The sequence below is a fragment of the Monodon monoceros genome, unplaced genomic scaffold, assembly GCF_005190385.1.
Source record: "Monodon monoceros isolate NGI ecotype Baffin Bay Population unplaced genomic scaffold, NGI_Narwhal_1 Super_Scaffold_1, whole genome shotgun sequence".
NCBI classification, from domain to species: Eukaryota; Metazoa; Chordata; class Mammalia; order Artiodactyla; family Monodontidae; genus Monodon; species Monodon monoceros.
In genome coordinates, this window is record NW_021703765.1 from 33,713,472 (window position 1) to 33,785,560 (window position 72,089).

Here is a 72,089-nt window from a genome sequence, read left to right on the forward strand (position 1 = left end):
GTTCCTCATTCATCAAGCAATTCATCATTTTTTCAACATATATTTATTGTGAATATTAACTCTATCACATGCATTGCTCTTGGGGGAAAAACAGCTGAACTTTCTTGGAAAATGTATTTCATGGGGGGAGAGGGTTTGTTATGTAAATTAATGATAAAATACAATTTTAAAATCAGATAGTTATGTTCTGTGAGGAAAATTAAATGGAAGGGGGTGTAAAGGAGATGAAATCTGTGAGTTCCACTGCTAATTGTGAATCCCTGTCTGAGAGGGTGACATGAGCTATGATATTAATGATGATAAATCCTGAAGAAAAATGGAGTGGTTCTGGTCTGAATTAGTTGTGGGTACCAACAAGAATACATGAAGTTATGCATATACAGAGATGTAACACAATACCTAAAATCTCAAGACTTCTCAGAACACCTTAAAAAAACAAAACAAAGAAAGAAAATTCTTCCTTCCCTGACAACTTAGCCTACTCAAAGGCAAACTACTCTGTTAATGGCCTTCATTCAATCAGCTATCTAAGCGGAAAAAAACAAAAACAGACAAACAAACACAGGACCCTGTTCCACAGTCTGTAGTTTTTACTTTTATAAATGTAAACATTTTCTTTGTTTGGGGAAACAACCTATACAGGATTGATATCCCTCAGATATGAGTAAATATTCAACTACATTAAAACTATCTCAGAGTCATTCTTTGACAGTATTAAGAAGAAATCAGCTATGCAAATATCAGGAGGAAAACCATTCTGGACAGATGAAACACCTTGGGTTAGAATAGTTTGAACTGAGCTGTAGAAGACTGGGGAGAAAGCAGATTTTGTTGGGTTGGGGAGAGGTATTGTCAGGAGTCTTGTTTTGACCACATTAAGCATGGATGCTTTATTAGTCAGCTTGGCTGCCATAACAAAATATCATAGACTGGGGGATTTGAAAAAAAATAAATTCATATCACCGTTTTGGAGGATGGAAGTCTGAGATAAGGGTGCATGGTTGCATTCTGGTGAGGACTCTCTTCTTGGCTTACAGATGGCTGTCTTCTTGCCCTATCCTCACATGTCAGAGAGATCAAGCTCCATTCTCTTGTTACAAAGAGACTAATCCTATCTTGGGAGCTCTGCCCTCATGACTTCATCTAAACTTAATTACATGCTGTCAATTGGAAAAATAATGCACAACCTATAAGTTGAAATTATGTTTAATTTGGCAGACATACTGAGGACATAAGCCTGAGAGACAGCCTGTCGGATAGCTCTGAGGGACTGTTCCAAAGAGGTAAGGGAGGAGCCAGGATATATAAGAGTTTTTGAAAAAAAACAAAAAAAACAAAAACAGGTAGTCAGAAGACCAAAAGATTACTGTTAATTAAAGACAGTCAGACATATCAAGTTAATTAATTTAGCAGTTTTCTACATAAGGGAAGATGCAAGAGTCTGGGCTCATTGAAATCACTCCTTTGATACGCACTCTAACTATCTAGGGCTAGTATGCTGTTTTATCCACCCTGTATCCCACTGCAGCTGCAGTGGCTGATGGCTTGATGGCCCCAATATATTTTGTTTTCTGATATGGCAGGCAACATGCTTTGTCCATACTCCCAAAGACCCTACCTCCAAATACTATCACATCAAACATGAATTTGAGCAGAGGGAGGAAAAAAATTTGGTCCATAACAGATGCTTATTAGATTTACATGTGGCGGGGTCAAGGATGCAGTGAGATGCCCACATCTGGTGTTTTGGAAAGAGGGCAAAATAAAATATTGGATTTAGGAATTGCATTATGTAGATTTTTTAAAGAAATTGGACTAGATGAAATTCAGAGGTGGGCGAGTGTACATAGGGAAGGGATGGGGATCTGCAATAACTTATGAAAACAGCAGGACCCTTCAACCTGAGAACATGCAAACAGCTTAGTTAACTCAAACCTAAAGTTATCTTTCTGGAATTTCTCCTGGTGTAAACCTAAATACAGGTCCTGTCCTTAGTGGCTAGGCTTACATGATTAAACTAATCATTTTGTTTAGTTTATAGTTAAGTGTACCCTGGTATATTGATTGACGTTCATCAAACTTATAAGGAAATATTTTAACAACCAGAATTCTTGTTTGTTACTTGGTAATAAAGAACTTATCCTTCTAACATCCTCAACTAGTTATCCATCAAGGCACAAGTAGGTCAAGATGTTAAAATTAGTTTATGGTAGATCTAATTCAAGAGTTGGATGGCATATAACCATCTAATTATTTTTGCAATGAGTTAAGAGTAATTCTCAGTTTCTTTAATTTATTTTACCAAGAAAAAAGACCTCAGATTCAAACAAACCTGGTTTTGAATCCCAATACTATAAATAACTACTGAATTTAAGAAACTTACTTAACATTTTTATGAGTTTCCATACCTCAAAAATGGGAGTAATTTTACCTTCCTTCTAGGACTGTTGTGAGAATTAAGTAAAATAATGAATGGGTGAAGGCATTAAGCACGTGACTGATACATTGTATTCAATCAATGTTATTGATTATTTTGTTAACATTAGAGATGCAACACGCACTCAGGAATTTAAGGATTTGGACTTAAGCAGCTAGATACAAGCATTTAGTTTCTTTGAAGTCTTGTGTTGAAATTTCAAATATTTTGTGCATTTTTATTTCCTCTCATAGCAATCTGTTTATGTTGATATAGAACTATTCTCCGTCAAATGATGGTACATATTGATGCTTTAAAAAAAATCTCTGTGGTTTTACACACCATCAAGAATTCTGCTCCATACAACCTGGGATTTCATGCATTGAAAAGGGATGCTTGGATGTAGAGAAGAGCTCATCTTGTAGTCTTAAAAAAAAAAAAAAGTTGGTTAATATTAATGTAATATTCATATTTGTGAGATACCCATGATCTCCCAGATAAAAAGATAAAAACATCTTAATATTTGCCATATAATAGACTATTATCACTTATAATAAACTATTTCCTCAATAGATTTTCACAGATGGATGTTTTTATCCACTTATATAAATTCTTATGAAATGAGTCTGAGTGACCTTTATTAAGCAGTCATACTAAATCTAGGGATAAGCACTACAAATACAAACTTGGGACAGGGTAGATAATTTAAATCCAAATCTGAGTTAGAGAGTCCTGGGAAATATGAAGAGTTTCATATGGAGGACGAATTGCTTAGGGTTATGGTTCTGGTATACACACATGCAAACATGCACACACAGAGATAAACACACACACTATATTTTTTTTCCCTGAGGCCCCCCTGTTTTAAATAATTTTATTTAACAATGTGTTTTTGGCATTTTTACTGATCATAGGTAGATACTTGACAAAGTTTCTGATCAACACAAGATAACTTACTTCAACTAGGGTTACTGTAGTGACTGGATGTTATTTTACACAAGGCAAAGAAACCAGATACTTGACCTAAGTGTGAGCAACTTTCTTAGTTACTAAAAAAAGGTGTTTTTTGCATATTACAGATGACTTTTGTGGACATTTATCACTTTATGTGGACCTTTATTACTTAGCTTTATAAGTTTAAAGACCCAGAGTATAATAACTGACCAGGGGTGTAAGCTTTCCTCTTTGGCAGTTAATGTTGAAAGAGTATTTGGAAGTAGGGACATGTCTGAAATTCAGCCCCTTAGGAGGCATCTGAGAGCTTTATCAAAGGATCAGTTGAAACCTGCCTCTTATATGCCCCAATTTCACAGAATACCTCTTTGTATTTTACAGTCTCTTACTATCTCTCATTGCACTTAGCATAGAATTGCAAATTCCTATTGATTGATTAAACCAATTTAGACTGGTTCACTTGCAGATGGCCCAAAGGGAATAACACAAAAAACAAACAAAACAGAAAAAAAATCCAAGTCCTTTCTCTTCCAGAGCCTTTGGAAGCTCTGTAATACAGAGAACAACACTCACTCACCGTTTCTTTTTTCAAGATTCCATGTAGGTGGTTGTTGTTTCCCCTCCCCAACCCCTCAAAAAATGTGTAAACAGTAGAATACAAAATAGGCTGTCGTTCCTAGTAATTTGCAGTTTCAGGCTGATATCTTGTTGCCTTTTTTCCTGAGTCATTTGTTGCAGCCTAATGGAACATAATCTTACACACACACACACCTCCTTCAGATGAATGTGACTAGTTTCACAGTTTGAAGAAAGGACAGGGCCAACTCTCACTCTTTTTGAGCTTTATGGACTGTGTATAAAACTCAATCCAATTTGGACTCTTCGTCTGAAACTTTGAAATTGTGGTGATCTAAGAAGTGTTTGAGGGGATAGGAACTGAAACAAAAGTGTGAATTAGATATATGCTTGAACTCTGATTCTTTTCACAGGAACCTCAACAGGAAAAGGTAACTTCACTTAAAATTAGTAGCATGTAGAAAAAGAGGAAATACTGGTTGGGGGTAAAAAACTGTGCAATGTTTCTACTCATGAGAATATTAATTTATCTATTTGTGAACAATCAGAAACAGAGAAAATGTTCCCAAGTCAGCCACATGGTTCATTTAGTCTTAGGCTATGACTCTGTTCAATGTCATGCCTCTGTTTTGGGAAATGATTTTTGTTCTTGGCATCAACCTCAATGTTTGGAGTTGTGTTCTTATAAAGATGTTCTTTGTTGATCCATTTTATTTTTGGCATCTGCAGATATCTTAAACTATTCACATTTATGGGATACTGTAGGGAAACAAAACTTGCCACCCTAAAATGTCTCTTTGGCGTGTAGATTATTTCAAGCTGAAAACAATCAAGGCCCAAAAGGCCCAGGAAGAAATTTTGACCTTCTCCCTAAGTGCCTAAAATAATTTACATAGGGGTTTTGTTCCTGGAATACCACTCTCACCCAGAGATATCTACGAAGAAAATGGGTTAGGTGTGGTGGGGGAAACTCTTCAGGGCTTAGAGATCAAGTCCACTCTGTGTCTCACTATTTTTACATGACTCAGAAAATATTTATTTACCAAAGATCTGCTTTTTCATCTCCATGTGAATTGCCTTCCTTCCCTTTGAGGTCCCAAACCACTACCCCAACATCTATTTTGTTTTTAGCTGAAGATGGTTTTTAAGGTGAGGGCTTCAGCTATTTTGGTGAGTTACTCTGTTTTCCTGGGTCTCTCCCATGGATACATGTTTTGGGCTGCACCCTACAGGCCTACAAGCCCCCTCAAGACTGAAGAAAGAGCCTAGAGTCAGTGACAGAGACATCAGTGGTTTAATGGATGGGGGAATCTTACATGTCTGAAGCAAAAGAGTCCTAGAGAGACTCTCCACCCTGTGGACAGCAGATGGCAAGCAGGACAGGACAGCAGTCTTCCGTCCCGTGGAGAGAAGGAGGTTACCAGTTATAGAAGGAATTGAGTCAGGTTAGTTCATTGGTTACTAGGTAAATCAGCAGAGGAATGTGCCCCTCACTGTCCCTTTGATAAACTATCATCCTGGAGACATTCTAATCTAAATATTAGAACAATCACTAGCTGGGGTTGGGGCAAATATATAGGCATTTACTGATTAGGCTATATGATTCAGAGGGAAAGTCAGTCATGTAAGTAGCATGTAGGTGAAGCAGGGATTGGTCCAGCAGGAGATGTACAGAGAGCAAGAGAACAGCCATCTTGGGTGGCCTGACCATATATATGTTATTAAACTTTGGTTTGATTTTTACCTGTTAATCTGTCCCGTGTCAATTTAATTCTTAGGCCAGCCAGAAGAACTGGAAGGGTAGAGAAAAAGTTCTTCCTTTCTCATGATATTCACTATTTACCCCATATCACTTCTTGGGATTATGAGACTTATCCCTCTGTTTCCTAATGATCAAATAAATTTCCTTAACATATTTTATTAGTTTTTAATTATTTTTTGTTTCATAACAACTGAGGGGGGATTTTATTTTCAAAATTATGTATTTAATTATTACATGGTCATGCTGTAACTTCAACTACTTAGTCTTCATGATTTAATATAATTTTAAAATATCCACTCTGCATCTTTGTTTGATCAATGGGCTTTAAATTGTGCTTGTAGATCCCTTTCCAGAGTCAAGGAATAAAAGAGGGGGGAAAGAGTCCCTTCTTCCTAGTCTAATCCTTCATAATGTATTCTCACTTTCCCTGCTTTACACATTAGGTGACATATCTGAAAAATAAAAATTAGATAGCCACCAGTCAATGCTACAGAATTTTAGTTCTTTTTATTAAGCAATACATTTATTTATTTGATAACAATCGATTTTTTTTTCTAGGTGCCATGTATGTGTAAGGAAAGAATATAAACTAAATGATTAACCCCTTCTCCCTGAGTCCCTCCATTGACCAGTCCAAGGTGTAGCCTGGGAAGTGTTCCTTTCTCTGTTCCCAACAGCTTGTTTCACATGCCTTTTTAGAAGCATCTTTGTAGTACTGCAATAATTTATTTCCTATCCTCCACATTACAACCTGAGTTCATTGAGGGTAAACACTTCGGCATTTTTCTTTGTATACATAATACCTAGCACTGAGGAAGAGGCTAATAGGCATGTAAATCATAGTGCCAATTGAATTTGATCTCATCTGAGCAGAAGACCTCAATAAATGATGTAAATTTCACTCAAAATAGGTAATCAAGTGGGAGAAATACTTCCCTAATCACAAGGAGATTGTATATTCTCTCCACAAAAGACTCTTTAAAAAACAATTATTATTTTATCTTTGAAAGAGTAACCCTCTGCCTCTTAGTTAAAGATCAGATTATCTGACTGATGAATTGATTCTTTCCTTCCTTCTTTCATTAAAATTTCATCACAAACCTACTATACACACAGGGTTATGCTAGGGACTGGGGGTACAAAGATGAATAAACTGTGGTGTATATTCCTGAGATTCTCATAATATTAATGAGGATCTACATGGAGACAGAGTCAAATTGTAGCTCAAGATATAATATAGCAGGCCAATTAATTAGTTCTAGGGAGGTTTTCAGGAAGACAGAATACTTGGGAACAGTGTTTCTTCGATTATGGAGTGGAGGCTGAAGGGAGCCTTTAGGAACGGTTAGGATTGAGAGAGGCAAACGTGTTTGTGTGTCTGTACCTATAAGGAAGGAGGTTATGCAGAGGGAGCTGGACGGAGATGGGAGATGTAGAGGGTGGCAGCCAACCTCAGAATGAGCAAGAAACCATCAAAACAAGCTGAGCAACCGCCTGCCAAGCACAAAGGGTTCAGGTTCAATTGTCTAGTATGAGTCCAGTATTATACTAGGTTTTGTGCTGTTTACCATTCCTCCATATACATTCGCTGAAAAACAAGCAAACAAAGAAAAGAATACAATGTATATTGAGAATTCCCATGTCCCTACACTTTCCCAAATGACAAGGAAAACATGGGTATTATTCTTCTCTAATAAGTAGAAAACAGGAAAGAAAATATAAAAATGTATATGGAAGTTATTAAACATGTAAATATCAATATGTCTTAGAAGAGGAAAATATAAAGTCCTTTTTTTGGGGATGGGGATGGAGCAGTTGATGCCTACCTGTCCCTAACAGGAAGGCAAGGAAATGGGACTTTCAAAGTCCATTCATATAATTCAAAGGCATTGCAACCAAAAAGCCATAGCTTTCAACCCCAGACTTTCTGGTAGATCATCAAACACCAATTTCTCTGACTTAGCATCCTGTGAGAACTCAGAATGCTAGGGTTGAAAATGAGATTTGGGGTAAGTTCACTTTGTAAGAATCTTAGAACCAGAGAGGTACTCTCTTTGGCTTGGAGACTTTATATCCTTTCATTTGAATTCCTGGCAATGTGTGCTGATCCTTTTGTTCTAACCCAAATGTGCAGTTTCAGCACCCAGGCCTCCTTGGTGCTCCCCTCTCAGGCTGGGAACACAGACCCATGTAGGAACCTGGATCATCTTCCAGCTTGTTCTACAAAGTAGGGAAAAAACCTCTACATTTGGGAGCTCTGGAAGGCTTCTGGCCCCCTTGGAGACGGGGGATTTGGCTGTAGAAATTTTCAAATTTCCTTATGCTGTTAATAATTCTGATTTCAATGAGGAGAAAGTAGAAGAGATTTGGAAAACATATACATCCTTGAGAGTGTTAGGCTACTCTCTATCTTAAATCCATGCCTCGATAAAATTCCTCAGCTTGTCTGAGGAAAAACCAGACCAGAACAAAATCAAGCAGTGACCTACAATTTGTTCTTTATTTTATACTTATTTAATTTTAATACTAAAATCAGCACATTCCTGTGTGTTGACTTGTATTTTCTCTCACTTTATTATCTTGTTTAAAATTTGTATTATTATTTTAATTTTTGAATTTTATTTTATTTATTTTTTTTATACAGCAGGATCTTATTAGTCATTTTTTTTTCTTTTTACATCTTTATTGGAGTATAATTGCTTTACAATGGTGTGTTAATTTCTGCTTTATAACAAAGCGAATCAGTTATACATATACATATGCTCCCATATCTCCTCGCTATTGTGTCTCCCTCCCTCCCACGCTCCCTATCCTACCCATCCAGGTGGTCACAAAGCACTGAGCTGATTTCCCTGTGCTATGCGGCTGTTTCCCATTAGCTATCTATTTTACATTTGGTAGTGTATATATGTCCGTGCCACTCTCTTACTTTGTCACAGCTTACCCTCCCCCTCCCCATATCTGCAAGTCCATTCTCTAGAAGTCTGTGTCTTTATTCCCATCTTACCCCTAGGTTCTTCATGACATTTTTTTTTCTTAGATTCCATATATATGTGTTAGCATATGGTATTTGTCTTTATCTATCTGACTTACTTCACTCTGTATAACAGACTCTAGGTCCATCCACCTCACTACAAATAACTTGATTTCATTTCTTTTTATGGCTGAGTAATATTCCATTGTATATATGTGCCACATCTTCTTTATCCAATCATCCAATGATGGACACTTAGGTTGTTTCCATCTCTGGGCTATTGTAAATAGAGCTGGAATGAACATTTTGGTACATGACTCTTTTTGAATTATGGTTTTCTCAGGGTATATGCCCAGTAGAAGGATTGCTGGGTCATAAGGTAGTTCTATTTGTAGTTTTTAAAGGAACCTCCATACTGTTCTCCATAGTGGTTGTACCAATTCACATTTCCACAAACAGTGCAAGAGTGGTCCCTTTTCTCCACACCCTCTCCAGCATTTATTGTTTCCAGATTTTTTGATGACAGCCATTAAGACCGGTGTGAGATGATATCTCATTGTAGTTTTGATTTGCATTTCTCTAATGATTAATGATGTTGAGCATTCTTTCATGTGTTTGTTGGCAATCTGTATATCTTCTTTGGAGAAATGTCTATTTAGGACTTCTGCCCATTTTTGGATTGGGTTGTTTGTGTTTTTGTTATTGAGCTGCATGAGCTGCTTATAAATTTTGGAGATTAATCCTTTGTCAGTTGCTTGATTTGCAAATATTTTCTCTCATTCAGAGGGTTGTCTTTTGGTCTTGTTTGTGTTTTCCTTTGCTGTGCAAAAGGTTTGAAATTTCATTAGGTCCCATTTGTTTATTTTTGGTTTTATTTCCATTTCTCTAGGAGGTGGGTCAAAAAGGATCTTGCTGCGATTTATGTCATAGAGTGTTCTGCCTATGTTTTTCTCTAAGAGTTTGATAGTTTCTGGCCTTACATTTAGGTCTGTAATCCATTTTGAACTTATTTTTGTGTATGGTGTTATGAAGTGTTCTAATCTCATTCTCTTATATGTAACTGTCCATTTTTCCCAGCACCACTTATTGAAGAGGCTGTCCTTTCTCCACTGTATATTCCTGCCTCCTTTATCAAAGATAAAGTGACAGTATGTGTGTGGGTTTATCTCTGGGCTTTCTATCCTGTTCCATTGATCTATCTTTCTGTTTTTGTGCCAGTACCATACTGTCTTGATTACTGTAGCTTTGTAGTATAGTCTGAAGTCAGGGGGCATGATTCCTCCAGCTCCATTTTTCGTTCTCAAGATTGCTTTGGCTATTCGGGGTCTTTTGTGTTTCCATACAAATTGTGAAATTTTTGTTCTACTTCTGTGAAAAATGCCAATGGTATTTTGATAGGGATTGCATTGAATCTGTAGATTGCTTTGGGTAGTAGAGTCATTTTCACAATGTTGATTCTTCCAATCCAAGAACATGGTATATCTCTCCATCTTTTTGTATCATCTTTAATTTCTCTCAACAGTGTCTTATAATTTTCTGCATACAGGTCTTTTGTCTCCTTAGGTAGGCTTATTCCTAGATATTTTATTCTTTTTGTTGCAATAGTAAATGGGAGTGCTTTCTTGATTTCACTTTCAGATTTTTCATCATTAGTGTATAGGAATGCTGGAGATTTCTGTGCATTAATGTTGTATCCTGCTATTTTACCAAATTCATTGATTATCTCTAGTAGTTTTCTGGTAGCATCTTTAGGATTCTCTATGTATAGTATCATGTCATCTGCAAACAGTGACTGCTTTACTTCTTCTTTTTCGATTTGGATTCCTTTTATTTCCTTTTCTTCTCTGATTGCTGTGGCTAAAACTTCCAAAACTATGTTGAATAAGAGTGGTGAGAGTGGGCAACCTTGTCTTGTTCCTGATCTTAGTGGAAATGTTTTCAGTTTTTCACCATTGAGGACAATGTTGGCTGTGGGTTTGTCATATATGGCCTTTATTATGTTGAGGAAAGTTCCCTCGATGCCTACTTTCTGCAGGGTTTTTATTGTAAATGGGTGTTGAATTTTGTCGAAAGCTTTCTCTGCATCTATTGAGATGATCATAAGGTATTTCTCCTTCAATTTTTTAATATGGTGTACACGTTGATTGATTTGCGTATATTGAAAAATCCTTGCATTCCTGGAATAAACCCCACTTGATCATGTTGTATAATCCTTTCAATGTGCTGTTGGATTCTGTTTGCTAGTATTTATTTGAGGATTTTTGTATCTATGTTCATCAGTGATATTGGCCCGTAGTTTTATTTCTTTGTGACATCTTTGTCTGGTTTTGGTATCAGGGTGATGGTGGCTTCATTGAATGAGTTTGGGAGTGTTCCTCCCTCTACTATATTTTGGAAGAGTTTGAGAAGAACAGGCGTTAGCTCTTCTCTAAATGTTTAATAGAATTCGCCTGTGAAGCCCTCTGGTCCTGGGCTTTTGTTTGCTGGAAGATTTTTAATCACAATTTCAATTTCAGTGCTTGTGATTCGTCTCTTCATATTTTGTATTTCTTCCTGATTCAGTCTTGGCAGGTTGTACATTTCTAAGAATTTGTTCGTTTCTTCCAGCTTGTCCAATTTTTTGACATAAAATTGCTTGTAGTAATCTCTCATGATCTTTTGTATTTCAGTGGTGTCAGTTGTTACTTCTCCTTTTTCATTTCTATTTTTATTGATTTGAGTCTTCTCTCTTATTTTGTTGATGAGTCTGGCTAATGGTTTATCAATTTTGGTTATCTTTTCAAAGAACCAGCTTTTAGTTTTATTGATATTTGCTAATGTTTCCTTTATTTCTGATCTGATCTTTATGATTTCTTTCTTTCTGCTAACTTTGGGGTTTTTTGTTCTTCTTTCTTTAATTGCCTTAGGTGCAAGTTTAGGTTCTTTATTCAAGATGTTTCCTGTTTCTTAAGGTAGGATTGTATTGCTATAAACTTCCCAATTAGAACTAGTTTTTCTGCATCCCATAGGATTTGGGTGGTCGTGTCTCCATTGTCATTTGTTTCTATGTATTTCTTGATTTCTTCTTTGATTTTTCAGTGATCACTTTGTTATTAAGTAGTGTATTGTTTAGCCTCCATGTGTTTGTATTTTTTACAGATCTTTTCCTGTAATTGATATCTAGTCTCATGGCATTGTGGTAGGGAAAGATACTTGATACAATTTCAATTTTCTTAAATTTACCAAGGCTTGATTTGTGACCCAAGATATGATCTATCCTGGAGAATGTTCCATTAGCACTTAAGAAAAATGTGTATTCTGTTGTTTTTGGGTGGAATGTCCTATAAATATCAATTAAGTCCATCGTGTTTAATGTATCATTTAAAGCTTGTGTTTCCTTATTTATTTTCATTTTGGATGGTCTGTCCATTGGTGAAAGTGGGGTGTTAAAGTCCCCTACTATGAATGTGTTCCTGTCGATTTCCCCTTTTATGGCTGTTAGTATTTGCCTTATGTATTGTGATGCTCCTATGTTGGGTGCATAAATATTTACAATTGTTATATCTTCTTCTTGGATCAATCCCTTAATCATTATGCAATGTCCTTCTTTGTCTCTTCTAATAGTCTTTATTTTAAAGTCTATTTTGTCTGATATGAGAATTACTACTCCAGCTTGCTTTTGGTTTCCATTTGCATGGAATATCTCTTTCCATCCCCTTACTTTCAGTTTGTATGTGTCTCTAGGTCTGAAGTGGGTCTCTTGTAGACGGCATATATATGGGTCTTATTTTTGTATCCATTCAGCCAGTCTGTGTCTTTTGGTGAGAGCATTTAATGTATTTACATTTAAGGTAATTATCGATATGTATGTTCCTATTCTCATTTTCTTAATTGTTTTGGTTTTGTTATTGTAGGTCTTTTCCTTCTCTTGTGTTTCTTGGCTAGAGAAGTTCCTTTAGCATTTGTTGTAAAGCTGGGTCGGTGGTGCTGAACTCTCTCAGCTTTTGCTTGTCTGTAAAGGTTTCCATTTCTCCATCAAATCTGAATGAGATCCTTGCTGGGTAGAGTAACCTTCGCTGTAGGTTTCTCTCCTTCATCACTTTAAATATGTCCTTCTCCCTTCTGGCTTGCAGAGGGTCTGCTGAAAGATCAGCTGTCAACCTTATGGGGATTCCTTTGTATGTTATTTGTTGTTTTTCCCTTGCTGCTTTTAATATGTTTTCTTTGTATTTAAGTTTTGACAGTTTGATTAATATGTGTCATGGCATGTTTCTCCTTAGATTTATCCTGTATGGGACTCTCTGTGCTTCCTGGACTTTTTAAACTATTTCCTTTCCCATATTAGGGAAGTTTTCAACTATAATCTCTTCAAATATTTTCTCAGTCCCTTTCTTTTTCTCTTCTTCTTCTGGAACCTCTATAATTCAAATGTTGGTGTGTTTAATGTTGTTCCAGTAGTCTCTGAAACTGTCCTCAGTTATTTTCATTCTTTTTTCTTTATTCTGCTCTAGAGTAGTTATTTCTGCTATTTTATCTTCCAGGCCACTTATCCATTCTTCTGCCTCAGTTATTCTGCTATTGATCCCATCTAGTGTATTTTTAATTTCATTTATTGTGTTGTTCATCGTTGCTTGTTTCATCTTTAGTTCTTCTATATCCTTGTTAAATATTTCTTGCATTTTCTCTATTCTATTTCCAAGATTTTGGATCATCTTTACTATCATTATTCTGAATTATTTTTCAGGTAGATGGCCTATTTCCTCTTCATTACTTAGGTCTGGTGGGTTTTTATCTTGCTCCTTCATCTGCTGTGTTTTTCTGTCTTCTCATTTTGTTTATCTTACTGTGTTTGGTTTCTCCTTTTTGCAGACTGTAGGTGTGTAGTTCCAGTTGTCTTTGGTGTCTGTCCCCAGTGGCTAAAGTTGGTTCAGTGGGTTGTGTAGACTTACTGGTGGAGCGGTCTGGTGCCTGTGTTGTGGTGGATGAGGCTGGATCTTGTATTTCTGGTGGGAAGGCCCATGTCCGGTAGTGTTTTCTGGTGTGTCTGTGGACTTATTATGATTTTAGCCAGCCTCTCTGCTAATGGGTGGGGTTGTGTTCCTGTCTTGCTAGTTGTTTGGCATGGGGTGTCCAGCACTGTAGCTTGCTGGTCATTGAGTGAAGCTGGGTTCTGGTGTTTAGATGGAGATCTCTGGGAGATTTTCGCCATTTGATATTAAGTGGAGCTGGGAGGTCTCTTGTGGACCAGTGTCCTGAAGTTGGTCTCCCACCTCAGAGGCATAGCACTGACTCCTGGCTGCAGCACCAAGAGCCTTTCATCCACACAGCTCAGAATAAAAGTGAGAAAAAGTACAAAGAAAGAAAGCAAGAAAGAAAGAGGATAAAATAAAATTAAAAAGTAATATAAAATAAAAGAAAGTTATTAAAATAAAAAAATAATTTATAAGAAAAAAATAAAATGGACAGTTAGAACCCTAGGACAAATGGTGAAAGCAAAGCTATACAGACAAAATCTCACACAGAAGCATACACATATACACTCACAAAAATAGAAAAGGGGATAAAATAATAAATCTTCCTCTCAAAGTCCACCTTCTCAATTTGGGATGATTCATTGTCTATTCACGTATTCCACAGATGCAGGGTACATCAAGTTGATTGTGAAGCTTTAATCTGATGCTTCTGAGGCTGCTGGGAGAGATTTCCCTTTCTCTTCCTTTTTCACACAGCTCCCAGGGCTCAGCTTTGTATTTGGCCCTTCCTCTGCGTGTAGTTCGGCAGAGGGTGTCTGTTCTTCCTTCCAACAGGACAGGGTTAAAGGAGCAGCTGACTCGGGGGCTCTGGCTCACTCAGGCCGGTGGGAGGGAGGGGTGCAGATGCTGGGCAAGCCTGTTGTGGAAGAGGCCGGCGAGACATTGCACCAGCCTAAGGCACACCGTGCATTCTCCCGGGGAATTTGTCCCTGGATCACGGCACTCTGGCGGTGGTGGGCTGCACAGGCTCCCCAGAAGGGAGGTGTGGATAGTGACCTGTGCTCGCACACAGGCTTTTTGGTGGCAGCAGCAGCAGCCTTAGCATCTCATGCCCGTCTCTGTGGTCCACACTATTAGCCGAGGCTCATGCCATTTTCTGGAACTCCTTTAAGCGGTGTTCTTAATCCCCTCTTATCACGCATCAGGAAACAAAGAGGGATGAAAAAGTCTCTTGCCTCTTTGGCAGGTCCAGACATTTTCCCGGACTTCCTCCTGGCCAGCCGTGGTGCAGTAACCCCCTGCAGGCTGTGCTCACGCCGCCAACCCCAGTCCTCTCCCTGTGCTCCGACTGAAGCCCGAGCCTCAGCTCCAAGCCTCACCTGCCAGGGTGGGTGAGCAGACATGCATCTCATGCTGGTGAGTGCTGGTCAGCACCGATCCTCTACACGGGAATCTCTCCACTTTGCCCGCCGCACCCCTGTTGCTGTGCTGTCTTCCATGGCTCCAAAGCTTCCCCACTCCGCCATCCACAGTCTCCACCCACGAAGGGGCTTCCTAGTGTGTGGAAACCTTTCCTCCTTCACAGCTCCCTCCCACTGGTGCAGGTCTTGTCCCTATTCTTTTGTCTCTGTTTTTTCTTTCACCCAACTGAGGTACGTGGGGAGTTTCTTACTTTTTGGGAGGTCTGAGGTCTTCTGCCATCGTTCAGTAGGTGTTCTGTACGAGTTGTTCCACATGTAGATGTATTTCTGCTGTATCTGAGGGGAGGAAGGTGATCTCCTCATCTTACTCTTCCACCATCTTCCCCCTCCAGCCTAGTCATCAATTTTATACACATCAGTGTATACATGTCAATCCCAATCGCTCAATTCAGCACACTAACATCCTCACCTCCCTGGCGGTTTCCCCTCTTGGCATCCATACGTTTGTTCTCTACATCTGTATCTCAACTTCTGCCCTGCAAACCAGTTCATCTGTACCTTTTTTATAGGTTCCACATATATGCATTAATGTACGATATTTGTTTTTCTCTTTCTGGCTTACTTCACTCTGTATGACAGTCTCTAGATCCATCCACGTCTCAACAAATGACTCAATTTCATTCCTTTTTATGCCTGAGTAATATTCCATTGTATATATGTACCACAACTTCTTTAACCATTTGTCTGTCGATGGGCATTTAGGTTGCTTCCATATCCTGGCTATTGTAAATAGTGCTGAAATGAACATTGGGGTGCACGTGTGTTTTTGAATTATGGTTTTCTCTGGGTTTACACTCAGTAGTGGGATTGCTTGATCATATGGTAACTCTATTTTTAGTTTTTAAAGGAACCTCCATACTGTTATCCATAGTGGCTGTATCAATTTACATTCCCACCAACAGTGCAAGGGGGATCTCTTTTCTCCACACATTCTCCAGCATTTGTTGTTTGTAGATATCCTGGTGATGCCCATTTTAACAGGTGTGAGTTGATACTTCATTGGAGTTTTGATTTGCACTTCTCTAATATGAGTGATGCTGAGCAGCTTTTCATGTGCTTCTTGGCCATCTGTATGTCTTCTTTGGAGAAATGTCTATTTAGGTATTCTGCCCATTTTTGGACTGGGTTGTTTGTTTCTTTAATATGGAGCTGCATGTGCTGTTCATATATTTTGGAGATTAATCCTTTGTCTGTTGATTCATTTGCAAATATTTTCTCCCATTCTAAGGGTTGTCTTTTGGTCTTGTTTATGGTTTCCTTTGCTGTGCAAAAGATTTGAAGTTTCATTATGTCCCATTTGTTTACTTTTGTTTTTATTTCCATTACTCTAGGAGGTGGACCAAAAAAGATCTTGCTGTGATTTATGTCAAAGAGTGTTCTTCCTATGTTTTCCTCTAAGAGTTTTATAGTGTCTGTTCTTACATTTACGTCTTTAATCCATTTTGAGCTTATTTTTGTGTATGGTGTTAGGGAGTGTTCTAATTTAATTCTTTTACATGTAGCTGTCCAGTTTTCCCAGCATCACTTATTGAAAAGACTGTCTTTTCCCCATTGTATATCCTTGCCTCCTTTGTCATAGATTAGTTGACCATAGGTGCGTGTGTTTATCTCTGGGCTTTCTATCTTCTTCCATTGATCTATGTTTCTGTTTTTGTGCCAGTACCATATTGTCTTGATTACTGTAGCTTTGTAATATAGTCTGAAGTTAGGGAGTCTGATTCCTCCAGCTCCATTATTTTTCCTTCAAAACTGTTGTGGCTATTCGGGGTCTTTTGTGTCTCCATACAAATTTTAAGATATTTTATTCTAGTTCCATAAAAAATGCCATTGGTGATTTGATAGGTATTGTATTGAAACTGTAGATTATTTTGGGTAGTAGTCATTTTCACAATGTTGATTCTTTCAGTCCAAGAACATGGTATATCTCTCCATCTGTTAGTATCATCTTTAATTTCTTTCATCAGTGTCTTATAGTTTTCTGCATACAGGTCTTTTGTCTCCCTAGGTAGGTTTATTCCTAGGTATTTTATTCTTTTTGTTGAAATGGTAAATAGGAGTGCTTTCTTAATTTCTCTTTCAGATTTTTCATCATTAGTGTATAGGAATGCCAGAGATTTCTGTGCATTAATTTTGTATCCTGCTACTTTACCAAATTCATTGATTAGCTCTAGTAGTTTTCTGGTGGCATTTTTAGGATTCTCTATATATAATATCATGTCATCTGCAAACATTGACAGTTTTCCTTCTTCTTTTCCAATTTGTATTCCTTTGATTTCTTTTTCTTCTCTGATTGCCATGGCTAGGACTTCCAAAACTCTGTTGAATAATAGTGGTGAGAGTGGACATCATTGTCTTGTTCCTGAACTTAGAGGAAATGCTTTCAGTTTTTCACGATTGAGAATGATATTTGCTGTGGGTTTGTCATATATGGCCTTTACTATGTTGAGGTAGGTTTCCTGTATGCCCAATTTCTGGAGAGTTTTGATCATACATAGGTGTTGAATTTTGTCAAAAGCTTTTTCTGTATCTCTTGAGGTGATCGTATGGTTTTTATTTTTCCATTTGTTAATATGGTGTATCACATTGATTCATTTGTGTATATTGAAAAATCCTTGCATCACAGGGATAAATCCCACTTAATCAGGGTGTATGATCCTTTTACGATGCTGTTGGATTCTGTCTGCTAGCATTTTGTTGAGGATGTCTGCATCTATATTCATCAGTGATAGTGGTCTGTAATTTTCTTTTTTTGTAGTATCTTTGTCTTGTTTTGGAATAAGGGTGATGGTGGTCTCATAGAATGAGTTTGGGAGGATTCCTTCCTCTGCAAATTTTTGGAAGAGTTTGAGAAGGTTGGTGTTAGCTCTTCTCTAAATGTTTGATAGAATTCACCTGTGAAGCCATCTGTTCCTGGTCTTTTGTGTGTTGGAAGATTTTTAATCACAGATTAAATTTCATTACTTGTGATTAACCTGTTCATATTCTCTATTTCTTCCTGTTTCAGTCTTGGAAGGTTATACATTTTAAGAATTTGTCCATTTCTTCCAGCTCATAGATTTTCTTGGCATAAAGTTGCTTTTAGTAGTGTCTTAGGATGTTTTGTATTCCTGCAGTGTCTGTTGTAACTTCTCCTTTTACATTTCTAATTTTATTGATTTGTGTCCTCTCCCTCTATCTCTTGATGATTCTGGCTAATGGTTTATCAATTTTGTTTATCTTCTCAAAGAACCAGCTTTTACTTTTATTGATTTTTGCTAATGTTTTCTTTGTTTCTATTTCATTTATTTCTGCTCTGATCTTTATGATTTCTTTCCTTCTGCTAACTTTGGGTTTTGTTTGTTCTTCTTTCTCTAGTTGCTTTAGCTGTAAGGTTAGATTGTTTATTTGAGAATATTCTTGTTTCTTGAGGTAGGCTTATATAGCTATAAACTTCCCTCTTAGAACTGCTTTTGCTGCATCCCATAGGCTTTGGATTGTCGTGTTTTCATTGTCATTTGTCTCTAGGTGTTTTTTGATTTCCTCTTTGATTTCTTCAGTGATCTGTTGGTTATTTAGTAATGTACTGTTTAGCCTCCATGTGTTTGTGTTTTTTATGGGTTTTTTTTCCCTGTAATTCATTTCTAATCTCATAGTGTTGTGATCAGAACATATGCTTGATATGATTTCAATTTTCTTAAATTTACTGAGGCTTGATTTGTGACCCAAGATGTGATCTATCCTGGAGAATGTTCTGTGCACACTTCAGAAGAAAGTGTAATCTGTTGTTTTTGGATGGAATGTCCTCTAAATAACAACTAAATCTATCTGGTCTATAGTGTCATTTAAAGCTTCTGTTTCCTTATTCATTTTCATTTTGGATGATCTGTCCATTGGTGTAAGTGAGGTGTTAAATTCCCCCACTATTATTGTGTTACTGTCTATTTCCTCTTTTATAGCTGTTAGCATTTGCCTTATATATTGAGGTGCTCCTATGTTGGGTGCATATATATTTAGAATTGTTATATGTTCTTCTTGGTTTGATCCCTTGATCATTATGTAGTGTCCTTCCTTGTCTCTTGTAACATTTTTGTTTTATTTTAAAACCTATTTTATCTGATATGAGTATAGCTACTTCAGCTTTCCTTTGATTTCCATTTGCATGGAATATATTTTTCCATCCCCTCACTTTCAGTCTGTAGGTGTCCCTAGGTCTGAAGTGGGTCTCTTGTAGACAGCATATATATGGGTTTGTTTGTTTGTTTGTTTGTTTGTTTATGTATCCATTAAGCAAGCCTGTTTCTTTTGGTTGGAGCATTTAATCCATTCACGTTTAAGGTAATTATCAATATGTATATTCCTATGGCCACATTCTTAATTGTTTTGGGTTTGTTTTTGTAGGTCTTTTTCTTCTGTTGTGTTTCCCACTTAGAGAAGTTCCTTTAGCATTTGTCATAGAGCTGGTTTTGTGGTGCTGAATTCTCTTAGCTTTTGCTTGTCTGTAAAGCTTTTGATTTCTCCTTTGAATCTGAATGAGATCCTTGCCGGGTAGAGTAATCTTGGTTTCAGTTTTTTCCCTTTCATCACTTTAAATATATCATACCATTCTCTTCTAGCTTGTAGAGTTTCTGCTGAAAAATCAGCTGTTAACCTTATGGGAGTTCCCTTGTATGTTATTTGTCATTTTTCCCTTGCTGCTTTTAATATTTTTTCTTTGTCTTTAATTTTTGCCAATTTGATTACTATGTGTCTCGACATGTTTCTCCTTGGGTTTATTCTGTATGGGACTCTCTGTGCTTACTGGGCTTGGGTGGCTATTTCCTTTCCCATGTTAGGGATATTTTTGACTATAATCTCTTCAAATATTTTCTCAGGTCCTTTCTCTCTCTCTTCTCCTTCTGGGACCCCTATAATGTAAATGTTGTGTTTAATGTTGCCCTAGAACTCTCTTAGGATGTCTTAATTTCTTTTCATTATTTTTTCTTTATTCTGTTCCACAGCTGTGAATTCCACCATGCTCTCTTCCAGGTTACTTATCCATTTTTCTGCCTCAGTTATTCTGCTATTGATTCCTTCTAGTGTAGTTTTCATTTCAGTTATTGTATTGTTCATCTCTGTTTGTTTGTTCTTTAATTCTTCTAGGTCTTTGTTAAACATTTCTTGCATCTTCTCGATCTTTGCCTCTATTGTTTTTCCGAGGTCCTGGATCATCGTCACTATCATTATTCTGAATTCTTTTCCTGGAAGGTTGCCTATCTCCACTTCATTTAGTTGTTTTTTTCTTGGATTTTATCTTGTTCCTTCATCTGGTACATAGCCCTCTGCCTTTTCATCTTGTCTAGCTTTCTGTGAATGTAGTTTTTGTTCCACAGGCTGCAGGACTGTAGTTCTTGCTTCTGCTGTCTGCCCTCTTGTGGGTGAGGCTATCTTGAAGCAGCTATTGTTAATACCCCATTTAAAGATGAGGAAATTGAAGTTTAGAGACATAAACTTGTTCAAAATTTTTCTGCTAGTGGTGGAAGGCCTCCTGCAGATGCAGGGGGAAGTTATGGCCCACCATGGGGACAAGGTCACTGGCAGCAGAAGTTCTGGAAAGTACTTGGTGTGAGCACTCTTGGAGTCCATCATTAGGCCCACCAAAGTGTCTCTACCTCATTTTGTAATCTTTTGATATTGGTAATTGGGGGTATCTGAATGACCCAGGAAAAAAAAGAAAATGAGAAAATTTGGCATTTGGATGTTTCAGTCATCTTTCTTCCCTATCTAATAAAAACATCAGATGCTCATTCAAACTTAGATGTAAATGTTTAAAGTGTTAATGAGTCAGAGATTTTGCATTTAAAACACAGAGATCAAATCCTTAAGGCATAGAAATTTCCATGATGCTATTATAAACACTACTGAATTTGGGCTCCAGTGTTTCTGAAACCAAATGACGTGGGTGATTTGCTTGTCTTTCAGGTGGAAGGATAAATGCTTCTAAAGCTCAGTCAGACCAGGAACCTGTATCAGGAGCAGCACATTTGACCATGGTTTTCACCCTTCTGGATTCACTCTGCCAGTGGAAGGCTGCCTCTGCCTCCCAGGAAGCATATGTTTAGTTTTTGACTGTTACTTGCTTATTAGTGGTCCCAAAAAAACAAAATGAGGAGATCAAAACTTTCAGGCCAAACACACACACAAAAAAACCCTTTACTTACGAAAAGGAAGGCTTCTGTGGGCTGGAATTTAGGACAGCTCAACTTTTAAATTTCTTCTTCCAACTCCAAATTCACTCCTTTTTCTTTTCTCTCTCTTTGGAGTTTATTTCTTTTCTCTTTCTTCACATACTTTTATTTTCCTTTAAAATTTTATAATTTATCTTTCCTGGCAGGGGGCTGATAATACAGCAACTATTTCTTTGGAAAGCAAAGAAACAATCATGTATTGTAATTGTGGCATTGCTTATTTCCATGGTGTAAATACTCCTTTCATGACTAGTTTGCCTTGTGTGAGTATGTGTGAGCAGACTATAGCACACCACAAATTCCCTCAACCCCTCTCTTTCTCACACACATGTGCACATACACAGACACCTAAAAAGCCACCCATCGGAGAGATAAAGAGATTACTAGAGAATAAAACTCTGCAACTAAAGAATATAGTCAAGAATTCCTCCACTTATTGAAGTGCCATTTTGGTCTTGTGGTATTTGAAGTTTTGGGCCAGCTATGTTCTACCTCTTCTCTTTAGAGTTGGGGAAAAATTCAAATCTCAGCTGAATTCTCACATTTCTTTTCCTTCTAATAAAAAAATGAGCCCTAGGGAAGAGGAAAAATCTGAAGAGTTAATGTGTGTGTTTTCACTTGTTGCTTTGAGATTCAGAACTTTTGTTCTATTGCCAGTTTAAAAAACATTTTTTTTTTTTCTCTTTAAATCAGTGGGGACCTGGAGATGATGAGCCTAGGACTTGGTTTCAGCTCTGGGACAAAACATCATAAGATTAAAATCATCTTATAGATTTGCATAACATTTTTTTTTTTCACCAGGGAGTTCTAAGCATGTTGAAATGTGCAAGTTTCACTCTCAGTATTCATTTCCAATTGGTTTTCTTTCCTTTCAGCATTTTCTCCTCTCGAAGATTTTTCTCTCTTTCCTTTTCTTTCTTTTCATTCCATTTTCTCTTTCATTCCCTCTCTTCTCTATGCCTTTAATCACCCTTTTCCTTTCCATTTTTCAGTCCTCTAACTTTCTTTCCATCTCTGACTTCACTCTTTTAAAAATCTTCACCCAAACTTCTCTTACATGACATCACATGCAGTAACATGTCTTTGCAATACATTGAAATATGTTGCAGTAAGAAAAAGGTCGTTGACATAAACAATGAGACAGCCAAAATGGGAGTTGAAGCTGTGGAAGGAGAGGGAACATTCAGTCACAACTGAGAAATGAAATATTTCCTGCCATATCAATAAACAAAGGATGACACAGTCATCAATGATTGCAGCTCTCCAACGTGAGCCCCGGAAACTCAGGGCTGAAAAGAATACCTGCCATGTAGCAGCCATCAGACTGCAGCCACTCCCTGTGGTGAGCCCTGAGGAAACCCAGGATGTGTCCAGATACTGGCTCCCGATAGCTAAGGTGCATATCAAAGGAAGGATTTCATTGATTGCAGACTCTTTATCTTCCCATACTTAGAAAAGTGATAAATTCCTTAAGATATCTGGTTTTCTTTAATTAATAATAATCTTTTGATGTTCCCAACTTCCTGTCCTTTTTTGCAACACTCCTATATATCCTGGCTCCTCCCCTAGTATCCTCAGAGCAGTTTCTCAGAGATATCTGAAATGCTGTCTCCTGGGCTGCAGTCCTCATTTTGCCCTAAATAAAACTTAACTCACAACTCTCACATTGTGCATATATATTTTTTTAAATCAACACAACCTTAAGCAAACACTGGAGTCAAAGTCAGTATAAGTGCTTGTCATTAGGACTGTTCAGCCCGTAGCTCTGCTGCTTCTTTCTGTCACATGACAGTATGTATTGAGTTGGGTGTAGCCATGATACAGGTGTAGGCAGGTAAAATGTGAGCAGCAGCAAGATTATTTCAAGACAAATTTTTTTGGAGCTGATGACATGACAGTTTACAAGAAGGTAGAGACTCAGGCAGCTTGGGTCCCAGAGTGAAGATAAAGCAGGACAAAACCTCCAGAAGGCTTGTGGTGAAAATGTAAGATGAGCAAGAAATAAAATTTGGAGGTTGTTTTTTACACAATGCATAACATAACCTGTTCTGAAAAGTACAGCAACCAAGAGGAGAAAGCATAAAATAAGCTATTGGCTTTCAGAGATAAGAGTGTAGAAGCTCAAAAAGAAATGAAAAATGAGGTTAAATTACTGTCACTTCAAGGAAGATTTCCCCAAGAGTATAAAAGATGGCTGAAACTAATCCTGTATTTTGGATGAATGCAGAAAGCACTAATTCCTGTTGTCCATGCACATGACATGTTTAAGGTCCAACAAATACTTCAGAGCATTTGTAAATGTTGCTGCAGCTAGCCAAGAGGAAAATGTGCCTTGTCAGAAGTGTTCCCATCCATTATTCGCAAATCACTGCTATATCCAACTTGAGGTCTGTGCCAACCTGGGATGTAAGTGAACCCATTATTTTCTCATGATATGGGATAAGCAGTATTCTATCATCATTTTCATACTTTATTTATTAAAAAAATCTATCAGATATTTATTTGAAACCAAACAATATTTTGGAATTTTATCTTTGTTATAGTTAATGTAATATACCTAGAAGGGTATCAAATAGGAAATAAGAAAAACTGAGCAACTGCTCAAATGCTGCCAATAGTCGACCATATAATATTAAGTAAACAAACCCAAAGCTCAATTATTCTCATCTATAGAATGAGGGATGGTCTCGAAGATCACATCTAAATTGAATGCATAGAACTCACAGCTTATACGAAATACTAATAATTGATCCTTGACGTGGCTGTGATTTGCTGGAGGAAGCTAGTCCTGTACTAGTACTCAGGGGATGTCAAGAACTGTGAACTATTTGAAAGCAAATGAGTTACTCTACCACAGTTTAATAGATACAGGCAGAAGACAGGACTTTCTTGAGTATGAGACAAAAGACTTTGTTACTCACAACAATAGCAGTAGTGAGAGTAGCAACATGCCTTATACTAGTTCCTTAAACCCCACTTCCCACAAGGTGATGTAAAGAGGGCTGAGCGACCCCTACGCAGGTAGTGGGTTAACATTTCAGGAAGAAAACCTTAGCTTGGGGAAGCCAAGTATTTTATAATGGACATCAAGCAAGTCTGCCCTTAGTCCAGAGGGAGACATCATCTTTATTACACTGGGCAGGAAGTGTGATTGCCCTTTGCTCTAGAGGGAGATACTATCTCTTGTCTTCAAGACAGTAAGCAAACTTGTTCTTTGCTCTTGTGGGAGACACCAGCTCTATTTTCCAAAGAAGTTCACTGTACGAACATCCCTGAAAAGAAAATTCAGGACAAAAGCTATCAGTGTGTTTGCTCACAACATATGTGGAAATATGTAAGACGATGGAGAATTGTCTCCCCAAAATAAGTACCCATTGTTTTCACACTATCATGATTTCTGGAACATTTTCATGAATAAGCCACTCCATCAACAACTTTGAATAATCAACTCATCTCATATAGCATTTAATTAAGGAGCCTAACAGGATTCCGAGAAGCAAGATGCTGTTAACCTGAAATATTTGACCTCAGCCGTATCTCCAAATTCTCATTCCCAACCAGTTGAACAAAGACCAAACCATAAGGTCTACTTTAGAAAGCCAGGGGGCTTTCTCCTTATGTTTCTGTATTGACCTTTCCACTTGGCCTGAGGTGTTAATGCAGGCACAGCAGATAGTATGAGGTGTTAATGCAGGCACAGCCACAGTTTCCACCTTGTCCTTCAAAGAGGAAGTCTATGGCAATTCTATCATCCACAATAATAGGCAATTAGTTTAGGTTAATCTGAATACCTCCTAGGGCCAAGGTGGTTTCATTGGTCATTTAAGGTAAAGTGAAGGGCAAGTTTTGCACCACCTTTTCCAATTAGATGTGCCCCATATTAAGGACAACACCCAGAATGTGCACAAAGTAACAAGATAGAAGATATTTATCCCTCTCTCTATAAGGGATAATTTTATCAACAAATATGAGAGATTTCAAAACCATATCTGGTATGAAATTGCTAGAACAGTGCTGAACTAAAATAAAATAAATTATATATTTCATTTACTGCCTAAATGTTATAATTTAAAGTGTCCTTCTCTGATGCTACTAGGTAAAATTTTACTCCTTCATAACCCATAAGACCCTTTATCAAAAAATGTGAGAATGAATGTTCACAAACACCAGCTTGGACAAGCACTATATGAAGGCAGAATAGGTATTTCCCACAAAACATGCAGTTAAGCAGCTCTGATTTAAATAAATTTCTGCCACTTGCCTGGCCTTGTGTCTGATATTCCCACCCTTAGATATAAATTTGTTTATGTCTATATAATATATAAATATATAATTCATTTACATCTCTATATAAAATGAAGGGTTTCCTGCTCAAAGCAAATATCCTTAAAAAGAGAAATGCTCTCAGTCACTGTTCAGTATCCACACATTTTCAATTAATATGACATCTTTTCCACTGTGACTGCACCAGTTTAAAAGAAACTTCCTATGAGATGAGGCCCACAACAGGTCAGTTCTGAAGACATCAGAATAAAGAAAGGTGTAATAGGATAAATATGAAAATTGATGGATGTATGGGGTGGGAAGGAGGACTAGGAACATTGCAGTTTAAGGGCACAAGGTGTCAAAAGCCCAGAGCAGGGAGAAACCTTCAAGATGACGGAGGAGTAAGATATGGATATCACTTTCCTCCCCACAAATAAATCAGAATTATACTTACATGTGGAACAATTCTAACAGAACACCTACTGAATGCCAGCAGAAGACTTCAGACTTCCCAAAAGTCAAGAAACAGCCCATGTATCTGAGTAGGGCAAAAGCAAAAAGAAAAAAAACAGAGACAAAAGAATAGGGACAGGACCTGTACCTCTGGGAGGGAGCTGTGAAGGAGGAAAAGTTTACACACAATAGGAAACCCCTTCACTGGTGGTGACAGGGGGAATCTTCAGAGCCACGGAGGAGAGCACAGCAACAGGGATGCAGAGGGCAAAGCAGAGAGATTCCCACACAGAGGATCGGTGCCGACCAGAACTCACCAGCCTGAGAGGCTGGTATGCTCAGCCACCGGGGCAGGTGGGGGCTGGGAGCTGAAGCTCGGGTTTTGGAGTTCAGATCCCAGGGAGAGGACTGGGGTTGGCTGTGTGAACACAGCTTGAAGAGGGCTAGTGCACCACAGCTGGCCGGGATGGTGTCCAGGTAAAAGGCTGGACCAGCCTAAGAGGCAAGAGAAAAGTGTTTTAGGGTGCGAGAGGAGAGGGGATTCAGAGCACCACCTAAATGAGCTCCAGAGACGGGCACAAGCCACAGCTATCAGTACAGACACCAGAGATGGGCATGAAACTCTAAGGCTGTTGTTGCATCCAGCAAGAAGCCTGTGTGCAAGCACAGGTCACTATCCTCACCTCCGCTCCCAAGAGCCTGTGCAGCCTGCCACTGCCAGAGTCCTGTGATCCAGGGACAAATTCCCTGGGAGGGCACACAGCACACCTTATGCTGTTGCAATGTCACGCTGGCCCCTGATGCCACAGCCTCACATTGCATTCTGTACCACTCCTTCCCTCTGGCCTCAGTGAGCCAGAGCCCTCTAATTAGCTGCTACTATAACCCCATCCTGTCTGAGCAAAGAACAGACACCCTCAGGTCACCTACATGCAGAGGTGGGGGTAAATCCAAAGCTGAAACCCAGGAGCTCTGTGAACAAAGAAGAGAAAGGGAAATTTCTCCCAGCAGCCTCAGAAGCAGTGAATAAATCTCCATGATCAACTTGATGTACACTGCATCTGTGAAATATCAGGAGAGACAATAAATTATCCCAAAATAAAGCAGTAGAGTTTGGGAACAACTGTAGACTTAGAGATTGCTTTCTGCATCTAATTTGTTTCTGGTTCTATGTTTATCTTAGTTTAGTATTTAGAGCTTATTATCATTGGTAGGTTTGTTTATTGATTTGGTTTCTCTCTTCCTTTTTTTTAATATATAGATATAGATATAGTTTTTTTTTTCCTTTTTCTCTTTTTGTGAGTGTGTATGTCTATGCTTCCTTGTGTGATTTTGTCTGTATATATTTGCTTTTATAATTTTTCCTAGGGTTCAATCAGTCCATTTTCCTTTTTTCCGTTTTTTTTTTTTTTTTTTATAGATTTTAGCACTTGTTATCATTGGTGGGTTGTTTTTTTTTGGTTTGGTTGCTGTCTTCTTTCTTTTATAATTACTTTTTAATTTTATTTTTAATAATTTTAAAATTTTAATTATAATAATTTTATTTATTACTTTTTTTCTCCCTTTTATACTGAGCTGGGTGGCTGACAGGGTCTTAGTGCTCCAGCCGGGTGTCAGGCCTGGGCCTCTGAGGTGGGAGAGCAGAGTTCAGGACACTGGTCCACCAGAGACTTCCCAGTTCCACATATCAAATGGTGAAAACTCTCCCAGAGATCTCCAACTCAGTGCTAAGACCCAGCTCCACTCAATGACCAGCAAGGTCCAGTGCTGACACCCTATGCCAAACAACTAGCAAGACCAGAATACAAACCCACCCATTAGCAGAGAGGCTGCCTAAAATCATAATAAGGTAACAGACATCACAAAACACACCACCGGATATGGTCCTCCCCAGCAGAAAGAAAAGATCTAGCATCATCCACCAGAACACAGGCACCAGTCCCCTCCACCACCCACTGAACTAAACTTAGCCAATGGGGGCAGACACCAAAAACAACAGGAACTATTAACCTGCAGGCTGCCAAAAGGAAACCCCAAACACAGTAAGTTAAGAAAAATGAGAAGACAGAGAAACACACAGAAGATGAAGGAGCAAGGCAAAGACCCACCAGACCAAACAAATGAAGAGGAAGGAGGCAGTCTACCTGAAAAAGAATTCAGAGTGATGATAGCAAAGATGATCCAAAATCTTGGAAAGACAATGGAGAAAATACAAGAAGCATTTAACAAGAACCTAGAAGAACAAAAGAGCAAACAAAGAGAGATGAACAACACAATAAATGAAACTAAAACTTCTCCAGAAGGAATCAAGAGCAGAATAACTGAGGTAGAAGACCAGAGAAGTGAGCTAGAAAATGGTGGAAATAACTACCATAGAGCAGAAAAAAGAAAAAAAAAAATGAGAAGAATTGAGGACAGTCTCAGACACCTTTGGGAAAACATTAAATGCACAAATTTTCAAATTATATGGGTCCCAGAAAAAGAGGAGAAAACGAAAGGGACTGAGAAAATATTTGAAGAGATTAGAGTTGAAAACTACCCTAATATGGGAAAGGAAATAGTCAGTCAAGACCAAGGAGCACAGAGAGTCCCATACAGGAAAAATCCAAGGAGAAACAGGTCAAGACACATATTAATGAAACTATTAAAAGTTAAATACAAAGAAAAAATATTAAAAGCAGCAAAGGAAAAACAAAAAATAACATACAAGGGAATCCCCATAAGGTTAACCGCTGATTTATCAGCAGAAACTCTACAAGCCAGAAGAGAATGGCATGATATATTTAAAGTGATGAAAGGGAAAAAAACTGAAATCAAGATTACTCTACCTGGCAAGGATATCATTCAGATTTGAAGGAGAAATCAAAAGCTTTGCAGACAAGCAAAAGCTAAGAGAATTCAGCACCACAAAACCAGCTCTATAACAAATGCTAAAGGAACTTCTCTAAGTGGGAAACACAACAGAAGAAAAGGACCTACAAAAACAAACCCAAAACAATTAAGAAAGTTGTCATAGGAACATACATATCAAAAATTACCTTTAATGTAAATGGATTAAATGCTCCAATCAAAAGACATAGACTGGCTGAATGGATACAAAAATGAGACCCATATATAGGCTGTCTACAAGAGACCCACTTCAGAACTAGGGACACACACAGACTGAAAGTGAGGGTATGGACAAAGATATTCCATGCAAATGGAAATCAAAGGAAGGCTGGAGTAGCAATTCTCATATCACAGAAAATAGTCTTTAAAATGAAGACTATTACAAGAGACAAAGAAGGACACTACATAATGATCAAGGGGTCAATAGAAGTAGAAGATATAACAATTGTAACTATATATGCACCCAACATAGGAGCACCTCAATACATAAGGCAAATACTAACAGCCATAAGAGGGGAAATCAACAGTAACACAATCATAGTAGGGGACTTTAACACCCCACTTTCACCAAGGAAAAGACCATCCAAAATGAAAATAAGTAAGGAACCATAAGCTTTCAATGACATATTAAAAAAGAAGGACTTAATTGATATTTAGAGGACAATCCATCCAAACACAACAGAATACACCTTCTTCTCCAGTGCTCATGGAACATTCTCCAGGATAGATCATATCTTTGGTCACAAAGCAAGTCTTGGTAAATTTAAGAAAACTGAAATCATATCAAGGATCTTTTCCGACCACAACACTATGAGACTAGATATCAAAAATTACAGGAAAAAATCTGTAAAAAATACAACACTTTGAGGCTAAACCATACATTACTAAATAACCAAGAGATCATTGAAGCAATCAAAGAGGAAATCAAAATTACCTAGAAACAAAAAACAGTGAGATCACGACGACCAAAAACTTATGGGATGCAGCAAAATCAGTTCTAAGAGGGAAGTTTATAGCAATACAGTTCTCCCTCAAAAACAAGAAACATCTCAAATAAAAAATGTAACCTTACACCTAAAGGAATTACAGAAAGAAGAACAAAAAACAATCCTACTATAGCAGAAGGAAACAAATCATAAAGACCAGATCAGAAATAAATGAAAAATAAATGAAGGAAATGATAGCAAAGATCAATAAAACTAAAGTTGCTTCTTTGAGAAGATAAAATTGATAAACCATTAGCCAGACTCATCTTGAAAAAATGAGAGAAAATTCAATTCAATAGAATTACAAATGAAAAAGGAGAAGTAACAACTGACAATGTAGAAATACAAAGGATCATGAGAGATTACTACAAGCAACTATATGCCAATAAAATGACAACCTGAAAGAAATGGACAATTTCTTAGAAACGTACAAACTTCCTAGACAGAATGAGGAAGAAATAGAAAACTTAAACAGACCAATCACAAGCACTGAAATTGAAACTGTGATTAAAAATCTTCCAACAAACAAAAGCTCAGGACCAGATAACTTCACAGACGAATTATATCAAACATTTAGAGAAGAGCTAACACCTATCCTTTTCAAACTCTTCCAAACTATAGCAGAGGGAGGAACACTCCCAAACTCATTCTACAAGGCCACCAGCACCCTGATACAAAAACCAAGCAAAGATTTCACAGAGAAAGAAAACTACAGGCCAATATCACTGATGAACCCAGAGATGCAAAACCCAGAGATGCAAAAATCCTCATCATAATACTAGCAAAAAGAATCCAAGAGCACATTATAAGGATCATACACCATGATCAAGTAGGCCTTATCTCAGGAATGCAAGGATTCTTCAATATACAAAAATCAATCAATGTGGTAAACCATATTAAAAAAACTGAAGGAGAAAAACCATATGATAATCTCAATAGATGCAGAAAAAGCTTTTGACAAAATTCAACACCAATTTATGTTAAAACCCTCCAGAATGTAGGCATAGAGAGAACTTACCTCAGTATAATAAAGGCCATATATGACAAACCCACAGCCAACATCGTTCTCAATGGTGAAAAACTGAAACCATTTCCTCTAAGATCAGGAACAAGACAAGGGTGTCCACTCTCACCACTATTATTCAACATAGATTTGGATGTTTTAGCCACAGCAATCAGAAAAGAAAAAGAAATAAAAGGAATCCAAATTGGAAAAGAAGAAGTAAAGCTGTCACTGTTTGCAGATGACATGATACTATACATAGAGAATCCTAAAGATGCTACCAGAAATCTAGGACAATCAATGACTATGGTAAAGTAGCAAGATAAAAAAGTGATGCACAGAAATCTCTTATATTCCTATACGCTAATGATGAAAAATCTGAAAGAGAAAATAAGGAAACACTCATTTACCAATGCAACAAAAACAATAAAATACCTAGGAATAAATCTACCTAAGGAGACAAAAGACTTGTATGCAGAAAACTATAAGATGCTGACTAAAGAAACTAAAGATGGTACAAAGAGATGGAGAGATATACCATGTTCTTGTTGGAAGAATCAACATTGTGAAAATGACTATACTACCCGAAGCAATCTACAGATTAAATACAATCCTTATCAAACTACCTATGTCATTTTTCACAGAACTCAAACAAAAAATTTAACAATATCTATGGAAACACTAAAAACACCAAATAGCAAAATCTATCTTGAGAAAGAAAATCAGGGCTAGAGGAATCAGGCTGCTGGACTTCAGACTACACTACAAAGCTACAGTAATCAAGACAGTATGGTACTGCACAAAAACAGAAATATAGATTAATGGAACAGGATAGAAACCCAGAGATAAACCCATGCACATATCATCACATTATTTTTGATAAAGGGGGGAAGAATATATAATGGAGAAAAGACAGCCTCTTCAAGAAATGGTGCTGGGAAATCTGGACAGCTGCATGTAAAAGAATGAAATTAGAACACTCCCTAACACCATCCACAAAAATAAACTCAAAATGGATTAAAGACCTACATGTAAAGCCAGACAGTATTATACTCTTAGAGGAAAACATAGGCAGAACACTGTATGACATACATCACAGCAAGATCCTTTTTGACCCACCTACTAGAGAATAGGAAATAAAAACAAAAATAAACAAATGGGACCTAATGAAACTTAAAAGCTTTTTCACAGCAAAGGAAAACATAAACAAGAGGAAAAGACAGCCCTCCGTATGGGAGAAAATATTTGCAACTGAGCAACTGATGAAGGATTAATCTCCAAAATTTATGAGCAGTTCATGTAGCTCAATATCAAAACACAAACAACCCAATCCAAAAATGGGCAGAATACCTAAATAGACATTTCTCCAAAGAAGGTAACCAGATTGCCAACAAACACATGAAAGGATGCTCAACATCGTTAATCATTAGAGAATTGCAAATTAAAACTACAATGATGTATCACCTCACACCAGTCAGAATAGGCATCATCAAAAAATCTACAAACAATAAATGCTGGAGAGGGTGTGGAGAAAAGGGAACCCTCTTGCACTGTTGGTGGGAATGTAAGTTGACACAGCCACTATGGAGAATAGTCTGGAATTTCCTTAAAAAACTAAAAATAGAACTACCATACTACCCAGCAATCCCACCACTGGGCATATACCCTGAGAAAACCGTAATTCAAATAGAGTCATGTACCACAATGTTCACTGAAGCTCTATTTACAATAGCCAGAACATGGAAGCAACCTAAGTGTCCATCTACACATGAACTGATAAAGAAGATGTGGCACATATATACAATTGAATATTACTCAGCCATAAAAAGAAATGAAATTGAGTTTTTTTTGTAGTGAGGTGGATGGGTCTAGAGCCTTTCATACAAATTGAAGTAAGTCAGAAAGAAAAAAATAAATACCGTATGTTAACACATATATATGTGATCTAAAAAAAAAAAAAAAGGTCTGAAGAACAGACTATATTTTAGGGGCAGGATAGGAATAAAGATGCAGATGTAGAGAATGGACTTGAGGACACTGGGATGGGGAAGTGTAGCTGGGATGAAGAGTGAGTGTGGCATGGACATATATACACTGTCAAATGTAAAATAGATAGCTATTTGGAAGCAGCCATATAACCCAGGGAGATCAGCTCAGTGCTTTGTGACCACCTAGAGAGGTGGAACAGGGAGGGTGGGAGGGAGACGTAACAAGGAGGAGATATGGGGATATACGTATATGTATAGCTGATTTGCTTTGTTATACAGCAGAAACTAACACACCATTGTAAAACAATTATACTCCAATAAAGATGTTTAAAAAGTAAAATAAAAATAAAATAAGCCTTTTATACCCTTGAAACAAAAAGTAGCTGGGAGTTTGAGAGACTTTGACTACTGGGCAAACTGAATGTAGACTTGGTACAGGGTTTGGGGGAAGGGTCCTCATTTTTGTCATTTATTCACTGAATGAGCTTGGACAAGTGAATTCCCCTCTCTGAACTATGGTTTCATCATCCATAAAATGAAAAGAATAATTTTGCCTTTGCAAAAAAAGAAAAACAGAGCCCAGAGCAAAAAAAAAAAAAAAAAAGAAAACCCAAAAGTGAAACACACTGTAGAGATCAGATTGTGTCAACATCTCCGTTTTGCCTAATAATGCTCTTTTAGGTTATAAGGAGTTGCTAAATGATTGGAAGCTGGAAGCAGAGCTTTTCCTGTGATGGAGTGTCCCATTAAAGCATACTGGCTCCTCTTATTTCAGAACAGTGTTGACTCAAGTCCAATGAGATCCATCAAACATCCCTTCTCTGCTGAGTCATTTAGCCACAAGAAGAGGTTCACTAATCAATTGCAAATAGAAAAACGGGGAAGGTGCACACAATAACAAACAATCGAAAGGTATCATGTAAGATTTCTAACACCCTTAAAAAAATTCAAGCAAAAAAGAAAAGAAAATACTGTTTGGAAATTATTTTTAGGGGGAAATTGAGCACAAGACCACTGTGCCAGGTTTATAATAAGCAAAAGATATTACCTTTCATCTCTAGGAATGATAGATGGATGATCATGAAATTGTACAATTTGGAAATGGTTTCCCCACCACTGCCTGAATACCGAGCTCCTGCATCTCACATCCATAGCTCAGATTTTATATCACAGAATCTAAAGGGAGACATGAGGGGCTCAGCTGTCAGACAGTGTTGATACCACACAGCAAGGGCTGTTCAAATGGACAGATTTTCAGTGGGATGATTCCTAACTCAATCGTTAGTCACTCACCCTTCATGGCTTAACTGCTTTAATTTGTTTATCTTGTTTGGTCATTAGTTTTGTCTAGATTTTATATTCATTATTCTGTATCGTATCTCTGACATTTCAGTTTAGGAGGTGATTGTTTACCATATACATTGATTCTCCTAGGCCCTCAAATATTCCACAATCGATGCTAACAAGATAGTAACTACGAATAGTCATTATGTGGCTATTTTGGGACATATTCTCTGTCTCATTTTAATTCATTCTTATATTTCCAGTCTCCTGTGGACTCTCACATATTCCTTTTGAACATTTACTCTTTAATCCTACCCAGACAGATCCTTTGTATCCCTTTGGAATGAATAAATACAGACTATCTCAGGTGATTTAAATCTCTCTCTCATGTGCCTTTAAAAATGCACACCTTGCTTTTATCAACCCCATATTTTGCACTTTCAAGAGAAAACACTGCAGCTGGTGTAGGTTCTCTTATCAGCCTGTGTTACAGACAAGGGGACCAAGTGGGGACAGGCTTGTCTTCTTGGTTCCTAACGAGTCACAGACACAGAAAGAATGTATTATGGATATTGTACATCATATGTCTGGCCTGTTTGCTATTGTATTTTTGTTGCTAGTTTATCTATTTACTGCACCTGGAGTTTCCATGTGGCCTTTTATTGGGACTGAGCAGGGAACGGTTACTCCTGTGGCCTAAGTAAATATGGACATCCTTGGGTTTCCTGGGAGTTTGCTAAACTTGGTGCAAACAACTCCCTTATCCTAAAGGAGCCAGCCTTGGTACTAGTAAAAACTGTCCCTTCCACTCTCTTTCTTTGTGCTTTTCTAGCTTTACTTGCCCTTTTGTTTTTTCTCTGTAGTGGAGTGACCACTGGTATAGCTGCCATTGATCCACAATTAGGAAAGTCTGTTGAAGCTCCTTGGGATATTTAGATGAATTCCATGTATTGGCAAAATTGCTGTGCATAGCATTCCTTCTCTACCTCATGTCCTTATGCTACAACTTTCATATAACAATAGTATAGTGCAGTATACAATAGTATAATATAACTTGGTATGAAAACAGACAAGTTAGCTTAAATGACTATGGTTTTATGAGTAGACCTAAAACAGGCTCTGCTTCCTGCTGTTCTAAAAAGATCTCACCTACTTATGTCAAACTGCTCAGACATTCTGAGCAGTTATATCAATAAGCAATAAATACCAAAATGTTACTGAGTTCTATAGGATTGTGTGAGCAGTCAAGCACCTCTGGTCAAATGCCAGACTATCCAATACAAGGTCTGATGCACTGTGTTTCACTGCACTGTGCCCTGAGACTTGCTTTGGAAGAGGCATGAGATGGAACAAGATGGTGAAAGGAGTGTTTCTACTCAGCATCATGTGAGGCTCATACACTGGTGGTTTAATTCTGAGCACAAATGAGCCACCTAACCATAGCTAAGCTCTTGTTTGCAATATTCTGTTATCATCTTTTCCACAACAACCAAAATACAAAAACACTTTTAAGGGAATGATAAACACTGAAGTAGAATACAACTCTTTCTATTAGGAACCCAGATTAACTCAGTTAGATGTCTAGTCCAGGGAACGAAATATTCAACCTTTAAATAAATACACAATAAAAATAGCACACTCTTACTATAGGGTTACTGGACTGTAGCAGTAAATGAACTGAATAAAATTTTATGGCTTCTTAACATGGTGAGGTTTTTGCAGTGTCTTCCATCTTGTAGCTTAACAACATTTTGCAGTCTGCTATCAGTGAAACTAATAGTGCAGATGGAAATTTTATGAAAAATGGGAAATCTACATTGGTTTTATATTATGGCAGTGAAATGAATAAAGATCATATTTTGGCATTAACAGCTAATGGTGAGAAAAGGAGTGGGGGTTGGTTACTCTATTTTTGGCCGTGGAATTGATGTTTTTTAAAGAGTCGGCTGTAATTATGATATTTGAATGTCATTATCATTAAACTGATGAATTATTTAGAAAGAAGGTGAACAAGGCAAAGAGTCCCTCAGTGTGCTCATGCGTTTGAGTTGTATTTTGCCGGTCAGGTGCTCCTTTCAGAAGGCGGTATTAATTACACAGATGGTGCAGATATGTTGTGTTATTACTTCCCTCAGCAAGGTCAAATTTTTCTACTACAGAGCATTTGGGGGATAGGAATAGAGGAAAAGGGGAAGAGGAATTGCTAAATAATCAATCATATTGTAAATGTTAGTAGGAAATAGTCCCTACTCTTTGAAATGGATTTTATTATATCTTCTATTTGAGTTGTTATAATGATCTCCTTATCAACTTTCTGGCCTCCCACTTTGATTGGCTCAAAGAAAGCTTTTTGATAAGAAGGAAATATAATTTTGAAAAAACAAAGACTATTAGAATGATATGGTGTGGATGAGAAAAATATTCAGTTTAAGATACAAGCAACTTAACCAGCAAATATTTTCCTTGAACCAAATGGAAAATTGATATTGAGCAACCTTTATTTTCTCACTTCTCTCTCTTCCACTCCCTCTCCAGGAAATAACATTTACTTGTTTCAGTGGTTTCATTCCTTGGGAGACTAAAACAATTTTCTCTCTAGATCTATTTTTAAAGTTATCTTTCATTTATGTGGCTTAGATTGGTATGTCCCTGCCTCCAAACAGAAACTTGCCACTTTGAATACTTCTTGCCAGTCTTTGCTTCATGCTTACTGAGTAACAAAGAGCATAATTTTGTGTGGTATTCAAGATGGAACAGACAGGTTTTCACTTTGGGATGTTATAGTTAACAGCATACCATAGTTTAACTTCATCCTACAAAATACAAGTAAATCTTTTGCTTTCTACAGATTTTTGTGTATTTTTCATAGTTTATAATATGAATACTTTTGTTCTAGAACATTCTGAATGTTCTTTCTTGGCAAAAACACCTTTGCTTTCCTGAAGAACTTGTAGGATTCCATGATACCAGGGATGTGATCTCTCCCATTTGCCATTATTTTTGTGATTTTTCCCCCCCTCATTTAGGGGCTAATACTGTTCTCACTAAGGATTCTACTTTGACTCAGATCCCAGAAGAAAACAAAGAGCTACATGCTTGGAGAGGATTTGGGGTGTGTGACTTTAGGGACAACTCTAATAGATAATTTTTTTTCCCCATGTTTCCTCTATTCAGCTCAGTTCGTCCAGAAAAGTTCCAGGAATACATGACCAAACTCCTGTTTAGTATAAAGAGTATGCATTTGAATTAACTACCTTTTCTACATTAGATTAGGGGAAAACTGACATGGAGTCTATGGAGATAAAAACACTCAACATCCAAGTCAGTTTTCAATCAATTTGGCAAGATGAAAACAGGGAAATGCAAATCAAAACTACAATGAGAAATCTCCCAACAAACACTTAGAATGGTTATAGCATGTGGAGAAAAAGGAACTCTTGTGCACTGTTGATGGGAATGTAAATTGGTACAGCCACTGTGAAAAATAGTATGGAGTTTCCTCAAAAAATTAAAAATAGAACTGCAATATGATTCAGCATTTCCACTTCTGGATATTTACCTGAAGAAAACAAAAACACTAATTTGAAAAGATACATGCACTTAAATGTTTATTCCAGCATTATTTACAATAGCCAAGACAATGGAAATGACCTAAATGTCCATCAATGCATAATGAATAAATAAGTTGTGATATAGTGATACACACACACACACACACACACACACACACACACACACATACATATATATATACGATGGAATATTATTCAGCCCCGAAAATAATGTAATCTTGCCATTTGTGACCTTGAAGGCTTTATGCCAAGTAAAATAAGTTGGAAAGAAAAAGAAAATTAACATATGGTCTCACTTGCCTGTAGAATCTAAATCAAAGCATAGCAAAAAACAAACAAGACAGAACAAAACAAAACAAAAAATTTGAGCACATGGGTATAGAGAAGAGATTAATGGTTGCCTGAAGTGGGGTATGGGGGTGGACAAAGTGAATAAAGGGGGTCAAAAGTATACATTTCCGGGTATAAAATGAGCAAGTCAGGGTGATACAATGTACAGCACAGTGACTATAGTTAATAATACTGTATTGCACATTTAAAAGTAGCAAGGAGAGTGGATGTTGAAAGTTCTCATCAAAGGAAAGAAAAGTAACTATCTATGGTGTCAGATGTTAACTGGATTTTATTGTGGTGATCATTTCACAATATATACAAATTTCAAATCACTGCATTTTGCACACCTGAAATTAATATAACGTCCTGTAAATTAAACCTCAGTTAAAAAGTAAAACAAAAAAACAAACAAAACAGAATTGTTTTCTTTCATTAATCTTTTCTTCTTAAATTTTAGTCTTAAATATTTATGGTAAAGAAATTTTGTTTCATTAACTTGAGAAAATATTGTACAATATATTATAATTTGTTAAAATAATTTTTTGATTTTTTTAACATCTTTATGAGGGTATAATTGCTTTACAATGGTGCATCAGTTTCTGCTTTATAACAAAGTGTATCAGTTATACATATACATATGTCCCCATATCTCTTCCTCTTGAATCACGCTCCCTCCCACCTTCCCTATCCCAACCTCCTGGGTGGTCACAAAGCACCAAGCTGATCTCCCTGTGCTATGCAGCTGCTTCCCACAAGCATTCTATTTTACATTTGGTAGTGTATACATGTCCATGCCACGCTCTCACTTTGTCCCAGCTTACCCTTCCCCCTCCCCATATCCTCAAGTCCATTCTCTAGTAGGTCTGCATCTTTATGTCCATCTTGCCGCTAGGTTCTTCTGACAATTTTCTTTTTTTTAGATTCCATATATATGTGTTAGCACACAGTATTTGTTGTTCTTTTTCTGACTTACTTCACTCTGTATGACGGTCTCTAGGTCCATCCACCTCACTACAAATAACTCAGTTTTGTTCCTTTTTATGGCTGAGTAATATTCCATTATATATATATATATATATATATATATATATATATATATATATATGCCACATCTTCTTTATCCATTCATCTTTCGATGGGCACTAATGTTGCTTCCATGCCCTGGCTATTGTAAAAAAGAACTGCAATGAACATTGTGGTACATGACTCTTTTTGAATTATGGTTTTCTCAGGGTATATGCTCAGTAGAGAGATTGCTGGGTCATATGGTAGTTCTATTTTTCATTTTTTAAGGAACCTCCATACTGTTCTCCATAGTGGATGTATCAATTTACATTCCCAACAACAGTGCAAGAGGGTTCCCTTTTCTCCACACCCTCTCCAGCATTTATTGTTTGTAGATTTTTTGATGATGGCCATTCAGACTGGTATGAGGTGATATCTCATTGTAGTTTTGATTTGCATTTCTCTAATGATTAATGATGTTGAGCATCCTTTCATGTATTTGTTGGAAATCTGGTTATCTTCTTTGTAGAAATGTCTATTTAAGCCTTCTGCCCATTTTTAGATTGGGTTGTTTGTTTTTTTGATATTGAGCTGCATGAGTTGCTTGTATGTTTTGCGGATTAATCCATTGTCAGTTGCTTCATTTACAAATGTTTTCTCACATTCTGAGGGTTGTCTTTTTATCTTGTTTATGGTTTCCTTTGCTGTGCAAAAGGTTTGAAGTTTCATTAGGTCCCATTTGTATATTTTTGTTTTTATTTCCATTTCTCTAGGAGGTGGGTCAAAAAGTATCTTACTGTGATTTATGTCATAGAGTGTTCTGCCTATATTTTCCTCGAAGAGTTTGATGGTGTCTGGCCTTACTTTTAGGTCTTTTATCCATTTTGAGTTTATTTTTGTGGATGGTGTTAGGGAGTGTTCTAATTTCATTCTTTTCTATGTAGCTGCCCAGTTTTCCCAGCACCATTTATTGAAGAGGCTGTCGTTTCTCCACTGTATATTCTTGCCTCCTTTATCAAAGATAAGGTGGCCATATGTGTGTGGGTTTATCTCTGGGCTTTCTATCTTATTCCATTGATCCATATTTCTGTTTTTGTGCCAGTACAATACTGTCTTGATTACTGTAGCTTTGTAGTATAGTCTGAAGTTAGGGAGCCTGATTCCTCCAGCTCCGTTTTTCCTCTCAAGATTGCTTTGGCTATTTGTGGTGTTTTGAGTTTACATACAAATTGTGAAATTTTTTGTTCTAGTTCTGTGAAAAAAGCCTGTGGTAATTTGATAAGGATTGCATTGAATCTGTATATTGCTTTTGGGTAGTAGAGTCATTTTCAAAATGTTGATTCTACCAATCCAATAACATGGTATATCTCTCCATCTATTTGAATCATCTTTAATTTCTTTCATCAGTGTCTTATAATTTTCTGCATACAGGTCTTTTGTCTCCTTAGATAGGTTTATTCCTAGATATTTTATTCTTTTTGTTGCAATAGTAAATGCAAGTGTTTTCTTAATGTCACTTTCAGATTTTTCACAATTAGTGTATAAGAATGCTAGAGATTTCTGTGCATTAATTTTGTATCCTGCTATTTTACCAAATTCATTGATTAACTCTGGTAGTTTTCTGATAGCATCTTTAGGATTCTCTATGTATAGTATCATGTCATCTGCAAACAGTGACAGCTTTACTTCTTCTTTTCCAATTTGGATTTTTTTATTTCTTTTTCTTCTCTGATTGTTATGGCTAAAACTTCCAAAACTATGTTGAATAAAAGTGGTGGGAGTGGACAACCTTGTCTTGTTCCTCATCTTAGTGTAAATGGTTTCACTTTTTCATCATTGAGGATGATGTTGTCTGTGGGTTTGTCATATGGCCTTTATTATGTTGAGGTAAGTTCCTCTATGCCTACTATCTGGAGCGTTTTTATCATAAATGCGTGTTGAATTTTGTCAAAAGCTCTCTCTGCATCTATTAAGGTGATCATATGGTTTTCTTCCTTTAATTTTTTAATATGGTGTTTCACATTGATTTGCGTATATTGAAGAATCCTTGCATTCCTGGGATAAAACCCACTTGATCATAATGCATGATCCTTTTAATGTGCTGTTGGATTCTGTTTGCTAGTATTTTGTTTAGGATTTTGCATCTATGTTCATCAGTGATATTGGCCTGCAGTTTTATTTCTTTGTGACATCTTTGTCTGGTTTTGGTATCAGGGTGATGGTGGCATCATAGAATGGGTTTGGGAGTGTTCCTTCCTCTGCTATGTTTTGGAAGAGTTTGAGAAGGATAGGTGTTAGCTCTTTTCTGAACATTTGATAGAATTCGCCTGTGAGGCCATCCGGTCCTGGGCTTTTGTTAGTTGGAAGATTTTTAATCACAGTTTCAATTTCAGTGCTTGTGAATGGTCTGTTCATATTTTCTATTTCTTCCTGGTTCACTCCTGGAAGGTTGTGAATTTCTAGGAATTTGTCCATTTCTTCCAGGTTGTCCATTTTATTGGCATATAGTTGCTTGTAGTAATCCCTCATGATCCTTTTTATTTCTGCAGTGTCAGTTGTTACTTCTCCATTATCATTTCTAATTCTATTGATTTAAGTTTTCTCCCTTTTTTTCTTGATAAGTCTGGCTAATGATTTACCAATTTTGTTTATCTTCTCAAAGAACCAGCTGTTAGTTTTATTGATCTTTGCTATGGCTTCCTTCATGTCTTTTTCATTTATTTCTGATCGGATTTTTATGATTTCTTTCCTTCTGCTAACTTTGGGGATTTTTTTGTTCTTCTTTCTCTAATTGCTTTAGGTGTAAGTTTAGTTTGTTTATTTGAAATGTTTCTTGTTTCATAAGGTAGGATTGTTTAGCTATAAAATTACCTCTTAGAACTGCTTTTGCTGCATCCCATAGGTTTTGGGTCATTGTGTTTTCATGTCATTTGTTTCTTGGTATGTTTTGGTTTCATCTTTGATTTCTTCCATGATCTCGTTTATTAAGTAGTGTGTTATTTAGCCTCCATGTATTTGTATTTCTTACAGATTTTTTTCTTGCAATTGATATCTAGTCTCATAGCATTGTGATCAGAAAATATACTTGATATGATTTCAATTTTCTTAAATTTACCAAGGCTTGATTTGTGACCCAAGATATGATCTATCCTGGAGAATGTTCCATTAGCACTTGAGAAGAATGTGTATTCTGTTGTGTTTGGATGGAATGTCCTCTAAATATCAATTAATTCCTTCTTGTTTAATATATCATTGAAAGCTTATGGTTCCTTATTTATTTTCATTTTGGATGATCTGTTCCTTGGTGAAAGTGGGTTGTTAAAGTCCCCTACTATGATTGTTTTACTGTTGATTTCTGTTTTACGGCTCTTAGTATTTGCCTTATGTATTGAGGTGCTCCTATGTAGGGTGCATAAATATTTACAATTGTTATATCTTCTTTTTGGATTGATCCCTTGATCATTTGTTAGTGTCCTTCTTTGTCTCTTCTAATAGTCTTTATTTTAAAGTCTATTTTGGCTGATATGAGAATTGCTACTCCAGCTTTCTTTTTGTTTCCATTTGCATGGAATATCTTTTTCCATGCCCTCACTTTCAGTCTGTATGTCTCCCTAGGTCTGAAGTGGGTCTCTTGTAGACAGCATATATATGGGTCTTGTTTTTGTATTCATTCAGCCAGTCTATGTCTTTTGCTTGGAGCATTTTATCCTTTTACATTTAAGGTAATTATCAACATGTATGCTCCTATTACCATTTTCTTAATTTTTTTTCAGTTTATTATTGTAGGTCTTTTCCTTCTCTTGTGTTTCTTGGCTAGAGAAGTTCCTTTAGCATTTGTTGTAAAGCTCGTTTGGTGGTGCTGAATTCTCTTAGCTTTTGCTTGTCTGTAAAGCTTTTAATTACTCTGTCAAATTTCAATGAGATCCTTGCTGGGTAGAATAATCTTGGTTGTAGGTGTTTCTCTTTCATCACTTTAAATATGTCCTGCCACTCCCTTTTGGCTTGCAGAGTTTGTGCAGAAAGATCAGCTCTTACTCTTATGGGGATTCCCTTATGTGTTACTTGCTGGTTTTCCCTTGTTGCTTTTAATATTTGTCCTTTGTATTTAATTTTTGATAATTTGATTAATGTGTGTCTTGGCATGTTTCTCCTTGGATTTATCCTGTATGGGACTCTCTGTGCTTCCTGGACTTGATTAACTATTTCCTTTTCCATATTAAGGAAGTTTTCAACTATAATCTCTTCAAATATTTTCTCAGTCCCTTTATTTATCTCTTCTTCTTCTGGAACCCCTATAATTCGAATGTTGGTGCATTTAATGTTGTCACAGAGGTCTCTGGAACTGTCCTTTATTCTTTTCATTCTTTTTTCTTTATTCTGTCCTGCAGTAGTTATTTCCAATATTTTATCTTCCAGATCATTTATCTGTTATTCTACCTCAGTTATTCTGCTACTGATCCCTTCTAGAGAATTTTTAATCTCATTTATTGTGTTGTTCATCTCTGTTTGTTTGCTCTTTATTTCTTCTTGGTCCTTGTTAAACATTTCTTCTATTTTCTCTATTCTATTTCCAATATTTTGGATCATCTTTACTATCATTATTCTGAATTATTTTTCAGGTAGACTTCCTATTTCCTCTTCATTTGTTAGGTCTGGTGGGTTTTTGCCTTGCCCCTTCATCTGTTGTGTGCTTGTCTGTGTTCTTGTTTTCCTTAACTTACTGTGTTTGGGGTCTCCTTTTTGCAGGCTGCACGTTCGTAGTTTCCATTGTTTTTGGTGCCTGTCCCCAGTGGCTAATGTTGGTTCAGTGGGTTGTGTAGGCTTCCTGGTGGAGGGGACTAGTGCCTGTGTTATGGTGGATGATGCTGGATCTTGTCTTTCTGGTGGGCAGGTCCACTTCTGGTGCTGTGTTTTGTGGTATCTGTTGCCTTATTTTGATGTTAGGCAGCCTCTGTGCTAATGGGTGGGGTTGTGTTCCTATCTTCCTAGTTGTTTGGCATGGGGTGTCCAGCACTGTAGCTTGCTGGTCATTGAGTGGAGCTGGGCCTTGGCCTTTGGATGGAGATCTCTGGAAGATTTTCACTGTTTGTTATTACATGGAGCTGGGAGGTCTGTTGTGGACCTATGTCCTGAACTTGGCTCTCCTACCTCAGTGGCACAGTCCTGATGCCTGGTTGGAGCACCAAGAGCCTGTCTTCCACATAGCTCAGAATAAAAGGGAGAAAAAGAAAGAAAGAAAGAAGGAAAGAAAGAAAGAAAGAAAGAAAGATGATAAAATAAAGTAAAATAAAATAGTTATTACAATAAAAAAATAATTAATAATAATAAAAAAAAAAGAACTGACAGAACCCTAGGAGAAATGGTAAAAGCAAAGCTATGCAGACAGAATCACACACAGAAGCATGCACATACAGACTCGGAAAAAGAAAAAAAGGGGAAAAAATGTATATATATATCATTGCTCCCAAAGTCCACCTCCTCAATTTGGGATGATTTGTTGTCTATTCAGGTGTTCCACAGGTGCAGGCTACATCAAGTTGATTGTGGAAATTTAATCTGCTGTTCCTGAGGCTGCTGGGAGAAATTTCTCTTTCTCTTCTTTGTACAGCTCCCCGGGTTTAGCTTTGGATTTGGACCTTCCTCTGCATGTAGGTCGCCTGAGGGTGTCTGTTCTTTGCTCAGACAGGACTGGGTTAAAGGAGCAGCTGATTCGGACACTCTGGTTCACTCAGGACTGGGGGAGGGAGGGGTGAGGTGTGCAGGGCAAGCCTGCAGCGGCAGAGGTCGTCGTGATGTTGCACTAGCCTGAGGCGTGCTGTGCGTTCTCCGAAGGAAGCTGTCCCTGGATTACGGGATGCTGACAATGGCAGGCTGCACGGGCTCCCGGGAGGGGAGGTGTGGACAGTGACCTGTGCTTGCACACAGGCTTCTTGGTAGCACAGCAGAAACCTTAGCATCCCATGCCCTTCTCTGGGGTTCGTGCTGATAGCTGCGGCTCGTGCCCGTCTCTGGAGCTCCTTTAAGCAGCGCTCTTAATCCCATCTCCTTGCACACCAGGAAAGAAAGAGGAAAGAAAATCTCTCTTGTCTCTTCGGCAGCTCCAGACTTTTTCCCGGACTTCCTTCCAGCTAGCTGTGGCGCTCTAGCCCCCTTCAGTCTGTGTTCATGCAGCCAACCCCAGTCCTTTCCCTGGGATCCGACCTCCGAAGCTCGAGTCTCAGCTCCTAGCCCCAACCCGTACTGGCGGTTGAGCAGACAAGCCTCTCGGGCTAGTGAGTGCTGGTCAACACTGATCTTCTGTGTGGGAATCTCTCCGCTTTGCCCTCTGCACGCCTGTTGCTGTGCTCTCCTCCGTGGCTCTGAGACTCCCCCGCTCTGCCACACACAGTCTCTGCCTGCGAAGGGGTTTCCTAGTGTGTGGAAACCTTTCCTCCTTCACAGCTCCCTCCCACTTGTGCAGCTCCTGTCCTTATTCTTTGTCTCTGTTTTTTCTTTTACCCTACCCAGATACGTGGGGAGTTTCTTCCTGAGGCCTTCTGCCAGCGTTCAGTATGTGTTCTGTAGGAGTTGTTCCACATGTAGATGTATTTCTGATGTATTTGTGGGGAGGAAGGTGATCTCCATGTCTTACTCTTCCACCATCTCGAAGCTCATCCCCCAATTTTTTGATTTTTTAAAAGGTATTCTTGACTTATGTCACTTTTAGCTTGGTACTGTCTTTCATCTGTTTAACCAAGTCCTTTTTCTCTCCAGTGCTTCAAGTACCTTATGTGTTTATACACACCTGTCCCACAAAAACATACACATAAATACCCACACACACTCTCTTCACAAGTGAATATCAAAGAGAGGTCCATAAATTTATTAATTTATTCAGTGTTATTTGCATTGAATGAATGAGATTTTATATTTTCCAATAGTATTTACTTTTCATACCATTTAGTTTATAATAAAAAATAAGGATTAGACACACATCTTATTCACATGTGAATTTTTAAGCAGTAGAGCTTACACAAATTAGAAAATGATTAGCCTTGACTAAAGAGAAGCTGAATATTAAGAAAGTGATAATATTCTGTTCCTTGTTACTTAACAAAATTCTTGTAAGATCTTTAATTCTTACTTGTGTGTCTCTTTTTTCTCTTAATTTATTAATTAATATATATTTTTCAGAAATTTTATGTCATTCAGTTTTGGTTGTAGATGAGACTTAAATTTAGTTCTACCTGCCTTTTCAACAAAAACACAAATATTAATACAATCCCAATAGCATGAGCATGGAATGCCAACCCTTCAGTGCTTGAAAACCATATATACATACACAATGTTTACGTTCTTCTGGTGAGTTAACATTATGTAATCAATATCTCATACCGAGGGACTCAAGAAGCTTCCTAAGAAATGATCAATACTATTTTGATTCCACTGATATATCTTGAGCTAGGTTTTTTGTTTGCTATTCTTGTTTATTTGTTTGTTATTTTTATTCAATCCTAGTTTAGTAGATCATATAAAATCATTTTATTTTATTTTTTTTAAGTTGTAAGAATTGACTGTCCTAACTTGAGAAATATACAAGAAGGTCCAACATTTGTACCTACTTCTCAAACCACTAGACAGGGAGTAGGGAGGATAAAAACAGAGATCAAATCTTTCCTTCTGGAGCTTTTCAGAATCAGAGTTAGAAAAAGTCTTCCTTTGGGATTTTGCCAATCAATATTTACAAGATTTCTGTGAAATGGTTAGAATTGAGACACAGTGCTGAACAAGTCAAATGTGGCTGAATTTCACCCTGGGACTAATGTTGCAGGTATTTAATTATCCATGGGCTCCAGTCAAGCAATTCAATACTCAATCTGCTCAAAGCCCAAGGATATAAAAATCACATAAGGAATTCCAGTTTGAAAGAATATTTTCTTTTTAATTTCTGATGTACAATGGCAGGCCATCTGACATCATGTCACATCAGCTTAACTCCCTGGCTGCAACAGTGTTGTGCTGTATCAGTGGGGGGAAATGTACAAACAGATTCTTGTCCTCAATCAGATTTCTGTGGTATCAAGTCTGGACAGCAAGCAGTCAATCCCAATTGAGCAAGTAGATGGCATCAGAGCAGATTAATAAGTGGATCCTCTTTATCTGAAGAGATGGCAGGCATCATGTTTCGCCAGGCACCTGAGTTATATTTTTAAATAAGTCAACACATCCAGTGTTTACAAAGGGGAAATGGAGTTCACTGGAAGATTGGCACCAGTGGGGAGCACAATGTGGGAGGTGGAGCTCAAGGTGTGCTTTGATGGAGGCAGTGGATTTGGGACAGTGGAGGAAGGAAAATAGTTGTTGTCCCTGTTTCACCATCTTGTTTGAAAAAAAAACAAAAAAATGTACCCTGGAAAGCACACAGAACACATCTAGATAATATTCTGAACTTGGTCAGGTATTTTTGTTTTTAAAACTTGAAATGCCATCATCACTGCCACTACAGAACCATCATCAGGGCAAAATACAGAGGTTTTGTTTGTTCATTTCTTTATTTGTTTTGCACCTTACCAAGCACAGAATTCTCTGGAAGCTACACAGGAAGTAGAGAAATTGGACCTTCAAACAAAGCAGGCAGATGTGACCTATTAGGTTCAACTATAAAACAATAACACTGGGATGTGTGTGTGTTTGTGGGGGAGTATGTGTGTGTGTATGCATGAAAAATTCATTAAACAACATTGAAATCAAGCCCAAAAGGAAACACAATTTTGTTTTGAACTGAGGCAACCAATAAACCAATATATAAGTAACGCATTTATAATAACCCCCAAAACTTCCAAATAATGCTGCCTTGAAAACAGAACTTTTTATATTATAGGCAACAATGTGATCAATAGCTTATACTTTGAGCATTAACCTGTCTGAACCAGGAAGATTTAGTCCCTAAAGCAAAAATATAAACCTTGTTACCACATTTTCCAAGGTATGTTTTCCCACAGATGGAATTATAGGAAGGTCCAAGTTCAATTATTAACTACAAAAACGCGTGGCCTATTTCAAATATCCCATTTCCAAATCAACCCTGACTTACCAAAGAAGTCCGGGGAACATAAATGAGGATACACCAGTTAGCTGCTAGCTTGTATGTGAATGAATATGTATAATTAAAAGAAAAGAAATTGTCCAACTTTTTGAAATTATATCATTTGTCTTTGACTCCTTTCTCTGTCTTGGTGGTAGAGGAGGATTCTTGGGCCTGTGCCACATTACCCAGATTGAACAAGGCAAAATCGAGTGTTTCACACTCACAGGGTTTGCCTCAACACTTGATTTGAAAGCTGGAAGTCAAACTCCATTTGCTTGTGTTGTTTCCAAGGGTAGATAAAAAATACATTTGAAAATAATAATTTGGGACCTCTAGGGAGAATATCGTGTTGATTGAGATGAAGTATGCAAGGCTAAAGGAGTAAATTTCTCCTAAAATGAGACTCAGGAAAATTGAGTAGCAAGGGAACAATGAGGTAACAATAAATACTTAACTTGGAAAGGTTTTTAAGTCTCCCAGAGTTCCTGAATCCTCTGATCTCAGCATCTTAGGTTTAGTCAGTGATTAAATGATTATTGGATATGACAGTACAGTGTGGTGGGAGTTTCCCCTGTAACTTCTGTATGGCAACAACCATGTGCTTCTCTTGGAGGATAGAGACATGAGTATTGGTGTTATATGTCTAAGGTATGTTGGGATGTAAAAGTAAAATGAAAGAACCCTGGACTTTCTTTCAAGTCATTTGAGAAACCAGAGAAAACCAAGGAAGTAGAAACAGTCTTGGCATTGAGAGCTGAGGACATCCTGGAACCCAGAAAGGGAAAAGTGACCACAGAAAGACTGGATGCAGTTAGTATAGTGCAGCCATGGGACAGGGAGATGCGATGGAGATGGAGTGGGCAGCAGGCCTGGACATTAGCTTGACAAATTGGTTCTGGGAAAGCTTGGAAGGATCACTAGACCTAGATGTACTGCTCCAAGACAACCACCTCAAATTAGAAATGTAAGCAGCTTTATCTTTCTTCAGTTCTTCTCATGCCCAGCAGAAAACATTTCTAGTGTTTTATTTCTTATCACCCACCTCTCCTTCTCTTACACTGCCTCTCAGGAGCATAGCTGTAAAAATGATAGCCAAGTGGGTCTTCCAAGGAAACAAAAGATGGTCAGTCCTTGAGCAAGCTCCATGTCCTACAGACCAATAAAGGATTGATAATATCTCTGGGTACAATGTCCTTCTCTGACTTCTGGTGTGAATTAGAGATACCAACAATGAAATATAACCATATAGCTTTTGCCAGAATATAATAAAAATAAAATAAAATTTAGAAGTAAAACCAAGATTCCCACTTCTGTAACATAACACGTTTCATTTCCTGAAGTCTCAATTGTTGAATTTAGTCCAATATATAAGGGGGATAGACAGATGAGTAAGACATTATCCCTGCCAAAAAGAAAGGGAAGAAAATAGTCATCTACAGTAACCATGATATATTAAGTGTTACTCTATTCATTTAAGTAATAGTCTAAGGAAGAAAAGAAGAAACATGTATTTCAACAATTTCTTATACTAGGTGAAATATTTTTCATATTGTAACATAGACTTTAAATGTGTCAACCTTGAGATTTGCATTGTGGGTATATACCATATTTTACTAGATATTTTACTTTTTGTTGGATATAAAAGATGTTTCTCACATTTTCTTATTAATACAGTTGTAATAAACATATTTTAATATGTCATTTTCTTCTTTTATATTATCTTTGCACTCTATTTACATGAGTATGTCAAAAGAAAAGCAAGCAGCTTTTATCAACTTTTTTTTTTTTTTTCCTATGGAGAAACTAGTATAGGTCCTTTAACATTCATTTGTCTTCCTTTAGGTCCTCTAGAAATATGCCACACCCAGGTAAGAACTGGCTGGTTGCTCATAATGGAACTGCAGAAGAACATTCTGGGGCAGCTTTGATAGAACGTCTTAACATCACCTAGTCAGATTGAACTTGAAACAGTTTTGCTGGTTATTTGTCCCTGTTTTGTCTTTTACCCTTTCCAAGTTCTAGTTTCTCTTGTCTTTACTAATTTAGTTAATATTTATCCACCACTGCTCTACTAAATTACCTCTCTGACCAACACTCAAACTTCTCTGCTTTTTCCACCAATGGTAAATAACAAAACACCTTTCCCAGCTTAACCCAGACCTTGGCTCCTTACTTCCTATAGCCAGCTGCAATAGGGCAAAACCATGGAGGAGTCCAATAGTTAGAAGATGAAAATTTGTCTTCACAGTAGATATTCAAGCTGCCTTACTCCAAGGAAATGTTTGAATGACACGTAATAACAATTCAGTACATAATAAAACTCAGAAATTTTTTCCAAGGAATTCCTATACGTACAATTTTTTCTCAGCTGAAGGTGATACACCATCACCTACCATGAAAAATGCCTTCGAGTTGCATTGATCTCTTGATTTCTGTTTCTTATCCATTCAGCTGGCTCTTCTTGTCATACATAGAGTGTGAGTACAATGACTGTATTAGGGTGAAAACCTCTATCTTTATGCTGAACAGACTTGAACTATTCATTAATTCTCTGTATATGTGTAATTGTATATAACTGTATATAGCTATATATATAATTCATGCTAGCTTTCATAGAACATATATATAAATAATAAAATCACACAGAAAAAAAGAGTCATTTCTTTCACAGTCTCATTCGCTATACTTTATAGAATAGGTTGGCTCCTTCCTTTCTCTTAACCTATAGATTTCATTAACAAAACACTCAATTATGTATAATAAAATGTGTAAATGTATATATACATATATAAACACACATATATATATATACATATATATATGCATATATGCATGTATTTATTCTTAGGCACAGGTTTTCTCTTCTGAAAATGTTATAAGCTCCTGAGAACAGAGGTTGTGACTTGTATTTCCCTTGTATTTTATTCAGTTATTAGAATAGTACTAAGTACAGTAAATATCAGCTGAGTGATGAATTTATGTTAAATGTTAGCTATATCTCGAGGGTAGCCTTTAGTTTATTATCACAAATGGCCCTCAGGTTTCATTTTCTACTTATAGATTTCCTAATTATTTTACTATCATTCACAATCCATTGGATGTTCACCAAGAAGAAACAGATGTGTTTGCAATGGCTAGTATTAAAATTGCCAAAAAAGACAATTGCTAAGGTACAGGAAAGACTCATGGGACTTCCCTGGTGGTCCAGTGGTTAAGAATATGCCTTTCAATGCAGGTGATATGGGTTTGATTCCTGGTTGGGGAACTAAGATCCCACATGCTGTGGGGCAACTAAGCTCATATGCCACAACTAGAGAGACCACACACTGCAACTACTGAGCCTGCATGCCCTGGAGCCTGTGCGTCAAAACTAGAGAGCCCATATGCCGCAATGAGATCCTGAGTGCCGCAACTAAGACCCGACTCAGCCTAATAAATAAATAAACTTTAAAAAAAGAAAGACTCGTGATGTGATTAAAATCAGCTCCCTGATACCAAAATAGGCAGAAACCAAAGTATAAAAGCAAACTTAAGGTCTTGCCTCTTTTCTATCTTTAATCAGAATCTGTGGCAGCCTCCCTTTCTAGATAACTACTGGTGTTTACTTCCCAGAATAGAAGCCACTTCATTATATTTCTTTTTTTTCCCCCTTTGATAAATGATTCAATTTTTCCCCATGTTGGTTGGCAGAATGGCCAACACTAAATGTTCACGTGTTTAAACTAACAGAGTGTGGTCAGTTAATTCCCAAGGGAGGAGAGGAAGACAAACAGGTCTAAAATGGCATCTTTTAAGAACACAATCAATTCATTATCTTTTTCATAATGTTCACATATGAAAGCATTAATCATCATGGTGTGACACTGAGCAGGAAGTTCTTACCTAAGCAAGTTATGCTTTACAATATATCTTTAGTGTTTAATGGCCTTCGCAGCTTAGATTTTATTGTGTGCTCACTCATCTGTTGTTTTATGAGCCAGTCTGTGTCTTTGTGATGAACTGATTAAGCAACTGGTTTTGAAGTTAAATTCATAGGCAAGTCAACACTCCATCCATATCTAACTAAAGACTTTAACCCATTATGATCTCATCTTTTCTCAAGTATATACAGTGTCAGTGGTGGGGAAAGCTTCTGGAAGAACTTAAGGCTGAATAATAAATTAAAGAGTTGAAGAACTCTAGATGGTGACTGAAAAATGAGAATATTAAGGGACTATCCTGGAGGTCTTCTTCATATATGCAAAATGTTATCTATGTTAAAGTGAAAAATAAACTCACTATTTACTAGTGAGTTTATAATAATAAACTCCAGAGAAGACAATAATCCTATTAAAAAGAATAAGGATCAAGATAAGATCCTTTCTCAGCATGCAACATGAAACAAATTAACTGAGGAAAAGTTGGGGTTTTGGTCAATGAAATGATTACTGAAGAATCTGGGTGAAGATCTGTCCAAGGTATTGAAGTGAATCATGCATATGTTAAGAGATTGGACTTGGTGACATTCACAGTTAGAGTCCATGATGTTAATCATTATTTGAGATTAAACAGGATAGGAGAGCAAAATTTGCTACCCCTAAATGTCTCCTTGGCATGTGGCTTATTTCAAACTGAAAATAATCAAGGCCCAAAAGACTCAGAAAGAAATTTTGACCTTCCTCCTAACTGCCTGAAGAATATAGATAAAGGGCCTATTACAGGAATAGATCTATCGCCAGAGATGTCTGCAATGAATAAAGGAGAGGAATAGAGGGGAAATTTCTTAGAGAACAGAGTTCTCTCTGTGTCGCATAATCTCTGCATGTCCCAGCAAATATTTATCTCCCAAACATTTGTTTTTTTTCCATCTCCACGTGAATTGCCTTCTTCCCCACCGAAGTCTCAAACCACTATCCCTAAGTCCTCTTTTCTCTTTAGCTGAAGATAGAATTTAAGCTGTGGGCTTCAGCCATTTCGGAAAGTTACTCAGTTCTTCTGGGTCTCTCCATTTATGCATGTTATTAAACTTTAGTTTGATTTTTTCCTATTAATCTGTCTCATGTCAATTTCATTCTTAGACCAGCCAGAAGAACCTAGGAGGGTAGAAGAAAATTTCTTCCTCCCCTTCAATAGTCTTAACCACTTACTGACCAATCAGCATGGTGAAATCACCAGTTTGGTTGTTTTCTTTTCTCTTCCTTTCTATTTGTGTTTGTTGAATTTATTTCTTTAGCTCGACTTAAGTCTTTTAATGATGATTACCTCTTATATATAAGCAAAGTCACAGCTTCAAATGTTCACTGATGCAAACAAAAAATTCAGAGCTAATTTGGGCACTAAAGTCTACCTTTATACCCTTCTATGTTCATCTACCTTCCCTGGTTAGTACGATGCTACTCTTCAAACAAACTGGTTTATAATATCAAAATTCAGAACGGTCTGCCTCATTTTTTTTTTAATAAGGAAATAAAAATTGCTTAATTCTTTATTTTAGAAGAAAATTTACACTTTTAGGTCATGTATATTAATAAATAGTATCCAAAAAACAAAACAAAAAAATGTCAAGAACATTTCCAATTCATCCTAAAACATGTGCCAATTTAGCTTAAAGCTCACCTAGAAAAGACTACAATTTCTTCAAAGCCTTTAAAAAATTTTGTTGACTGAACAAAAATCCCCTATTTCTTTAATTCAATCTAATTTGGGCTTCCTTGAATATGCAAAATAGTTTATTTCTTATAAAGATTTCTCCTGTATTTGTAGATGGCAATTAAATCACCCCTTAGCCTTCACTTCTGTATATTAACTTAGAACTCTATCTCCACCCCAACACTGTTTTATGCCAGCTCTTTAAAGATTTATGCTGCTTTCTGCTGAATTCTTACTCAAAATTATTTCTGTACAAAACTGAGCTGAATTCTTTACATGCTAAAGCTCATACTGCCTTTCTAAGATTGATGTATATCATCAACTACATTTCGAAAGTTGAGGAAGAAGTTCAAGAGGAATTAGGCCTGTCATTATTAATAGACCCTGAATCATGGCTAGGATTAGAAATCAGAAGCTCACACCACAAATAATAGCAAGATGAACAGCAACTTCATCACTCAGCAGTCACCAAACAGGTTACCCTCCAATATCATCTTTATTTTATAGCACTATATTTCTTACCTCTGGGGATCTTTGTGAAATGGATGGGATGATTAGCTGGCTGTGATGGATGAAACCATGTTGATTACTTGTTTTCCAAGATTGAAGACTCTCTGAATGTTAAACCATAACCAGTCTGTGGTGGGCAGACTTTAATGTGGCCCCATGACCCTCACCTCCTAATGTGCATGCTCTTGTATAATCTTCTCCCCTTGAGTGCGGATGCAAGCTTTGACTTTCTTCTAACTAGTAGAGTCTGCAAAGGTAGTGGGATATAATTCCCATGGTTAATTAGGTTATATATACTCTGTCTGGCTAGTGGACTTGCTCTTATTCTCCTACTAAAGAAGCAAGCTTCTATATTGTAAACTGTCTATGGAGAAGGTCACATGGCAGGGAGCTGTAGAGTTGAGGATGGCCTCCAGGTGACAGCTAGTAAGAAGCTGTGTCTCTCATTCTATACAAACACAAGAAAATGAACTCTGCCAATAACTGAGTAAGCTTGGAAGTAGATTTTCCCCAGTTGAGATGCCAGATGATAAAGTAACCTGGCCAAAATATACCTTGATTGCAACTTTGTGAAATCAAAGCAAAGGACCCAGCTAAGCTATGCCTAGACTTTTGACCCACAAAGGCTGTGACATAATAAATGCGTGTTATTTTAAGCTGTTTTTACACAATGTTTACACAAGGTATGAAATTAATATGTCCTCTTTTCAGATAAGAAATTAAGAATATTTGCTATGATAAAGATATTTTCCCATCAAGCTCCATAAAGGTACCATAACTCAGAGCCATAAAGATGATGGTAAGGACTTTTTGTAAGCTTTAACCTAATGATATCTCAATGTAAGAAGATATGACACAAGATCACATTTAAGGCTAAATTCTGCCGACTTAGAGTTTTATTCTCCTCTCCTATACTCTTCAGGAAGTTGCTCAGTACAAACTGGAAATGTAGGATCTAAGTATGACATAGAAATGTTGATGTAATTTTAGCATTGTAAGGAGCTATGTTTTCATTACAAGTCTTAATGAAACTTTAAATTCCAACTATGCATATTGGTCTTATTTTCAGATAGGTGTTTCCTTAAAACAAGAGAGTTATTTATATTTCATGCATGGGAAAAATAAAAGAAAAAAGAAAGAGAATAAAGAAGGTAGGAGGAAAAGAAGAAAAAAGAGAAACAATAAAAGAAAGGGAGGGAAGGGAGGAAACAAGGAAAAGGGAAGATAAAGAAGGAAAAGGAGATAAAGAAGGTTGACACAATGTAATAATAACACTTTCCTGAGAATATATAAAATGTAATTGTTTATAAGCCACTACAGTAAATTAGTTGCTTTGACTCTATGTTAATATAGAATGATTCACATAAAGCAAATATTTAAGAGGAATAGAAATGCCTTATTTTATGTTATAGATATTACCACACATCTAAATTATTATAAAATTATTTAAAGTACTAAAAATTAATGACTCACTTTTGCAGAGTTTTGAGCATAATGTTCACAACTTCTGAATCCTTCTCAAGTTTCAGGTTTCAGATTATCTTCAACTACTTGTCTAGTTTATATTACCAGCTACCCTCTTTGAACAGATTTTTAGGTTTAATATCTACAGACCTCTAAATTTTTCCTTGCCTTACAACTCTAGCTATCAACAAGACTGGCACTTATATCGTTTGTTAATTGACCATGATTTACTCTCTTCACTTAATATAGAAAATTAAATAAGAAGGATCTATTTATAAACCCTGACACTCTGACATGCTAAGCCAATGGTCTTCAAGGAACAGAATTCAAAACTTTTGCCAGAGATTAGGCAAGGATTTCTCAGGAAGAGTAGCATTCATTCACTGATTCTGTAGTTTAATATTCCTGTACACTGTGGTTTCCTTCTCAGGCATTCAGTGTCCCTCATGCCTTTCTTGGATAATCAAAGTTTTCTATTTTGGTTTTCAATGTGCATTATTATACTTAAAAATACTCTAACCCTGTACTTTCTCACTCTTGAATATTCACCAGCAGGAAAGCCTTCCTTGTACTGAGTATTAGGTGATGCTTGCTATCCTATCTACTTCTAGTCTAGAGTTTCACCTAAATGACTCCTTGTAAACCAACCTTCCACTTAGAACTTCCCACTTCTCTATATCTAACTCATGATATGAAGGTAACTGACTAAAGTATGCTGGATTTGAACCTCAAAAGAATGGGCAAATACCTTCATATTTCAAGGTCTGATCCAGACCTTTCCACTTCAGTTTATTCTTTGACCAATCTTGATGACTCAATCCTCAAAAATATTATTTAGTCTGGAACTTCTAGGATCCATTTAAGGGCTCTATAGTACTTCTCAAATATCACAGTAAAAGCCACTGTTCTACTTATATTGCACATAGGCATAGTGTGTGTATACCCATGTACCTAGCAGGTAAAAATAAGGTTTCAATTACTTTTTATTCCCCAGAGTCAAAGATAAAGTATTTTGTACATAATATTTGATGCATTAACTATTAAATAATCAAGTATTTTGATGAAATAAATACTTGTTAATTAACAGTTAAAAGCCAGTTTAAAAACAATTGAAAAACCTAAACTTAGAAGTAAACAGCTCAAAGGGGTTTATTTTTCACTATTATTATGTTAAAAGGCATAATTGAAAATTCTCAAGGTGCCCAATGCTAAATGTGGAAAATAACTCCCCAAGTAAAGGTAGTGGAGATAATATTTTAAGGAGATAAGACCAGGTCTCTAGGAGGCCAATAAGGTTATATTGCCTCAGCCTCATGATTCAGTGTTTACCAGGGAGATCATTTGCGTAACAAATGCAGGAGAACAGCTACAAGTTTGCATGGGGTGGAGGTAAATTTAGGTGTGAAAGGAAACTAATTGCCTTAGTGTGTGCCAAACTTTTCAGGTGCTAAAAAGATCCTGTTCAAGGACCCTGGGGAAGCTGGAAGGGGAGCCTGGAATGCACATGAACTCAACTATTGACTCACACCCTAAAATCAGTAATAAAAAATTAAGACCTTGATTGCAGCTGAGGACAAGAAAGAAGGTTAATCTGTCAATTGTCAATCTATTGATATATAGGTAAAATAAATATAAACTTGATTTAATTATTATGTATTAATTCTTTCAGGAGAGACGTAGATGAAGTCTAAATCAAATGCTTTGACCAAGGTGGATGCTTAGAACAAGATTAGTTTCTAAAGTCTCTCCTAATGTCTAGAGAGTGATAAGTACGTTGTGCGCAATTTCTACAGTATTTTGGGAGAAGATGGTCTTCAGACCATAAATAAAGGAAACGTTATTCAGTTCTTCATTGTGACTTTGAATGCATAATGCATGTGTGTATGTAAGTGAGTGTGTGTGTGTGTGTGTGTGTGTGTAAATTTCCTGGTTAAGAATCAGATCTAAAAATTACTCAGTGTTTAATTCCATATACTTAACAGTGTTAAATGTTCTCTATAATGTTCTGAAATGATAACGAGAAAGAGCAAAGTAGCAAAGAAATCAACTAGTTTTCAATTAGACGTTTCAGTGGAAAAAAACAGATTTGTTTTTAGAGTGATTAAGTTATTTGACAACATCTGCCACTGGTTCCTGGAGATTGTTTGATGGTGGGCCTATCCATATGAGACATTCATGCCTGTGCCATCACATGTTGACTATGGGTAAGGCCTTATGATAGGACAAATAAATTTCCAACTCTGGTATCTTAAAAAATGTGTCTAAGATCCTTCCTGACTTTAGGACTGGACTATTCTCAAGCAATACCACAGATAGTGTTGTTCTTCAATTTGTCTTCTTTACAAAGTATCCACTACCATTTGCATCAGTTCTTTACTCTTAATTTCCCAGAGATTTTCTGTCAGGGCTAGAGAGCAATTATGAAGCTGAAATTTTAAAAAGCTAGCACTTGAGCCTGGTATCCTACTACACAAAGCCTTAACTGATATTTAAGGAATGGGTAAAGTACTCTCTAGAATTTTCCTAAAATTTTTCACTCCGACATCTGTTTGCTAAACTTCTTTATCTACATTTGGTCAAAAGTCACTTCTTGCAAGGAGTCTTCCAAGATTCTCTCACTTCTTATTGTTGTATAGTATTTTGTCTACACTTAAATTATAACTCACCTCTCAATCTTAGAGCTAGGCCTAATGTTGGCTGCAGACATATTTTCCTTAGGTTCTGTTTTCTTGTGGCTTCTGAAGTCCAGTACACAAACAATTTTCACATTATAGATTTATTAGTTATAGGAAGACAGTCTTGGAAAAACAAAAATAAATACATAGAAGGACAAGCTTATCCTAATTTCTAAAGCTCTTTTAATCATGCCCACTTTTCTTTTTTTCTTGCTGGTTGTATTGAGATGGGCTTCTGCCATAGGACTTAATTCCTGTGTATCTCTTGAGTTTGCCTTTGAGAGTGGCAACTTGAGCCCCTCAGTTTTGAAGGTCTCACTTCCTCACTCTGGTCCTAACAATGCAACCAATGATGCTCCATTTGTTTACAAAGATGAATTATATTTTCAGAAAGCCTCCATTGCCTACTCAGTCTCTGCCTCAAACTGAGATATTTACACCTCAGAGTTTCTATTTCTTCTCTGAATGTTAAGCTCTTGAAGAGGAGGCACAAAGATGTGACATGTTATCCAAGGTTTCTCTTCAGCTCTGGGGAAATACTATGACTTGAGGTGGAATATGTGCATGGCTGATATATGTGGTAGTATTTTAGGATTCCGGAAATGAGGAGGAGATCTCTGTGGGGCATATATGTGATGAGTATGGAGGTGTAATTAAGAGAGATGTTTGTAATGATTTTTTTTTTTCTCTCACCATGGAGGGTTTGAGAAAGTTTAGGTATTTTTTTTCATACTCAAAAGTTTCAGGATGCCAAATGGACCATAATCATTTATTAACCTGTTTCTTAGCGAAATAGTTTATGCCATTGAATTGCGTACTGAAGAGTTGGGAATAAATACTATAAGTTTAGCTCATTGGCAAATACTCAATATGCTTCTTGATAGATTAAAAACTGAAATGTCTTGTGAAGAATTACAAAGTAGTAATATTAATATATGTAGAATTGTATGCTATATGGTAATTCCCAAGTCTCTGGTGAAAGAAGGATCAAGTATGTTTGAAAAATGAGTGGGGTTAATTAGTGAAGGCCTATTATAGCCAATCCCAAATCTTCTATTGCATCAATTTCCTATTCTTTCCTCACTGGAAATGAAGAACATCTGGTTCCTATCCTGCATTTAATAGATCATCATATTTCAGACACAATTCTCAGGGTACCCTTCAGTCTTCTCTTTGCCAAACTAAACAACATCACTTTTTTAAACTTTTCCTGTGGGACCTATTTACCCTTGAATCATAGTGCACACACTTGAAGTATATTTCCTTCCATAATCCACAGTTTAAGCCTGTTAATTTTAGGAAAACTGCAAAAAGAAAAAAAAAAGTTTTGACAATAACTATTATACTTTGGTAATTATTTTATTATCAAGAAAAAATATTCTTGTACCATGGATACACATCAAAGACAGTTTAACTTGAAGGATCTGTATTTAGGTTTCCTATTGCAAACCCATCCTCAAAATACACTCCTCAGATAGTAAGAGATATGGCTGACCTGTCCATCACAGTTGCCTGTATGGTCCCTAGTAATGGCCATGTGCAAATGTACATGTGATAAACTATATAGATCAACAATAGGAATAGGTCAGCAGATCTACTGACTTTAAAAAAATAGTTTATTTTGGGAATTCCCTGTTGGTCCAGTGGTTAGGACTTCGTGCTTCCACACTTCCACAGCAGGGAACCAGGTGTGATCCCTGGTTGGGGAACTAAGATCCCACAAGCTGCGCGGCATGGCCAAAAAAAAAAAAGCAAAAAAAAACCAGACAATGTTTAGAGCAGTTTTAGGTTTGCAGAAATACTGAACAGAAAGTACAGAGCTACTATATGCCCCTTTCCCATCCTTGCCCATATACAGAGTTTCCTTTTGTTATTAACGTCTTGCATTTACTGTGGTATATTTGTTATAATTAATGAGCTTAATTGACCTTTTTGACTCAGTTAGAAACTATTTCCCGTCATAGGCTTGAATGTGTGCCCCTCAAGGCTGTTTTTAAGGGAACGTAGTCCAACACAGAGACAGGAAATAGGTTTCCTCCCATCTGCCAAGTGGATTGCTTGATTATTTTGAAGAGATGCAATGTTTTCTGAGGCTGCTTCCATGCTCAGCAGGAAAGCAGGTCAGCTCTGATTAACAATGATTGCCATGCACAGAGCTGAAGAGGATGGTAACAGATGAAGCCTGTCTGTTTTATTGGAATACTAGAAAGGCACTGTATTATGAAGCAGAAGCCTGGATTCTAGATTTCTCCAGCATAATTTTATGACCTCCAGGAGCTTATCTAACCTTTCTGAACCTCAAGTTCAATAAAATGGAAAAATATTATTTTAACTTCCTGAAAGCAGCACATTGAACTAGAAATCTTGAAATTACTTACAGCTCTAAAATACATGATTCTAAGTGTCTTTGAAGAACATTGCTGATTCAGCTTTCATCAAATCAACCAAGAGACATACAGCTGGCATTTTATCTCCACGTAGTATCTCTGTCTGAAAGTGACTGTTTCCGTAACTGAATACAATAATTTATTTGTGGCCCAACTACATCCAAAGTTACGCACTAAACACTCAAAAAGAGGAAAACAAGGTAGGGAAGAAAAATAACTAAGATATTTTTCATTTGACCATTATGCTCTATTTCGGTTACTGTCAAAAATAATATCCAATTTACAGTATTTTATATTTAAGCATCTGGCAGTTTGATTAATTTGATTAATTTATTTCTTAGAATTCTATCAACTCTGCTGCACCATAACTTGTATAAAACACTACACAAAGAAAAATAGCTTTAAAAAGAATTAAAGATGTCATTGTTTGAGGTCTGACATTATTAAGTTCTCATCTGGAAAAGGCAAAATAAGGTGAAATTAGAAAATTAAGAGAAAATGAAAAAAATAGATTTTCAAGCTAAGCATGCATTGCAAAATACATTAACAGGTGCTTTATTTTAAGGTTTTATAGAATATATATTATACACATAAGTATATCTACATATCTACATATATATTATACATATATACTTATGTGTATAATATATATTCTGAAGGATACTAGATGATTGGTTTCTTTAAAGGAGTATTTTTTGGGAAATACATTATTATATTTTGGGATGAGTCTTTGATTTCCAGTTAAAAATGAGATTGCCTTCTGCTTGGCACTCAAGTGTGGTAAGTCCAGCAGGACCCTCATGGAGAAAGTCTGCTCAAGCACTGGGTCACCTCCTTGTGTCAAACATTTTCCTCTGGGGGGAGAAAATCAATCTATTTGCTGTGCTAGTTGTTATGCAATCTGCTATCTGGATATCATACCGCTGAGATGTTGAAAACATCTCTAAACTGACACCTTTCTGAAACTGGTTTCCTTAGCTCTCCAGCTGATGAGCTTATAGCCACCCCACATTTTGCTGATGGCTGCAATTTCACAAGCAGGGTCTAGTGAGGTAATCACCTGACCTCAGCAAAACCATCATGTAAAGGGAATTTTGGTAACCTTGTTGTCAGCACAGCTGGATGGACTCACATTGCTTTCCTTTGCATATTTGGAGTCTGAATTCCAGCAACCTGTGATGGTGTTCCTGGGTTCTTGCTGGTGTGTGTCTGCATCTGGCTCATGCTTCTTTCTCAGGTGGTTAAGCAAACTGCCCATTTCTGGAAAAGTTCAGGAGCACAAAAGAATATTTGCATGTGGCCTTTCTTGTGACACAGGGTTGCAGAACTGACCTATTATTTCAAAATTGGGGTAGAAGAATCTGTAGAGGGGCAAAATGCATATACTCTCTCAATACTTCCTGAGTGCTTACTTGCAGGTGTAAACGCTTATTCGATATATGTGTACACACAAATAGTGATTGCATAAATTTGCATATTTTATTCTAACCCACATAGATTTTTGCATATTGCAAGGCAAGATTATCATTCAGAATATTATCTTCATAGAGGTTTTAAGTTTTGAATGATCTCACACTTATTTTGAAATACCTTTCTTATTGATTGAGCACTCCCTGGACATTGAAATAGGGAAAGACAGAGAAACAAACTGAGGGCAAGGGAGGAAAGGGCTAGAGACCCCAGGAACTTTGGGGCAAATGAAAAGAGAGCCTCAAATTCATTCCAGGTGGGATTTGTGGTGAGAGGTTGGAATCTTGGACTGATGGTGTGGTACAACCTTATTCACATTTTGAGATGATTAGTATTTCCCTTCTCTCACCTCCCTATTCCCTCACCATACCCTTTGCCCCATCTAAACTCCAGATTCCCAACTGTTTTCCTTTCTTTGGAACCCTGCTCAGGACAGACATGCTTTCTTAGGGCTGCAGACCAACCCAGTGACTTCATTTTCACCCCAGATCCAATGTTCCAGCCCTTCAGTTCTGACACTCAGCTACATTGTACAGTATGGGGAGACCTTATTAACTAATAAGCTGAAAAAATTGACTAGATAACAGTACTCAGAATCTTAGATCTCAATGAGATGTTTATATCTAAAGAAATGGGTAGAGACTGAGATACCTTAATTGAAATAAACAATGGAAAGTGCTATGGGTTAGAGGAGATGGTCAGAAATCATTCTAATGTTCATCAAATCACTAGACAGGTGTCTAGACATATAAGCAATTTATAGTGTTGTTCAAATAATTCTAGGTACTGTAATCAAGAGTGCTCACTAAAATGGAAATAATTGTTTTTTTATCTAATAAAAGGAATCTTCCTTTGCATTGTACCCAGATAGGGTATCCAAAATAAAACAAAAGGAGATTCATGAGAAACAAAGAGGAACTTTATGAGATTTGTGGGTGTTAGGTGATAGTTTAGCCATTCATTATCGACATAATGGAATGAAACTTGACCACGCATCAATCACCCTTCTGTGGTCCCAAATCATATGGGCCACTGTGCAGAATTAGGAGCAGTTCCAATGTGACTGCATTCTAACTGCACTTATTTTATTTTATTTTTTCTAAAACCAGAATGTTTTACATCAAACAGTTGCTCTTAGGGTCCACTTTCAACTATGAAACAATCTCTGACCACCTGTGAGCTCAGGGACCTTGAAGCACAGACTTGGCCAGCCCCTGTGCAGAGCTGTAAGTCAGCACAAGAAAACAATATCTCTCTTATTTTTGGTCTCAACTTCTAAAGGGAAAGGGTTAGCATAGCTAGGATATCTCTTCAGACAAAGCTGCTGATACATTTTCATCCAACCTGTATTTGGTTTCTGTACTTTTTGAGTTCTCTCATGCTATGCCCACACTAATAGAGGTCTTTTGAATATTATCCTTCATATATGTATATATATGTAGTGTTTCAATAAAGTAAAATTACTGAGTTGCACTGACCCATTGACTCTTCTCTGGTTATTTGCTCCCCCAACCATTCCAAGACAAGAGTTTATGAGACAGCTTGGGAAGCCCTTGGAATCCTGGCCTGGGTTGAACTTACCTCTTTAATATTTTGACATTAACATAGCTTATGTTATTAATTGCAATGAACAAGGGTGGTTGGACTCTGTATCTTTGCTTTAAGCTGTTCAGTTAAGCAAATGAGAACATACGCTGATTGCCGGCTGTGAATAGGGCTCTCCACTGGAGACTGAATTTATAAGCAAAGCAATGAAGCAAACAAACAAATAAACAACACTTTCCTGGATCTAAAGTCTGAATAGAGGAGGGATGTTATAGGTGGAGATAATACACATATCCTATTCTAACCCATAATCAGAACTTTAATTAAAAATCATCTTCTGAGAGTTGATTCCCTCTCTTAGAGAGATTCAGAATTTCCCTCAGGCCATTGTTGCTGCTCTGTCTCAGGGCACTCCAGTCTCACTCTGCTCACCTCTCACATCCTTTATGATGGAACAATCCATAACCTTCCCAGGGTTGATATTTATTGTTTTGTACAATCTCCACTTCCCTACTTATATGGTAAAATTTCAGAGATCAAGAACCTAGACTTATACCTTCTGGTATGCCTCTCTCTTGGCACAAAGGACTCCCAAAGGAGTCAGTAATGCTTTCTCCCTCAGGCTGCTACAAGAGTAGCCATTTTTCAGACTTAAGATCTTAATGTGAATGTCACCTTTTCAATGAGGACTTCCTGGACAGCCTATCCAAAACATTGTTCAACATTGCCAAGGAATTAGTCTACTCTTATCATCCCATTTGCTATGAAGTTTGCTTCATAGTAACCCTCTTGTAATGGTTTATTTTATATGCTTCTTTATTTTCTGTTTTCCTACTACACTAAAACAATTATGAAAGAAGGAACTTTGCTGGTTTCATTCCCCACTGTACAACCAGAGCTTAGCTCATTCTCTAGCTCATTCCTTCATTCAGTCAAAAATATTTATTCAAATTTTTATATTTCAAATATAAATACATAAATATTTAAATATTAAAAGAATATTTATTTATTGAATTAGTATCATTCATTCATCTGGATTCTCAAGTTGATGAAGAGATGTTGATAGAAATTAACCTTTCCCCAAAATTCACATATATGTAATGCATTATCTCTAAATAAGCTTCTGATTCCCACTTAAAAGCAAATTTTTAAAACCAAAATTAAATTAAAACTTTAAATTAAATTAAAAGCAAAATTATGATAGAAACAATTAGTATATTTAAAGTAGACAGAAGATTATGTCATTTTCTGTGAGTTTGGGCACAAAAGATGATGCTGACTGTAGGTGATTGACCTATTGAGTTCTATGGAAAAAAATGGTTCATACTGTACAGTCTCTAAGCAGCTAAGAATAGCCTAGAGTCTGGGAATTCAGGAGTGTCCCACTTGGCAAATGAAGAATATTAATAGTAGGAATGGCTCTATTCAGATCATTGCCTTCATTTCAGATTGTGTAGTCTATTCCTTGATTGTCAACCATCTTGACATTGGAGATAACTATCATTTTTTTTCTCCCCAGTCCAGCTGACAGACATAATTGTTCCTATTTCATGCATATCTTATTCCTGATGCCAGTTGTTAAACAGCTACTTATGTGGGGTTCCTTACGAAAATGGTCTCATTATTAGATCCCATCTATGTAACCAAATGCTGCAACCCATGTATCTGGCAGCACTCTGGACCTTTTCTTGTCTGTGTATGAAACAATGAGGTCAAAAGGAAAGGATCTGAAATTTTATCAAGAAAACACCATCTTTCTTCCCTTTATTGTCTTGGTGACATCTACATATCCTAACCATGGCTTTGACAGTACTTTTAGATCAATGTGGAAAAATCAAAATCAAATCCTAAGGTCATATATATGTGGCCATTTCCATTACTTGTCTGTTATCAACATGACCTCAGGGAAAGCCAATGGTTTGATTCACTGGTTACCATAATTGTCATCAAAGTTATCAATTAATCAGGACTAGATACCTAGAGGACTCTTGGGATACAGTGAAGTATAGGAAGTTGTTATAGAGCTCATGGAACTCACAAGGCATGGACAAGGGTTGCTCTCTTGGCCAATTAATACAATGGAATCCATAATATAGTGATAGAAGCAGCATTAGAAATCATCTAATCAAACCCCTCACTTTATAGCTTTGCAAACTGAAAACTAGAAAATGTAGGTGACTTGTTCAAGGTTATTAACTGTGCTAACGGAAGAGAACAACAGCCTTTGATTCCCCACCAGGTAACAATTTAGAACTAATTGACATCAACTGAACATAGAACAGGAACTGGGACAACACTTTGGGGAGTACAGAGATGCTCAGGAGCTGCCAAATAGGAACCTGGAGAAAGAAATTACAATAACAGCCACCATTTATTGAGAAGCTATTATGTGCGAGTCACATTGCTTGACATTTTATAAAATGATATCTAACGCTTTCAACAGCTCTGCAAGGTAGATATTATTCATCTTATTTTCCAATTGAAGAAAGAGATTCAGTGAAGTTAGTGAACTAGCCCAAGGTCACAGAGTTAGAAATAAGATTCACACTGAGCTACGCTGAACCAAAGCTCATATTCTTTCTGCTAAGCCAAATTTTCTCAAAGGAATACGAAACAATAGGGGCCATTTTTGATTTGACCAGCAAGCTCAGCTGATGGAAGCACGTGGTGGGTAGGTTCAGACGATCTAATTGGACGTGATTATGGGAGACTTTTCATGATGGACTAATGAGTGAGGACTTTAACAAGGATTTGTGAACTAATAGAGATATATTTGAAAATTGCTACTTCAGGAAAGGGCCTCTTGTAGTGAAGCCTGTGTGATCAATCAGTTGGAAGATTGATAAAGATATAGACACCAAAACAAGAGTTTGTTTTTTTCCATTTCCTCTTATTTTCTTACAACACTTAGGACTGTTCTGTCAGGAAAATGGGAAGGCAACCTCAAGTCCTCAACAACACTTTTTCTTCCTGCACAGACAGTATTAATTTTCAGCAAGTACTTACTGTTGGAAACTATTTTGATTGGTAACACATCTGTTCCGATGGAGGTACCAGGCCACAAAAGATGTTCCAATTTTGAATATAACTCTTTTGTATATCTAAAATAAATTTAAGGGCTTCCCTGGTGGCACAGTGGTTGAGAGTCCATCTGCCGATGTGGGGGACACGGGTTCGTGCCCTGGGCCGAGAAGATCTCACATGCCGCAGAGCGGCTGGGCCCGTGAGCCATGGCCGCTGAGCCTGTGAGTCCGGAGCCTGTGCTCCACAACGGGAGAGGCCACAACAGTGAGAGGCCTGCGGACCGCAAAAAAAAAAAAAAAAAAAAAAAAATCCTACTGGCTATAGCAGAGGATATCTTTAAAATAAATTTAAAGTATCTTTCAAAGACATAGTCCTAGTGCATCATGTGTTTCCCTGAACACCTCACAATTCAGCATCTGCATTAGTAAATCTAATACTAGTTATCTAATATTAGTGTTATAAAAGGCCCTGGAACTTTACATTTTGTTGGTATTGTTTTCCCAGCATAGCATATGAGGCTGTTCAGTATTTTGCTCTTGTTTACCTTTTCCTTGCTCTTGTTTCCCTCCATCTTCCCACCACTCCTTAATAGACATCAGTCATTCATAACGACTCAGAGAGCTCTTTTCCTTTTCTGCCCCCTCTGAAGGAACACCCTTCTCTCCATGAAACACTCCTGCTCAATTTTTAAGTATTCTTAAAGATAGCCTTCTGCAGAACATTACCGTATTTATGCTACCACAGAATGCTGCACTTAAACATCTCAAAAAATTATATTTTATGGCTGTTGTTGATTTGATTGCATGTTTCCCTTTAAACTAGAAATTTCTCATAGATGGAAATTCTGATTTTCAACAGAGGTTTGATTTTTCAACCTGTAAAAGTATAGGCACTGCTCTACAAATATTTTCAGAAGAAAATATTGAAGAAAGGAAGAATAGAAAAATGGAAGAAGGCAAGAAGATGGTGGAAAAAGAAATATCTATCCATGAGTGAATTAAATCTACAAGTAGTTGTGATTGTTTTCAGACTTCTAATGTCTCAATTTGTAGTTAGTTAAAAGAGTGAGGTTGATTGCAGTACCTTAACATGAAGACCAGTTAGATATCCCTATGTATACCAGTGCTACAAACCAATAAATGTGTATACATTTGGGTCATTAGGCACCTCAATCAGATATAAATATTGAATGCGTACACAAGAATCCATATTCAAGTAGAATTAGGTTGCTGTTTAGGCTGAGAGCACTTTTACTGTTAGCTATCACCTGGGCCAAGCAAAGGGCTGGGAACATGTTACTTGAGGGGAGAAGAGATGATGATGACTTTACTCACTGTACTGTTTAGCTTCTGTGCCTTGCACAATAAAAATTGCTCATAACAAATTTTTAATCAAAATTTGGGTGAAAGTTAAAATGATATTGCATACTTTATGCTTGTTGACTAAGCCCTGGTTTTATTACTAAGTAGTACTATAACCTGGGTGAGCCCCAGTTTCCTCCAAAGAGGAACAAACGTTTATTTACCTACTTTTGTTGTTCTGAAGATTACCAGAGATAATATACTTTAAAAGACTGCATTTTTAATGTTAAAATGCTTAAGAAATGTGAGCTATAGCTATTATGAATAGACTGAAGTAAGTAAATCAGTTCTCCTTATAAGCAATAGGAATTTTGGGGGTGCAAGTGAGACAGTTATTGGTAAATACTAAGAGGGTTAATGCTAAGGGAAATTTACCTTTTTCCCAGTTTTACCTACCAAATTATTCTCTTTGTGCCTTATCATTTTATCAGTTAAAAGTTGTCTATATTCAATAACTTCTTCAAATTGTGTGACTTAGCCTCACATTGTAAATTCAGCCAAGATATTAAAACAGCCAAGGTACAGCTTAGAGAGATCCAAATGAATGGATCACTGCCAAGAGAGATTGGTCTCTATAAGGATCTATCACTGAAAGAAAGGGACTTCCACTGTAACAACCTATAAATATCAGTTGAGGACTCAGAGAAATTTTTAAGAAACAAGACATATCAATTACTATAGAAAATATGTATTTTAAAAGAATCAAGATTTATCAACTTGTGTCTGATTGGATGCATTTCTATGAAATATATCATCAAAAAACTACTGTCCCACTGCTGATTTACTCATTTGGTTTAGTGTTAATCTAAAGGAGCTAAAGTGTTGTGTTTAATTATTTTTGTTTTTGATTTTTAACCTTTTGACCCACTTCAACAATTTCTCCCACACCCCATCCCTTGTCTCTGGCATGACAATCTGTTCTTTTTATCTATTAGCTTGGATTTTTGTTTATTATTTGGTTTTGGATTCCACATATAAGAGAGATAAAACAGTATTTGTCTTTCTCTGTCTGACTTATTTCACTAGCATAATACCCTTGAAATTCAACCATGATGTTGCAAATGGGAAGGTTTCATTCTTTTCTAATGGCTGAAATTATTTATGTATATATCACAACTTCTTTATCCATTCCTCCATTGATGAACATTTAGATTGTTTTCATATCTTGGCTATTGTAATTAATGCTGCAATGAACATAGGAGTGCATATATATTTTTGAGTTAGTGTTTTCATCTTCTTCAGATAAATACCCAGTGTGAAATTTCTGGATTATATGGTATCTTTATTTTTATTTTTTTGAAGAAACTCCATATTGTTTGCCATAGTGGCTACACCAATTTCTATTCCTACTAACAGTACACAAGTGTTCTTTTTTTTCCACATTCTTGCCAACACTTCTCACTTCTTATCTTTTTGATAATAGCCATTCTAACAGGTGTGAGGTGATATCTCATTGTGGTTTTGATTTGCATTTCCCTGATAGTTAATACTGTTGAGCATTTTTTAATGTACCTGTTGACCATCCATATGTCTTCTTTGGAAAAATGTCTATTCAAATCTTCTGCACATTTTTTAGTTGGATTTTTTTTTTTTTTTTCACGGTACGCAGGCCTCTCACTGTTGTGGCCTCTCCCGTTGTGGAGCACAGGCTCCGGACGCACAGGCTCAGCGGCCATGGCTCATGGGCTCAGCTGCTCCGCAGCATGTGGGATCTTCCTGGACCGGGGCACGGACCCGCGTCCCCTGCAATGGCAGGCGGACTCTCAACCACTGCGCCACCAGGGAAGCCCTTTTTTTCTTTTCTTTTTGTTTTTTTGCTATTGAATTATATGAGTTATTTATGTATTTTGGATATTAGCCCCTTATCAGGTTTATGATTTACAAATATTTTCTCCCATTCAGTAGGTTGCCTTTTCATTCTATGGATGGTTTCCTTTGTTGTACAGATTTTTAGTTTGTTATAGCCCCACTTATTTACTTTTGCTTTAGTTGCTTTTGCTTTTGGTACCTATTTCAAAAAATCATCACCAAGGCCTATGTTAAGGAGCTTACTGCCTATGTTTTCTTCTAGAAGTTTTATGGTTTCAGGTTTTACTTTCAAGTCTTTAATCAATTTGGAGTTAATTTTTGTGAATTGTGCAAGATAGTGGTTGAGTTTTATTATTTTTCATGTGTTTGTCCAGTTTTCCCAACACCATTTATTGAAGAGACAGCCCTTTCCCCATTGTATAGTCTTGGATCCTTAGTTGTAAATGATTGGGTTTATTACTAGGCTCTCTATTCTGTTTCATTGATTACTATAGCTTTGTAATATAGTTTGAAATCAGGAAGCATGAGGCCTCCAGCTTTGCTCTTCTTTCTCAAGATTACTTTGGCTATTCAGCACCTTTTGTTGGTCCGTACAAATTTTAGGACTATTTGTTCTATTTCTGTGAAAAAATACTATTAGAATTTTGATGGGGATTGCTTTGAATCTGTAGATTGCTTTGGGTAGTATGGACATTTTAACAATATTAATTCTTCTGATTTATGAACATGTCAATCTTTCCATTTATTTGTGTCTTCAATTTCTTTCATTAATGTCTTGTTAAGACATTCTTTTGGTGTATATGTATATCTGATATCTGTCAAAGTAGGAACCAGGAAGAAAGTAAGAATAGTTATGGAAAACCAGTTGCTGCTTGGAACGGAACTTAGGAAAAAAGAACTAATCCTTGAGTTCTTCCTTAGCTCCAGGCACTGGACTTGATGATATGCATGTATTCTCATTTAATTCTTGCAAGGGAGTAATTAGAGTCTTCATACTACAAAAGAGGAAATTAGGGCTTAGTGAGCCCAGGTAACTTGCCTAAAGTAACCCATGTGCTAAGTGCCAGAGCAGATATTGAAACCAGTGTGTCAGACTTTTATTGCAGGGCCACTGTGTTGAAGGTTATACCAAAACTCTTTCATTTGCCTCCAGAAACTCTCTTCAACTTCTGAATCTTTCTCTTAGTCCTGCAAGGCTGATATGTAATGTACCATGCTCCCATGCCCTCTGGCTTCTGTTGGATTTAATTGATAGAAGCCTCAGGAGGAGATAGGAAGGAAAGAGGAGGGAGAGGGAGAGGGGTATTTATTACCTGGCTCCTCCGTATAAGGTCTCTTTGGGACATCTGTGTCCCTCAACAGAAGACCACTACTTTTCTTATGGTGGTCTGTTTAATAGAACACTGTCCTTCAGCATCTTGGTAACTGTCCTCTCCTTGTCCTTCAGGCCTAGGGGTGGTAACAACTCCTCTAATGTCAACTCCAGTTTCCTGCACTACTTGTGCTTCCTCTATACCAGCCCACTCCTTTGTGTTAGATCCTTCTGGAATTACCATAAATTGAGCATGCCATCTCTTTCTTATGACACTCTGGCTTATCCAGGTGAATCTGGAATGTCTTACTCATGTACAAAAGTTGCATAAAAATACAATGCAAAGTAAATACTTCAAAATTCATAGTGCCACAATTTTGTTGCTAAATCTATGTTTTGAAAAGTGAATCAGAGTTTAAAACTATTTGTGACTTAGGAACTCATAACTAAGAATGACTGCTCTCCTTGCACTGTGCTGTGCTGTGACTTCTAATCATGAAAAATGCACTCACTGCAGAAATTCAACACTTACTCCATGAAGTTTATGTAGAGAATGTTTTCAGTCAACAAAATGCTTCAGAGCAATGAGTAAAGTTTTAGAGGAAAGGCAGATTTGGGGGGATGCTGGGGGAAATACAAATTAAGGATCATGTTTTGCAATGCCTGTCTCAAACTACAACAAACAAACTTATCCTTCAGGAGTTTACAATGAAGCATAGAAATCATTGAAGCTACTGTTA